The sequence below is a fragment of the Amborella trichopoda genome, chromosome 10 (genome assembly GCF_054954075.1).
Source record: "Amborella trichopoda isolate Santa Cruz 75 chromosome 10, AtrichopodaSantaCruz75HAP2 v2.0, whole genome shotgun sequence".
NCBI lineage: Eukaryota > Viridiplantae > Streptophyta > Magnoliopsida > Amborellales > Amborellaceae > Amborella > Amborella trichopoda.
In genome coordinates this window covers 27565529-27623866 of record NC_142345.1, presented here as the reverse complement: position 1 = coordinate 27623866, position 58338 = coordinate 27565529, and the positions used below count along the sequence as shown (strand labels likewise).

Below are 58338 nucleotides of genomic sequence, written 5' to 3'. Positions count from 1 at the left end.
TTAAGAAATACTTTGGCCACTCAAAGAATTTTATGTTAATTCTTTCTTCTTGTTCAAATTTTATAAATTTTCCATAAAAATTTGATCCTGAGCTTTTTTTTAAACTCATTATGGTACCATTTCCTTATCTCTTTACTTAATACATTAAGGTCAAACACCATATCTGAGAAGTTAGGACTAGTAGGATTTATTGATTCTTCCTGATATCTTGAGGATCCAGGAGTTTTTACCATGAAATAAGGTCTCTGGACATATCCATGGGTGGTCCTAATTCCTTCTAGAATAATTCTTTCATAATTTTTTGCATGCTCACTTTGAGGGATAGAAGAGCATGACACCCTAGAGGGAATCTTGGTTGACCATCAGCTATATTTATTCTAGCACTTCTTAGTGGGGTAAACTGGATCTCAATTTCTCCATTATCATTTCAATTATTTGCTCAACCTCTTTATTTTCAAGAGGTCTTGGTTGAACCTCATTTTGTAGGTTTCACCTATCAGGCAACCTGATTTCATTCCAAGCAATAATTATGGGAGTTATTCAATTGGATTTTCCTGCATTAGTTTGGAAAATTATTGTTTGTCTCTTTTCATCAATCCTTTTAACATTTAGACAAAGCATAGTTATAGCCATACAATATATTTTATAGACTATGGCTAGATTTTGGGATCCTATATCCATATCAAATCCTTGAGTCTATAGGTTTAAAATTAGAATCTTGAGGATATTTTTATCTGTTAACAAGACTGAAAAATTTGAAAAACGATTAAAGTAATTAGGTCCTTCACTTAGACTAGATTCTACAATCCCTAGTAAGGAATCAATGAATTTCTTATGTTTACAATCTCTTAAACATAAAAGTACTGAGTTGTTTAACCTTGTTCTGATTAAAGGTTTTATCGCAACCTGGATCAAAATGATATGCAAAGGGACAAATTGAATACTGTTAGCCCACGGGTTGATAGCTACAGTGTCAGTCAACAGCCCAGATTGAATATAAACAATCAATTTAGGGCACACCTCAAAAAAATCCCTAAAAAATGATGTTTTGAAGCCTAAAAATCCTCAAATCGATCATCTCGACCTCAAGATGTATGGACATGAGAAAAAATAGATTTTTAGTCTTAGAAATAGTGCATCTTGTAAGGCATTTTAGTACCGTCAATTTTTAATATTTTCAAGTGTTTATAGATCTACTTGATCTCACTAAATAAATTTTTAGACCATCACAAAGATTTCTAGTATTAACACGGTATCTTTCGACACCATTTGAAGTTGCACCTTACTTTAATTGTTTAGAGCATTGGCCTTATACAAACCACACCCTTATATATATATATATATATATATATATATATATATATATATATATATATACACTAAATTTCAAAAACAAAATGTAATCGTGGCTATTGGATCGGCTCAAGTTCAATCTGGATCATTGGGCATTTACTCTAACTGTCAGCTAGCAGGGCCAACTTCATACTCTCCCAAGTTTATGGGCACACAATACACTTGGAGCAACAATTTTGCCTCTCAACTACAAATGCCCAAATTAGACCACTTTACTACAAATGCCCAAATTAGACCACTTTACTACAAATGCCCAAATTAGACCGCTTTTTAACTTCTGTATTGTGGAAGGCAAACTTTCCTAAGGTTCTAGTCAAAGCTCCACCCCATTCAACCACATACCACCTTCCCTTTTTGCTTGATATGGAATGTGATACCTATGGACTATCTCCCTTCTGATTTTAGCTTATGTGGTTGGGGTAACAAACTTTAAATGAACTTGTAATAGATACATAGAATAATACTCTTTTCGAGAGATGGTCGGGGGACATCATTATCTATACACCAAAACTTCTCAAACAGAGGCTTAAACATTGGGGCCATTGCAAATTTGGAACTATGGCTCACAAAATCGCTACCACCACGGCTAATATTGAATAGAATGTAATGTCTTAGAATAATACTCAAATCCAATCCCAAGAGGATCTCAAAGGCCAACTTGATAATTTACTGATGTTGGAAGAGATATTCTGGTTTCAACACTCTCGATCAAAATGGGTCAAGGAAGGGGATAATAACACTAAATATTTTTACGCAAATTCGAGATGAAGGAAAATAATTTAAGTGGATTCTAGATAGGAGTAGAACATGAGGACAGTAGAGCCATAGAAGAAGTTATTATCAATCATTTCAAAGGACTTTTACATCAGAACCTAGCTCTCTTTCAAGCTACAAGACATTCCATTCAAGACTGTATTGGAATACTCTGTCAAATCCCTAGAGGAACTCTTTGCACTAGATGATTTAAAGGATGCGACTTTTGGCCTATCGAGAGACAAAGCTCAAAGACTGGATGGCTTCTCTTTGGTTTTCTTTTCAAAGAGTTTTGGGACATGGAAAAATATGACCTAAGGCCATGAGTTAATTAGTTTCATCATAATGGACTAATTAATAAAACCATAAACTCCACATTCATTGCCCTTCCCCCTCAAAAAGACAATTTGGAGTCTTTGCAAGGTGTTAGACATATCAACATTCTATCTATAGTGTACAAGATTTTGGCTAAGATGTTGGCAAATAGGTTGAGAAAAGTCCTTCATCAAGTAGTGGAGGCCCACAAACGGCCTTCATAAAAGACAGACAAATAATGAATGGAATGTTACTAGCACAATAATTCATCCATACCATAACACACATGGGGATCAAAGGGGTTCTCTTAAAACTAGACTTCGAGAAGGCATATGATCGAGTTGAGTGGAACTACCTAGATAAGATCATGCACCTCATGAGTTTCGACGACAGATGTTGAATATGGATAAGGGGTTGTTTACCTTTGACTGATTTCTCAATTCACAGTAATGGTAAAGCTTGCAGCAACTTCAAGGCTTCCCGGGATCCCTGACAAGGCGACCTATCGCCTTTCCATTTTACTCTAGTGGCAAAATCCTTTGGTAAGATGTTGGAGGGGTGGTAAACTGCAAAATGATCAAAGACCTGCAAGTGTAGCCAGGAGGACTATTAATTTCGCATTTAAAATAAGCGGATGACACACTTATGCTACTAGAGGCTACAAATGTCTACATTCATAATACTTAGGTTTTTTTAAAATGCTATGAATTGATTTCTGGGGCCAAAACTAATATGAACGAGACCAGGCTTTTGGGGATAAACTACTCAGATACTAAGGTAAATGATTGGGCTACATGGATGGAATGTGCCATAGATACTTTCCCTTCAGGTTGTCTTGTTCACATTGGGATCCACTCATTCAAAGTTTTTAATCCAAATTGGATGGGTGGAAATCCCAGTATCCTTCTTTTGGGGGGTCTTATTACTCTCGTTGAAGCCACATTAGCAAATTTACCAATTTATTACCTTTCGCTTTTCAGGGCATCAACATGGGTAATTAAAAAACTTAAATCATTAATGAGGAATTTTTTGTGGAGTGGTAACCAACATAAAACCAAGATCCATCTACTTAAATGGACTGGTATTTGTTTGCCAAAGAAAGAAGGTGGTCTAAGTATCAAGAGGCTAAAAATAGTAAACGGAGACCATTTGATAAAGTGGTGGAGGAGGCTAAACAACATGGTCAACTCTGAAAAACAGTTATACTGAGGAAATATGGTCGAAATCCTGATGGATTCATTGCTTGACAAATCCCATAAAAGGCGACGGTCTCCTTGGTATGGAGAGGTATCTTATTAGTCAGACTCCTTTCCTTAGCCTATACCTAGGGAAAATAATCAGTTTTTCACACAGTAAGTGGCTTGGTCGATGCCCCCTCAAGACCATGTATTCAGAGCTTTACAGGAGGTCCAAACAAAAGGATGCTAAGGTGTAGGCGATGGTTTCGAATGGAGGATCTGAAGTTATATGGGATATTACACTTGATGTGAGAAAGGTTTACGATAGAGTGGAGCAACAATTTCTTTGCCTAATGTCTTCTCTCTATAATTTTTACTATTACCCGAGGAGGACAGATAAACTAGTTTAGACTCTATACCAAATGGAATTTTTACAACCAGCTCATTCTATGATAATACCTATCAGGATCGCTATATTGAAGACAACAACAAGGTTTATAAACTATGGAATTGCAAGGTCTCACACAGAGTGAGAGCCTTTATGTGGCTACTTGGAAAACGAACACCCCTCACCATCTACTGTGTAAAAGAGACATGATCTTAACTTCTGTTTTTTTATTTTGTAACAAATAATGAGGAGATGTTTGATCATATTTTTGTTCATTGTCTCTTCGTCTCGGCTTTGTGGGGATGGTATGTGGTCTATCTGTGAGATTTGGTGCTATCCAAAATCACCCACATAAAGAAATCACATATTATGTAGGATTGAGATTGATATTGATAAGTTTCATAAAGGAAATAGAAATCCAAAAAAATTAAGACTCTTAGATATATCTCTTGGTATTGAGATATATGTAATATGTATATGAAGTTTTCTATTTAGTGTGAATTCCTAACCTTATATATGTGAGATGAAAGAGCAGAGAATTGGTGTGCCGTATTTAAGCCACCATATGGGAAAGGTGGCTTCCCAAAGAGAGAGAGGGGAGCAGGGCCTCCTATGCATAAGATGCAAGGTTTCCTCTTAGAGAGATGATAGTTTCTTCATATAGAGAGAAACATTGTAATGGTCCCTCATGTAGACTCTTCAAGATTGAGGGGCTTGTTTCTTGTAGAGAAGTGGTTCCCATGGATATTTTGGATTACATTGTTTGATTTGGAGTTACTAGCTATAGTTGTATTATTTAATTTGAAGTTAGAGCAACTTGATGTCAAGACTGCATTCCGTAATAGAGAGTTAGAAGAACAAATTTATATGAGTCAACCAAAAGGGTTTGTCATTAAAGGAAGGAATACCATGTCTGCAAGCTGAAGAAGTCATTGTATGGCCTAAAGTAGTCTCTTAAATAGCGGTACAAGAGCTTTGATACATTCATGATTGGACGTGAATATGTCAGAAGTAAGTATGACAATTGTGTCTATTTTAAAAGATTTACTGATAGTTTGTTCATCTATTTATTGCTCTATGTGGATGACATGCTTATTGTTGCGAAGAATTATTCAGAAATCAGTAAATTGAAGACTTAGCTTGTTAGATAATTTGAAATAAAAGATTTAGGTTCAACAAAGAAAATTTTGAGTATGGAGATTGGCACTGGTAAATTGTGGCTATCTCAAAAGGACATTGAGAAGGTCCTCGTTAGATTCGGGATGGAAAATTCAAATCTCGTGGGTACTCCTCTTGCTGTGCATTTCAGATTGTCAGCAACATTATCTCCAAGTTCAGATGCTGAAAGGGAATACATGTCTGATATTCCCTATGCGAGTGCAGTTGGAAGCCTCAATTATGCAATGGTTTGCACTCATCTATATATTTCTCATGTTGTTAGTGTTGTCAGCAAGTATATGGTTAATCCAGGAAATGAGCATTGGTATGCGGTAAAATGGATTTTGTGTTACCTAAGGGGTACATTAGGTATAGGTCTGGTGTTTGTTAGAGATAACGGGTTTGGTGATAAGGTTATTTGTTATATTGATGCTGACTTCGTAGGTGATTTGGATTGTAGGAGATCTACTACAAGTTATGTATTTCCACTTGTAGGAGTTCCAATCAGCTCGAGGTCGTTGCTACAAACCATGATTGCCTTGTCTACGATTGAAGTAGAATACATTGTTGCTACTGAGGCAGTTAAAGAAGTCATTTGGCTTGAAAGGCTTGTAAGCGATTTGGGCTTATGATAGGATGGAACTATTATTTATTGTGATAGTCAGAGCGCAATACATTTTGCGAAGAACTAAGTATATTATGCAAGGACAAAGCATATTGATGTCAGGTATCATTTTATTTGTGATATAATAGCTGAAGGTGATATCTAGTTATTGAATATTGACACTAAGAAGAATGTTGCAGATATGTTGACAAAGCCGGTTCCATTACAAAAGTTCAAGCTATACTTAGATTTAACTAATGTGTTGTCAAGATCAGCGCCTAGTGTGAAGAAGACGGTCGATGGAAATCTCTTTTGAATTTCAAGCCAAGGTGGAGATTTGTTGATAATTATTGTCATGAATCTCAAATATTAAGGATTAGTTTCTGTTAATTTAGGTTTTTTATTTTTAAATAATTCTTATTATGTCGGATCTTATTTTATAGGTAAGTCCTACTTAGATTAGGATGAGTCCTTGGGCCACATGGGTGAGAGAGCTTTGGCGAAACTTAGCAAACGTCAGTTGATCAATGACAAAGAAGTGCAAGTTGGACTTTTGTGAGCATTGTATTTATTGTAAATAGTGTAGGGTTCAGTTTCACACGTCAGAACATACCACAAAAGGTATTCTTGATTATATGCATTTAGATGTATGGAGCTCTGCATCGAGTGTCTCCAAAGGTGGACCTCTATACTTTGTTTCCTTTATAGATGATTTCTCAAAGAATGTGTGGATTTACACATTGAATAAAAAGGCAGGCGTATTTAACACATTCAAGCATTGGAAAGATATGGGAAGAAGGTCAAGCACTTGAAGACTGGTAACAGTGGAGAGTACACTTTAGCGGAGTTTGTGAATTTTTACAAGAGCGAAAGAATTATTCGTCACTTCATCACTCCGAAGACGCTGCAACAGAATGGAGTTGATGAGTGCATGAACATAACACTTCTAGAGAAAGCCCGTAGCATGTTGAGTAATGCTAGTTTGTCAAAGGACTTTTATGCAGAAGCAATCAATACGACGAGTTACCTCCTCAACTGGTCACGATAATCTCCACCTTGATATCAAAATAATGTACTCACCGTGCCAACATCCATTTGATAATCATCTTTTGCCAAATAAATTTCTTAATCATTCTTGTTGAAAAATAGTACTTGCCATCAAATTTCTCTACCTTGAACTTTGCATTTGACATCTTTTCTGCCATACTGACAACCACACATCAGGCTCTGATACCACTTGTTGTATGCAAAAACTCTAAACCCGATGGGTTGATATTTGAAAAATAAAGTACGAAAAATAAAGCACGAAACACACACTATAAGAACACAAAGATTTGTGTGGTTCACCCCAAGAGGGCTACAACCATGGGCACGGTAAACTGAAATCCAATATATCAATAAAAGTTATATCATAGATTTTGAGACATAGAGTTATTTCTCTAACCATCTATAAAACTCAGTCAAGCAAACCCTTTTAAATCACTCTCCCGACCGACAGCATATGTCGTTCCTCCTTCTCTTTACTTACTGGCAACCATTGCCGACGATAGAAATACGAGAGCAACAAGAAACTGAATTTCTCTCTAACTAAAAGGAGAAACAACTCAAAATCTATAATGTAACTGTTCTTGGTATAGTGGATTTTATTTTGTCGTGCCCGTGGATGTAATCCTCTTAAAATGAACCACGTAAATCTTTGTGTTATTGTAGTGTGTGTTTCATGCTTTATTCTTGTACTTTATTTGCTAAAAATGAACCCATCGGGTTTAGAGCTTCCGCGTACAACACTATTGGGGTGGATATGGGTCCAACACAACTTCATAGATCAAATGCTATATCAAATTTAGACCCCTAATTTCACAGCTATTGGACTGATCATTTGGAGGATTCTACTAGCGGTTATCCTTTGGTACGTTAGGAAAAATGAAACCTCAAAACCTTTGAGGGCAAACGGAAAGACACTGCTCAGATCTCTCAAGCTATTAAAATTATTGTCATAGTTTAGGCACATGCTTGACCTCATTATTGGTCTATCCCCAATCTTTACCTAGTTTAAAGACCTTTTTTTCAACCGTACGGCAGCTTATTTGATCAAGTCTTTGAAAATTGCCACCACTAGGTTGGGTCAAATTAAACTTTGATGACAGTGTTAGAAGTCAGGAGCAAGTGTGGGCTATCCCGTTTTGTGGGATTGATGAAGTAGAGTCGCTTGATTATTGAAAGTGACTCTGCGAATGTAATTGCATGGTCCATTGACCCTTATGTCATGGTATTGAATCTCAATCATGGATGAGATTATATAAACCTTGCATGGGATAAAAGTGGTATACAAGCACATACATAGGGAGCATAATGGAGAAGCTGACCGTTTCGCCAAAGAGGCAACAATGCTCTAGAACTTTGTACCCTTGCTCCCTTATGTCCCCTTTCATCTCACCTATATCTTTTCTTTTTTTCTTGGTTTCTATTTGTGTTGTACCTTTTTCATTCTCTCAATGAGATCTATTTAATGTTTTTTTAAAAAAAAGACTTACTCCCTTCTTGCCGAGGAGGTTGATAGTTTGGGATCCACTCTAAAATCAATAATTAAGTCCTTTTAAACAAAGGAAAATTAAAATAGATTTTTAGTTCCTAAACGGTTAGATCTAATTATTTAAAAGTCCAACGGTCTTCATTCAATTTTTGGGATATTATTTTTTTTAAGCTGACATGTAGTGCTCATCATTTTTTTTGGGTCAGTCCTTGGTTAAGAAGGTTACATAACTATAATGTGGGGCCCTAAAAATAACTCTAGCTAAGATATTTTTAGGCAGTTAGCCAAGGTTTACCGAAGAGAGTAAAGGTACATTATCCTCTTGGTGGAGCATATAATCTTTGGCACTATTCTCAAGAAAACAAGGATGATCAAAAGTTCCAAAGAATTATATCTCTCTTTGCTAACTGGACTAATATGAACTTACCCACACAAATGAAAATAATAGCTACTTAGGACCTACATTCACAACTTTTTTTTTTCCAAATCTCAGTGGGATCTATACTCACACACACCTATATATAAACTACCACATGATATTGTCCAAGTAAATGTGGCTTCCGTCCCACTTAATGTGAAGTGAGCTTGTTATCTCCTACTTTAATGAGAAAGGAACCTCTTAACCAATTCATGTCTTCCCTTTACATGTTTGTCAAGATGTGAGCCATACAATACTTGTGATGACCAGGAATTTCATTACTTGCCAAGTATTGTAGCCGATAATCCATTTTATTTGTCAAAAAGTCAATATTATCATCAGGTCCTTATCTCAACTATTTGCGGTTTGTTATATTTGGCAAAAAATAAAACTAATCATATGTACACATAAATGGGGTCAGCTTCTTTATTAGGAATTTTTTCATAATACCAACTTGGCCACCAAAAGTTCACACAAATATCTTGCGTGTACAAAATAACATAGCCCGGTACATGATAATGAAGGACAATTGTGGAGTAATGCTACTTTGTCCATCATTCTCCAAAAAAGTTATGCCTTTGTCTAGGGGCTTGAATATGCTCTATGTAATATATTGTTTATTCATATCTCAATAAACCATGTGAACATACGATTGGATTAAGACGGTTTGCCAATTCCAAGCAATTTGAACCCATTAGTCATTGTTGGTATCCTATATAAATAATAAATAAATAAGTAAAAGATTCCTCATCTCGACACATTGAGAAAATCACCATGATTAGCAAAAATGATGGCACTCTTTTTGAAAGAGACATGGGAAGGAGGTGTCTTTTTTTTATGAAAATTTATTTTATGAATTCAGAAGTAATCTATGGTTCTCCACCACTAATTGTGACTCTCTTTGTTTTTGTTTTTTTTTTCCTCTTGTACAAATGAAAGGAAATTGATACAATGATACTATTTACTTTTTATACAAGGAGACCACAATCATCATTAATCACTAGATTTGAAATTGGGTAATTGGAAATGTATGATTGATTGAGCACAATATCCAAAATAAAATTCTTTGGTATTGTGAAACACGGTCATCTATTGGATTTTAAACGCAACGGCTAAAAATGATTATGATATTATTGTACCAAAAATAAATGGTCTCAAGATTTCTGATTTTGTATCACATGTATCCCATAATCAAAAGAATTCTCTATACATTATATATCTATGTAGTTGAAAAATGTCAATGAAAAGACATGTATTCACATACAACTTTTCTAACATGGTATCAAAGCAAATGAGTTTTCTGTTACCTAACTATTTTCTCTCTTTAGAATTCTTCAGTGAGCCTTATCAAGAGAGATTCATAGCTATTGTCCTTGCCATTGCCATCTTGCTTACATGGATGATATCACATCAAAGATTTTTTCTCTCTTATTATACGTTGCTGGTATTAACTTAAACTTTGCTTATTTGTATGCATTTTTCGTGGGTCCCAAGTTTGTAAACCTATGCATAAGTGCGATGGCTTCATGTTGATGGAATCAATTGTTTTTTTAGAGCTTTACCGACTTTCCCATCACAAAGTTTTTCAAGGGGGCATTTTCCTCCTACTTCTTGAAGAATAATAGCATAACAATGTGTTGTGTGTTTCCTATGTTTTTTCGATTGGAAATTTGTAGAAGCAGTATCGATTTAAAGATATTCCACTATTTCATTAATATAATAGGGGTTTGTTTGGGTAAATAGATTCTTAATATCTCGGATTTTGCCAAAATCCACCCTGTGGATTTCTTAATGACTAGGTTACTTAAAATTGGGAAAATTAAAATCATGGAAATAAGGCCTACTTTTCCATGATTTCATTTCCACACCACAACCTGTTTTTTTTCATTTTCAACGCCCATGGATTTCACTCATTCGCTCCCTGAACCCGAAACATATGGAGTATTTGGTAGGTATGAAAATTTTAGAGAGAGAAAGTACTTAAATTTTTTAAAGAGAGAAACTATCTCAAAATATTTAGAGAGAAAAACTATATCAAATTTTAACTTTTAGATAGAGAAATTATTTAAAATTTTAGAGAGAGAAAGTGTGTTTTTTAATAAAGACGAGAGAGAAAGTATGTTAAAATTTTAGAGAGAGAAACTATCTCAAATTTTAACTTTTAGAGAGAGAGTATATTAAAATTTAAGAGAGAAAAAGTATGTTAAACTTTAAGAGAGAGAAATATGTTAAAATTTTAAAGAGAGAAAGTACTACAAAATTTTAGAGAGATAAACTATCTCAAAATTTTAGAGAGAGAAACTATCTCAAATTTTAAGTTTTAAAGAGAAACTATCATATTTTAGAGAGAGAAAGTACATGCAAATTTTTAGAGAGAGAAACTATCTCAATTTTTAGAGAGAGAAACTATTTCAAAACTTTTAGAGAGAGAAAAATATTTTAATTTTTAGAGAGAGAAACTATATCAAATCTAAGGTTTTAGAGAGAGTATTCTTAAAATTGTAGAGAGAGAATTATTTTTAAAATTATAGAGAGAGCAAGTATTCTTAAATTTTTAGAGAGAAATTATTATAAATTCTAAATGGAGAAACTGCCAAAAAAATTTAGAGAGAGAAATATCTCATTTTTTGGATAGAGAAACTATCTCGAATTTTGAGTTTTAGAGAGAAACTATCTCGAATTTGGAATTTTAGATAGAGAAAATATATTAATTTTAAAGATAAAGATTATATGAAATTTTAGAGAGAGAAACTACTTAAAACATTTTAGAGATAGAAACTATCTCAAAAAGTTTGGAGAGAGAAACTATCGTAAAATTTATGTTTTAGAGAGAGAAAGTATTTTAAAATTTTGGAGGGATAAACTGCATCAAATTTTAGATAGAGAAAATACATGAAATTTTTAGAGAGAGAAACAATCTCCAAAAAAATTAGAAAGAAACTATATCAAAATTTAAGTTTTAAAGAGAGAAAGTGTATCAAAATTTACAGTGTGTCAAATTTTAAAGAGAGAAACGATATCAAACTTGAAGTTTTAGATAGAGAAAGCATCTTAAAATTTAAGAGAGTAACTATATCAAATTTTAGAGAAAGAAAGTGCATAAAAATTTAGAAAAAGAAACTATTGCAAAAAAATTAGAGAGAAATTATCTCAAATTTTAGCTTTTAGAAAGAGAAAATATCTTAAAATTTGAGAGATCAACTATATCCTATTTTAGATAGTGAAACTATTTAAAAATGTTTAGATAGAGAAACGTTCTCAAAATTATTGAAAAGGGGAACTATCTCAAGTTTTAAGTTTTAGAGATAGAGTATCTTAAAATTTTGGAAAGATAAACTATATTAAATTTTAGAGAGAGTAAAGCACCTAAAATTTAGAAAGAGAAATTATCTCAAAATTTTTAGAAGTCTACTTTCAAATTTTAAATTTTGGATAGAAAGCATATTAAATTTTAGAGAGAGAAACCATATCAAATTTTAGAGATAGAAACTATCTCAAAATTTTTATAGATACACTCTCCCAAATGTTGAGTTTCAGAGAACGAAAGCATATAAAAATTTTTGAGAGAGAAATTGTATCAAGTTTTGTTACCAAATAATGGACATGGAAGTGATTCCAAGGAATCCATGAATTTTGTATAGTTTATCCAAACAAGATATTTGAGGAATCCATGACAAAAATCCTTGATATTGAAAATCCATATATTTCCTTAGGATTTCAAATATCTACAATTCCTAATTTCCTCCTATCCAAACAGGCCCTAAGAATAATTTTAATAACAAGCAAGTATGATGGTCTCTTTGGACCACATCTTTCTTTTGAGCTTTTATTTACCTCTTACAACTCTCACTTCTTTTCTCTAGATGCTGGATTTTCTTTTCTATTTGTCTCATCTCACGGTCATCTACTTTTAGAGGTATTTTTTTTACCGCCATACTAGATGGCTCTAGGTGATCCACCAACTTCTAAGAGCCTTCTTGATGGTTGCATTCCATCATCTTTCATTTTTTTCTTATTTGCACCGACTTCTCTACAACCAAAGTTAGAGAGAAGCAAATTATTTTTAGCATTCCTCCTTAATTTGTCACTTTTATAATATCTCTGAATTGGTTAAATTTGTCTATTGTAATTGTTTTCGTGAAGATGTCTGCTAGCTAGTCATTTGTGTTGATGAATTTTGGGTCTATTTTTCCTTTTTCTGTCAGCTTCATGATAAAATGATATCATATTTCTATGTGTTACGATCGTTTATGAAATACTGGCTTTTTTTCATTGCAATGACTGACTTATTGTCATAGAAAATTATTGTGGGGAAATTTTACTTTTTTGCAAGTCTGATAAAATTCTTCTGAGCCAAATAGCTTCACATGTGTCGCTTGTTGCTGAAATATATTCGGTTTCTGTTGATGATAAAACCAGAATATTTTGCTTTCTTGATGACCACAGTATCACTTTTTTTTTCTAGGCAGAATATATAGCCGGAGGTGCTTTTCTTATCATCAATCGAACATGTCCAATCGCTATCAAAAAATCCAACAAGATTAGTATCAGTTTAATAAATATATTTGATATCGTGTTTCTTTGCTCCTTGGATATATCTTAAAATCCTTTTTGCTGCTGCGAAATGTAGTTTACTTAGTTAATTTATGAACCTGGAACAAATGCTGATTGCATGCACAATATCTGGCCATGTGTTAGTTAGATAAATTAAAGTTCCAACCAAGCTTCGATAAATCGATGCATCAATTTTTCTGCACCATCATATTTTGATTATTTTTCATTCACTGCCATTGGAGTACTCACTGGCTTGCAATTTGACATTCTGAATTTCCTCAAGAGATCTTCAACATATTTTTCTTGAGAGATAAAAATTTGCCCATCCGACTATTTTAGTTGGATTCCAAGAAAATATTTCATGATTCGTAAATCAGTTATTCCTTATTCTTTCATCATAGCTTTCTTAAACTCCTCTACTATATATATAAAATTATCTACATAAAGGCATACAATTAAGAAAGAATTTTCATTTCCCTTTTTCACATAAAGTGAAGGTTCACTTGGGCTCCTTCAAATTCATTTTTCCAAAAATATTCGTCTATTTCGCTATTCCAAGCTCTTGGAGTTTGTTTAACGCCATATAATGTCTTTTTCAGTTTAGAGTTTTTTCTTCGTTTCGTTTTTCAACAAAATCCAATGGTTGTTCAATATATACTTCTTCTTCAAGTTCTCCACTTAAAAAAGGCAAATTTTATATCCAACTGGAAAAATAGAATTTTTAATTGGGCAGTTATGGCTAAAACAGTTCGAATAGTTTCCATTCTGGCAACCGGGGCAAATCTTTCATGAAAATCTATTCCAAGTTGTTGTGAATAACCTTTTGCCATTAGTGGAGCTTTGTGTTTTTTAATGGACCCATCTACATTATATTTGGTTTTATAAATCCTTTAAAACCAATTACTTCATTTTCTTTTAGGTGATCTACTAATTCCCATATATTATTTTTCTATATAATAGAAATGTCTTCATTCATGGCATTTAACCAACTTTTTTCTTTAGCTACTTCTATTAAATTTTAAAATTTTAAAATTTTAGGGTTCACTAGAAAAGCAAGCAGAGTCACATAATTCATAAATATCTGAAGGAGGCCTTACTTTTCTGGGAAGCGTCTCTAAATCTGAAGAACTGGAACTTGGACTTTCTTGATTTGGACTTGAAGGGCTTGGTTTTGAACTTTTATTTGAATCATCATTCTCTAAAATTTGTGTTTTTTTGCCAGAATTTTCATTCCAGTTCCATTTACTTTTCTCATCAAAGATAACATCTTTGGAAATTACCAATTTATTTGTTTTTGGATTGTAAAAACAATAAGCTTTTGAAACGTCATTGCATCCAACACAAAGATATATTTTTCACCTTTTTCATCAAATTTTTTTCTATTTTGATAAGTACTTTTCCCATAAGCAATACATCCAAAAACTCTCAAATAATTTACTTTTGGTTTTCTGTTATACCATACTTCAAAGGTGTTTTATTTTGGAGGGATTTTGTAGGAGATATGTTCAAACTATTGACTATAGTATAAACAGCTTTAGCCAAAAATTTGTTATGAAGGTTCTTACCTTTCAACATACTATGAGACATTTCAATTATTGTGTTGTTTCTTCTTTATGTTACTCCGTTTTGTCATGAGTATATGTTGTTGTCAACTATCTTCTTATTCCATTATTTTTACAAAAATTCCAAAATTCTTTTGATGTAAATTCTCCTCCTCGATCTGTTGTCAGGGTTTTAATTGTAAGCCACTTTGCTTTTCTGCATTAGTTTTAAATTGAGTAAAAACTGAAAATTCTTCTGATTTTTTAACCAAGAAATATACCCACATTATTCCATTGTAGTCATCACAATTAAAAGAAAATATATTTTTTAATTAAAAGTTTATGTTTGAGTCAGTCCACATATGTCCTCATGGACCATTTCTAATGGAGCTCTTGCTCTCCAAGATGACTCTAAAAATGGCAATCTATGTAGTTTTCCTTAGACGCATCCTTCACATATTTTTCTTTCTTCGGTTCTTGATGGCAGTCCAATTACCATACCTGTCTGATTCATCAATTCCAATCTTTGAAATTTAAATGCCTAAATCTCAAATGCTACAAGTAAGATTATCAATATTTTCATAACTCAACGCATCATTTTTACGTGACGGCATCACCATAGGAAAAACCTTATTTGAGGTCATTTTCACCTTAGCTATAGTCTGTTAATTTTTCTTATAAAAAATCACACATTCATCTATATTGAAATTGATTGAATACCCTTTTTTCATCAATTAACCTGAGCTAAAAAGATTTGAGTCAAACCAGGAACATAAAGAACATCATGAATGAATTTAGGATTTCCTCATTTAGTTTTACTGCAATAACCCATCTTCCTTCAACATTTGGAGCTTTCCATCACCGAGCTTGACTTTAGCAGTGACTTTTTCATCTATCTCAACATATTCTGATTTCCTGACATATGATTGCTAAAACCATTATCCAGATACCATATGTCATGTGAATTTTGTTGAACATTGATACATGAATAAAACATATGGCTTGTATTATTATTATTTTCAAAAAATGCACTTCATTTTTCTATTTGAACCAACAATCTCTTTGAGAACGATTGGGGTCTCTACATTTTTGACATTTATATCGGCAATCCCTGGATTCATGCCTTGATTTTTTGAAAATAATGCAGTAAGATTCAAATTTACATTTTTAATTTTGATTTCTATGGCAATTGAAATTATTTCTTCCTCTTCCTTGGTCTCTGAAATTTTTTTGTCTTCCACGACCTCTTTGATAATTTTGAAATGCCCCCTTTTTTTATTTTCTTTAATATTTTTCTTTTATGAAACTGTCATTTTTTACTGAAAAACTTGTTCTATATTTTGGTTTAAATTTTTTTTCATTCTTTGCCATGTACTTCAAGAGACCCACTTAATTCTTGCAACGAAAATTTAGATAAATCTTTTTACTCTTCAATGATAGCTACAACATAGTCAAACTTTACAGGCAAGCTTCCCAAAATTTTCTGAACAATTTTTTTATCAAGAATATCATCTCCATAACATCTAATCTAATTTATTATTCCAGCAACTCTAGTAAAAAAGTTCTGAACAACTTCACTATCTTTCATCATCAAATTATCAAATTCTCTTCATAAAATTTGGAGTTTGATAGAAGTCACTTTTCAGATCCTTGCAATTCATTTTTCAAAATATCCCAAGCTTCTTCGAATTTTGAAGCAAGTTTTATTTTAAAAAAGATAGATTTACTTACATTTTACTGGATGAAGAGATGAGCTTTTGCATCTCTTTTTTCATTTTTCTTGAATTCATTCTTCTTTGCATGCGACCATGAATCAAGTGTTGTTTTATCTTCTGGTACTGAATAACCTTCTTCATTTGGAGATAAAGAGAGTCTTTATTTGGAGAATCTATGATCATTTCCATCTAAGAAGGGTATTAGAGTTTGAGTATAATTCATATCCAAGGTTGATGCCATAGGTAAAGGGGTTGTTTAGGAAGCACAAATCTGGTTATGATACCAAATGTTGGAAATTTGTGGTAGACTTGATATAATAGTTTGATTGGAAATTAGCAAAGAATAATAATAGGGGTGAAGATGAAGCAGTATTTACTCAATGATATTTCACTATTTCATCGATACAATAGGAATTATTTTGATAATAAGCAAATATGATGGTCTTTTGGGATCACATCCTTCTTTTTAGGCCTTTTTTACAACTCACACTTTCTTATCTCTCAATGTTGGGTTTTCTTTCCTATTTGTCTCGTCTCATGGTCATCTCCATTTATAGGTTTTTTTTTTACTGCCATACTGATGGCTCTAGGTGATCCACGAACTTCTAAGAGCCTTCTTGATGGTTGCATTCCGCCGTCTTTCATTTTTTCTTTATCACCAAGGAACTATATGGACCTCCAATTTGTATTGACTTTTCTATCACCAACCTTAGAGAGAGACATTATTTTTAACATTTCCTACACCCGTTCTAAACCATTAAAAAATACTCTGACCCATACTCAACAAGTCTTCCTCGGCTGCGTGCTTCTCTTTATTCCCATTATCCATGACATAGCTAAAATACCCATGGATTCAATTGATGAAAACTCTTAACTACCTTTCTTTCTCCATGCTTTGTATGATCTAGGAAATGTCCATGGATATTAAACTTTGGTAAGTGATAAGTATTCTATTTAGTATAGGGCAATGAGAATAGCTCTCATGACAATCACATATTCGGATTCGTAAATGGATCTCTTCCCAAACCTGTTGAATTTGATGCGACATTCTCTTAATGGGAACATTGCAATCAAATGATATATTATTCGATTCTTAATTTTATCCACACTAACATTAGAGACAGTATGATGTATGTACTGTCAGTGAAATGTAGAGTGATCTTAACGATCACTTTTCTTAGAAAAATGTGTTTCGCATTTATCAAATATCTTGTAATATTGCAGCCCTGCAGCATGGTTCCATTGCATCTTATTTTACAAAGCTCAAAGCTTTTTGGGAAGAATAGCAGTCTTATAATACCATTCCCTTTTGTTCTTGTGGTTCGGCCAAGGCCATGGTTGAGATTCAATAGCGTGAGAAAGTAATACAGTTTTAATGGGCTTACACAAATCACATGGTGCTCTAAAAAGATAAGTTTTTCTTGCGGATCCCCTTCCCATGGTCCAGCATGCATGCATACTCCTTCAGGAAGAGAAAATAGGAGATTTTCATGTTCGACCTCAATCCATTGAGGCCTCTGCTTTACTCTTTTCCAAGGCTTCGCGAGGAGATCAACTTTCGAATGAACGTGCCACCAAAGGTTGCCCAAAGGTGAAATGCAAAGTAAAAACAACCACAATGTCTCACATGTTGACCATATCGTTGGCTTCCCACCAAAGAAGCCAAACCATCAAGGTGGTCATTCTTCATCTAAGCTTGTTGCAACCAATGTCCAGCAGTCCCATAATAGTGTATTGGGCCCTTTTTCATTTTATGATGCTTTAATCCTGATTTGCGATTTCTCCAACACACCCTAGCTCTCTATCGAGCAGTACCAGAATCTCATCAATTTAGTCACAGTAGATCCTTCCTCTTCTACAGCTACTTTGCAAGGTAGCAAAGATTGTCGTTGTTCTTTTCCTTCCAAATAGGTTATTGACGCAGGGTAACCCATCATATGTCATCCTCCTTTGCCTCAACTTTACAACCTGTTGCCTTACCTAATAGAACGAATGCATCCATTTCACGCATAGGTTCTATAACTCTGAATTATGATATTCCTTTACCAAATTTTCTTGTTATTCCTTCATTTAAAAAAAATCTTGTATCAATTAGCTAGTTGACAAAGTCATTAAATTGTTTTGGTTGAAGGCCTATTTTTGCCTCTTTCAAGACCTGGCAAACCAAAAGACAATTGAAGTGGGTAGGGTGGAGCAGGGCCTTTACTATCTTGAAGTTACTCCATCAAAGCTCGTGACACATTCATCAAATCTTGCTTCTCTTGATTTATGGCAATGTAGGCTTGACCACCATTTTGCACTCCTATTTAAATTTTCCAAAATTGTTCCTTTTTTTTCATTTTTGAATAAAAATGGTTGTATTATTTTCCCTCAGGCAAAGAAAGCCCGACTATCATTTACTTCTAGTGTCATCACTACAAAATATGCCTTTAGCATGATCTCCTATAACATATGGGGTGGATGCCAAACTGCTTCACTATCTAGCGCTCACTATTTTCTCACTATAATTGATGATTTCACTCATTGCATTGCAAATGGGTGTTTCTCATGAAGTTTAAATATGAAATAAAGACACACCTCCAAAATTTATTTGTCATGGGTTGAAACTCAATATGACCGTCAGCTTTAGATAATTAGAACAGACAATGGTACTGAATTTATTTCCAATGACATACAATAATTTTTTTACTAATAGTGGTGTTGTACACCAACAAAGATGTGTATCAGCAACCCAACAAAATGGGGTGATGGAACGGAAGAACATATATCTTCTCGAGGTTGCATGTGCAGTAACGTTCCAAGCAAATCTACCCCTTCAATTTTCTGGCGATTGCATCCTTACTGCAGCCTATTTAATTAATAAAATGACTACATCATTTCTATCGAATTGTAGACATCCCGATCTCGATTGGAAAGATTATGGAAAGGTCGAATGTCCCAGGCAGACTACCCGGGTATTTTAAACCATTTACCCCACCAGTACCCGTTCTCCATAAACCTAGCCTCCACCAAACCCTCATTGCTCAAGTAGGACCAAGGGCGTCAAGAGGTTGAACAAGGCAAGGCAAACCCAAAGCGGCCTGACTATGAAGCATTCAAGAGGAAAGACTCTGATGTTATCTCAACGGGCACCAAAGCCCTATAAAAATCCGAAAACAAGGTACACTTGGGACACCAAAGGCTTGACGCCATTTCCATTGGTGCCAGCCAAGCCCCGGGCCCCCATTTTCAAGTAGAAACAAGAGCAAGATGCCTGCACCGCAGATCCAATGCCGCCAGTGCCATTTCCAGTAATGTCAGGCCCCGAGACCTTCACCAAGCGGGACATAGCCTGACCGATGTGATTGAAGTGGCGAACTGACATGTTAGTCCGTACGTGCTATCGTGGTATGCCCGTAGTAACATGTCAGCTGTCATTACGAAGTGAGGTTGTCGATTTCCTATTGGATGATGATCAAATGAAGGTACAACCAAGACAGTTCGACCGTTGGTACTCGGCGACAAACGGAATGTCACTGATGCTAGTCGGAATCGCTTCAAACTGCGATTGATCAAATCAGAGCTACCAAAATACGACACATGTCTTGAACAGTCTTTGAAGGCAGTCAGAATGTCGTCGGCGCCATTGCCAATGGCATCGGAATCTGACAGGTCATACAAAACGCTCATTAATGAGCAATTAATATCTCTATTGACCGTCATCATTACAGCGTTAATGACATGACGTCATTCCAAATAGTGTCAGTCTAGTCCAAATAGTGCCAAAGCTCTGAAGACTCAAAAAAGAACTGGATACAAACTGTCATGGGTTCATTTTCGCCTATAAAAACCCCTTTTACCATAAGAAAAAGGTTCGAGATCTTGATATTTTTTGTGCCTAAACTATACTAAAAAATCTCATGATTTTAAGCCTAAGCTCGAGCTTGTGAGAGAACCCAAGGAGATCCCTTTTGAGCAAACCCCCATGCTACCAAACCCTTCAATCCAAAGCTACAATACAAACTCCTTCAAGCCACACTTCAAATCAAAGGCGGTCCGGATAATCAAACCTTCTGGACCCGCTTCTTCCTATTTCTATTTGCCCCAATAAGAACCGAAAAAGTTCGGGTTGATTGTGCAACTTTACTATCTGAATCAACGCTGACTCTAGGCACCGAGCTTGGGGGCTCGACCTTGGTTAACAATAGTTCATGCAGGGAAAGAACATCTCAATATTCGCATATTGATGCAAATAAATGAAAGTTCTTAATGGAGTACCGCTATTTCTTATTGAATTCCTAAAAAACAACATTTATAATGAATTTTAATATTTTTTTGGATTTTTTAATGCTAAATCTGACCGATTCGGCCGAATTCCGATTCGAATCGCCGCTTCACCAATTCGGATGAGTTTTTGAAGTCCATTTTTTAAACCACGGCTCTAAAAAAATATTTTTGTTTCAAGATAGCATTGAAATCTTCAAGTTTTTTCTTTTAAAAATAATCAACTAGTGACTCTCATGGTTTTCATAATTTTAGATTCAAAAAAACATACAAAAAAAAAAAAAAAAAGAAGCCCAAAGTGCATACTGACTCGCGACGAACCTCACACCGTTCTTCTGGGATCGTAAAACACAGGCTCTTTGCACTTCATGCCAATCTCCCGCTTCGCAGCCTCAAGTGGCGAAGAAATCATCTTAAAAACAGAGTGAGTGAGTGTGAGAGGGAGAGAGAGAGAGAGAGAGAGAGAGAGAGAAATTTGATGCAGTGAATGGATAAGATGATGTTGATGACGAGGAGAAGTGCTTATTTTTTGAGAAAGATTGTGAATACTGATAGCAGGAGGACATTTAGCAGCACATGTAACAATAGAAATAATTGGATGAGGGCTCCTGCTTCTATGGTGGAGAATGAGAAGTTTAGGGTTTTCATGGTTTGTGGAGAGGTCTCTGGTGACATAATCGGTGGCCGCCTCATTTCCTCTCTTAAGCGCCTCTCCCCATGTCCTCTGCGCTTCGCTGGAGTCGGCGGGTAAGCCCTCTATTTATCTATCTATTGATGATACTGGTTTTTTTTACATTGTTTATGGCAGTGGATTTTTTTTTCTCTTTGAACAAAAATGGACGTTACAGTGAAAATCATTCCCCTCTATTTCTGGGAGTGGTTTTCTGAGTTTTGCTTCTGGTCTATGATCTTTTCTCATCTCTTTTATTTAAATTGAAGTAGATTTTGCATCGTCTTTCTCTCTCCATGGTTTAGCGAGTTTTGTCTTTGGGCTGTGATTTTTTTTTTTTATGGGATTAAGTTAAATGTTACCGCCACTGGCCCTTTCTTTCTCTCTCTGTGTATCTCTTACCTCTGTTTTGGGTGACTGATTTTGTGAGATTTGTTTGTTAATAGTTTGTTAATATAGCTATTACAGGTAAAAAATCTTAGATAACTCATTGAATTGCATACATTGATCCATAAAAGCAAAAAAAAAAATTAAAGTATTTCGGCGGTAGTTGACTATCTTTCCTATTGACATGCGGGGGTTGTTGACCATCTTTACCTATTGACATGGATGCAGTACACTTGGAACTAATACAAAAAAAAAATTCATGAACTGACTCGAGAAATAGTCAAAGTAAGGTTGTCTACCTACAAATATTTGGAACAGAGTAAAAGTGATTGATTGTGCTACAAACATGAAGCATGAGCGTTGGAACATCGTTTCTCCAAGCCCTTCTACTAGGCAATTTTGCTTCTCTAGAAACCAATATACTGAAAATTGACTCAGCCAAGGTACCCTTGGCTGAACCGCGTAACTCAGCCGACTTGGCTGAGTCATGCATAGGGCTGAAAAACCCCCAAAAATTTGAAAAAATAACAAGAAATTCAAAAAACAAGGAAAATATATTAACAGCAAAATAAAACAAAAAAACAACCTTAAGGAGCATAAAGAAGCTTAAAATTATTGGGAAAAATGGATTTAGAAAAAATAGATTTTAGTTGGAGCCATTTAAAAAATCCCAAAAAAGGTAAAATATAAAAATAGGGATTTATGAATTTTTAAATTTTTATATGCCCAACGTGTACATAGTTACATACAACTCGGTGGTTCTTGGCTGTGGAATTAAGTGACTCCCGGTGCACTGCTAGAAATCAATGGTCAAAAGCTCTTCTTAGGCTCGGAACTAGGCACCTGCTCGAGCCGAATATCATGTAAGAGCTCAAAAAGGACCAAAAAATTGTATAAATGAAATACAAAATGTTGCTAAATGACTATTATAAAGTAAATAAAAGTTGTACACAACATTAAAACTCTACAGAAGTATATATAAAATGGATATGCAAAAAATTGATTTATAGCTTGAAACAATTCAGAAAATTCATGCTAAATTTTGATGGGTCTTCCCTTGGTAACCTTGGACCGTCTGGAGTAGGAAGTCTCTTTCGTTCCTCTGATGGTTATATGTTACAAACTTACTCTTGCCCCATAGGCATCCCAGATTCAACTCTAGCTGAAGCCTGTGCACTACTAGAAGGCCTCCGTAGATTTCACACCACCTGGGGGCTCACCGTGGTGGTGGAAGGGGATTCCAAAAACGTCATCACATGGGCATAAGGACTTTCCTCTTGCCCGTGGCATCTAGACGACATCTTTGATGAGATAGTCCACTTGTCTCATGGTATCTCGATCTTTTGGCGTCACGTATTTCTGGAAGAAAACTTTGATGCTGATCATCTTGCTCGAGAAGGAGCAAATTCTAACACCCTGATGGGGCCCTAGATTTTTGCAGATCCTCCTCCCACCTCCATAGAGTTTTAATTTCATTTTGTTCCTTTTTTGAACCCTTCGGGGCTGAATACAGTGTCCTCTAAGAGGACCCAAACTTGTGTACTCTTTTTACCCAGTAATACAAGTATAGTTAACATTTCTCAAAACAAACAATTCAGAAAATTCAAAGAAAGGGAAAAGTAGAAAATCGAGCATATAATGAGAAAATTTCACAAATCATTAAAAACACATTAGAATTATATAGAAACATATTTAAACATCATTTATTATTGATTTAGTAACAACATATATAAAGTTTATGAGTTTTCCACCTAAGCTGAGTCTGTACATTAAACTTAGCCGCTGCAAGGTACCATGGCCGAGTTACTCTGTAGAGTGTGAGTCGACTCGGCTGAGTTTTCGAACAATACTAAAACGAGAAGCATGTTGGTTCGACCAGTGAAAATATTTAACCAATTCAAATGGGAATATCTATGTTAGTGGACAAAAAGAAAAAGAATTTAATATCTAAGCTGATAAACTAGGCTATATTCTGCATAATAAATACCTGACATTAACATTGGCAAGTGAATTCTTGTTTGGTTTTGGAAGTTTGCAGATGCTGGGGAAGAAAAAAACACATTTTTTGATTCTTTCTTTGTGGCAACAAATCGAAGTTAGCATTAAGTTACAGAAGCTTTCTATTCACCAGTATCTGTCTATGCGCATTCTCTAATATAGAGATGCAACTGCCATTCAATTTTATCGTTTGGGAATTACAGGTCATGAACTGTGTTCCATGTCTCCTAGGCTGTTGAAAGGCGAGGATTTGCTATGGACCTTCTTCCATTGAAGTTTGAGGCAAGGATACCACAAGATGATTTTTGGCTTCTCATTCTTTGTATTTTGATTTTGATTCTTATGTCTTGGTCCGTATCTCCTAGGTAGTCAAAAGGATACCACAATTTGTGCCTCACTCGAATTTTGGCCTAAGACATGACAAATGATTGTTGGCCTCCCATTCTTCACATCCTGGGTTTACTTCTTACAGTTTAAAAGACTTGTTGACATACACCAACTTGTATTTCCTATCTTATGGGAAGCAATTCTTTCCAGATAGCTTTGTGGTAGTTAACTGTCAATTTGGGATCTTGGATTGGCTGATATTCTAAAGATCCCAAAGAATTGGAATGCGATTTCTTCATTCGTGATGGATGCATGAAACTATGCAGTTCTGCTAGTGTTGGTTTTGCAAAAGATTCTCAAGAATAATCTTCTTCACAAAGAAAATATTTAACAAAATGTTTCAAGACATGGAAGGAAGATCCGAAGAGGAGGCAAGAAGAATCTTCGTGGATTATAAATTATATTGGATATAATAGAATGTTTAAAAAGCCTTCATTCTGAAGAGTAACCTTGGTTCTGAAGCTGATAAGCATTTAGTCAAGAGGTAGGCAGCACACCCACAAAGCCCATTGACTTGTGAATGGATTGAAAATTGGTATTTTCAATTATCATCTTGCTCACAAAGTGGCAGCATTTGTGCATGAGTAGACACGTATGTGTTTTATTAAATTGAACCCAAAGTTATTGTTCAGCCATAAGCCCATGACTGTGCCGTCACCCCAAATGCCACCTCATCAGCACCAATCTGTGGTTTGGGGTGGAATGCAAAGGAGGCATGAGGGATTTGCCTGCCCATATGTGGTATGCTTTTTGTGTTGGCTTAAAATCTGAAATTAAATTCCGAAATTTGTAGTTATAAGAAAGGATCATTTAATTTATGCAAATTCTTTAGCCTTTGTGAACTCAATGTGGCTTTAAACCATACTTTGAAAACTTGGCAATTGCACTCACCTTGAATCCCAACTGAATCCAACGACTCAGTGTGACTTAACTGAATCTCTCTAAGTGGACTAGGACCAGGACAATGCTCAGTCCCAATCCAAGTCTGTCTTTCTAAATTGTGCTTTAAAGAATATGCTCGAAATCATTTTCAACTAAGAAATAGTTTATAATCTTCTAAGTTCTAACTGAAGCAAATTATGTTAAGTGGTGTTTAGAGGTAATGTTATTTCTTCTAATGGGCAAGGTCTTTGAAGCATCACAGATAGGCTGAAGCTTGACTATAAACATGTTCCATGTTTGGCAAGATTGATGACCACTATGTGTTTGGATTCTTCGTACTAGTGAAATGTAGCCTTAAATTCTGATCCTGTTAGAGCTTGTAAGATGCTGAAAGAGATCAAGTGAAGAAAACCTAGAGAAAATGTGTAGTTTTGGAGGTAGGCAAAGAGATGCACTAGGTGAAATGCATGTAGCTGATTATTACAATATTGTTTTTTTGTTGAGATGTAATTGCATATGATTAAGTGAGATGCGAAAGTCATTAGTTTGCCAAGTTTTGAAAGGTTAAAATTTTGAGTATGATGGGAATAGCCAATCCCTAATGGTTTTAATGTTTCACGATAATACTTTTAGTGGAATGAATGAATAAAAACTCCTTAAATACTTACGGAAAAAGTTTATATAAGGTTGCATCCGTATGCTATGAAAGTAAGGTGCATCCAAAAAATCCTCCAAATGAGAGTGCTTCTACATTGGGGTCTCCAGTAAATTGATCATCTTGTGGATATTGAAAAAAAAAATTCAAGTCCCAGAAATATGCTTCTTGTGACAAATTATTTGGACTGTCTGTAAGTTTTTTAAGTGTTTGTAGATTCGCTTGATCTGTACCATTTTTGAAATTTTAAATTTCATAACTATGGATGAAAATAGATTTTTCATGTTGTCATAAATTTTCTGACACTGGAACTACATCTCCAACCAAATTTTGGAGGCACGCCTTACTTCTATAGCAAGGTGTCGAGACTCGCCTCAGCCATTTTACTCGCCCAATGGTCCAAGAGAGTTACTTGGGCGAGTCCGAGTGACTCGCCTATGTCCAGCTCGATTTCAAAAAAAAAAATGAAAAAAAGAAAAAATGCGGTATATGATAAATGACTTACCCATTTTTTGCACAAAGTGTGGATGGGCGTATTGGTCAGTTGTTGCACGACTTTCCCAAGAGGTTTGGGTATTTAACCCCCATGTGCCATTTACCTTTCAACTCCTTAAGAAGAAAGGGCCATATGTTCTCCTAAATAACAAGCCTAGAAGGCTAGGCATTTAAAATCCTTAAGAAGAAAGGGCCATATGTTCTCCCAAATAACAAGCTTAGAAGGCTAGGCATTTAAAATGCACATATTAAAAATGAAAGGCTTGCCTAAAAATTTTCGGAAAATAAGATAAAATTTATAATTTATTAAAGATTTTGATAATTTTTTTTTAGTGAAATCAATGAATCAAAGAAATAAATAGTGGAAAATAATGTGTATATACTATCTCTAAAATAAATGTTGTGCTCATATGGTGTGCCTGAAATTTTTTAGGCATAATATTTCCACCAATTGATTTTAAGGCATAAATATATTACTAAATTTAAATAATAAAATGATAAAAAAAACAAAATATGAATATATAGTACTAAGGATTGTAAATATGGTTAGAATTACTTAAATGGATTTAGTAAATTTCATTAGTTTTTAAATTAATGCAAAATTCCTAATTTCATCCCAAGGAAATGATTTCTTCATATCCAATGTCAATGAAGCTCATATAGTACACAATGCGTTTGTTAGCTACCTAGCTTTTAATTCACTTCTTGTCTTTCCTTGCCATATTAGTACCAAATTCTTCTTGTGCATCCATATACATGAGAAGCTAAAAAATATAAACATTCGACATAGTTAAAATAGTATTGCGAAATAAACAAAAATATTGTTTAAGTACTTTTAATATTGATTGAGGCTTACCTTTCTCACTGTATTAATTTGTGTTTGTTCATTAGGCTCGAGTCTCTCAATATAGTACTTCACACCTTGTATGATCTCTAGGTGTTGGCTCTGACCCGGTTTATAACAATATACGGGGTTAAAAAAGAAGCCTGAATGTAGTGAAAAACATAAACATAAATATCTCAATAGAAACAAGAAATTAGCAATAAATTACAAAGTGCAATTTTAAATTTAGAGGTACCTGTAGTACATATGTGGCGATGCAACTTATTGGCCACCTGTCATTGGCAATCTCCCAGACCTTCAATTTGCAATTCTCCTTGATGGCCTATTTTGCTCGGTCTAATGCCTCATAGAGTGATTCCATGGCTAGCCTCTCATTAAAATCAACCCACCTCAGTGCCACATTAGTGGTGCAGTGGCCCAAACAACCTTGTTGCATTTAATCTAGAATTGACTATTTCCAATAATGTACCGAACATCCCTTCTAGCCTCACTCAATCCTTGATATGAGGAGAGCCACTCCTCTAATGCCACCTTCTCAATCCCAATTGCTGCTTAATAATTAACTTTATAGTCAAATGTGCCATTGCAAACCTCATGATGGCATGTCTGATGATCTCTCCCACCCTAGTGCACCCTCATTAAGGCAAGGATGTATGCATGACTATATATAAACTGGTAACCTTTTGTGCCCTCTTAATACAACCACTCACCTCCTGTAGCATTAGATCTATATATAAACTAGCGCATTTGATCTATATATAAACTGTAGCATTAGATCTATAGAGTGAGCAGCTAAGGGGTCCAAACTATAGTTACTCAAATGGCCCATTTTGGAATCTTGATTCGGCGTTTTCCCAGGCGAAAGTTGATTCTAAAAGAAAGGAATCACGTTTCCATTTTTTGCGGAATGCGATTCCATCTAGTCTAGGAATCTCGATTTAATATAAGGACTATGTTAAATTTAAAATATAAGTACTATGTTAAATTTTTTATTTTCTTATTTACTAATTTCCATCCTTCATTCGATGTTATTTTTTAAGAACTCTTACCTAGAATAAATAATACTAAAAAAATGTTACTTCAAATTTAATAATGTTTAGTAAATGGTGTGGGTACTAAACTACTAATGTAATAATGTTTAATATATGATCGACACCGTCATTGCTTCAAGTTGAATAAGTGGATAAAAATGCTTTTCTTTAAGTAAAATAAGAAGCTAATAAGGTTATGAGCGAAGTGCTCTATTGGGTGTTTTAGGTTAAATTAATTATTAAATATCAGAGAAATAGACTAAAAATTGAATGACTCAATTTTCAAAAGTGAAAAGACTCAAAACTACATTTAACAAATAAGAATTACTATGTCATGTATTTATTTTATTATTGAAGGAAAGGAGATAAAGGGAGCTTGCCTTTGTTCTCACTCCTTGTATGCTGTAGACTAGCTCCAAACCTTGTAGGCATAATAGGGTTTGAGTCCATTGTATGAGATTGTCCACAAAGATATCATAAAGGTTGACATTAGTACTTGGAATATTGGACTGAGTATATACAGAACAAAATTCGATCTTGTAGTAATGGGTAAATTTATATATTTTTTGAATACTTCTCTCATATACCGGAGGGAATTGGTTCGCAATTCTAGTAAGAGGAGAATCTCGATTCCAATATGGGGAGATCACGATTCCTCATTTTTAGGAATCTCGATTCCATATTTTTAGGAATCACGATTCCAGCAACCATCGAAACAAGTGGGGTCATGTGTGATTCCATATAGGTATGAAACGCGATTCCAATATGAAGGGACATTGATTCTTACAAATAGGAAACACAATTCCTAATTTTGTAAATCGCGATTACGAAATAGTGTGAATCATTTTTTTCAAATCCAAATCGTACAGACAACAATTCCTAGATTCCAAAACTTCTAATACATGCAATTTTGTGATTCCGATTCCAGAAACGTTTTGGAATCACAGATGTTCCAACAACTATAGTCCAAACTAAATGCTTTCTATTTTCTGTTAAGAGCCTCCCCACCTTTACATAGCTTTTGTGATTATATATAATCACCTGCATCACTTTGTCTTCCTTAATATCTGCCACTACCTTATCGAGCTTCTTGAATGGTAATCTACCTGTCCTCTTCTTGTGGGAAAGATCTATACTAGAGTATAAATGTTCTTCTAGGGCAATAGATCAGAAAATTCACTATGTACCTCACTCCTCCATTCTGTAATAATTGTGACCCCAATATCACCCCATGACTGTTTAAAATCTTGGATGCATGATTTTATTAGGGCAACATTATCATCAAGGAGCTTCCCTTCAAGCTCATATGCGATTGGGGGCTCGACCCCTAGACTGGCTTCAGCCCGTAGCAGTCACCATGGGTTGATAACATGGGGATTTAGCTGCAGTAAGTTGGGTGACAGTGTGATAAAGAAACCTTGCAATTGACCTCTTTATGTTTTCCTTGAGTCTATCTCCCCATTAGATATAGATTTTCATGTAATGATATTGGGGCCCATGGGGTTCATGTCTAGAGGGCTGACATAGGGTGGGGGTCAGGGATTGGGGTCGATATTGAGTTGAGGGTCAAGATCGAGGTCGGGATGGGGTTGGTAATTTGTAGACAGCGGCCTGTAGTAATATCCCGGTATGAGAAAGATTGTTTCAGTTCAATAGAAGTTGTTTTAACTAGCCTAGTGCCACTCCCTCCCAAGGCACACACTACACGCTCAAGAGGTACTATAGGCTCGAAAGCGTGACTGCTAGACATTCCTTCCCATCTAACATATAACTCGTCGAATTGCATCTGCCGCTCATGATGGTATGCTAGACTAGCCTACTTGGCTAGCTCTGTCTGAGCCTCAAACTCCGCCTTCTCATCATCTACTCTGGGTGAATAATGTCCCCTCCATATCTCCTCAAGAATAGTTTTCTTTGTAGCTTTTCCCCTTTTGTTACCTCCATCGACTTTTGGATCTCCTCCTTAACTGAAATTTACAGTCCGATGACAGGTAGGGAGAACTGCAAAAGGTCTGGGAAATTGCCGATGGCAGGTGGCCACATACACATGGCAGGTAACACTACTTTTAAATTTGTATTTTATAATTTATTGTTAATTTATTGTTTCTATTTTGATTTTTATGTTTATGTTTTCACTATATTCAAACTTCTTTAATTCAGAATATCATTATAAACTGGGTTAGATCCAAAGGCCAGAGATCATACAAGGTGTGAGGTATTGAAAGACTGTAGCTTGATGAATGCGCACAAATTAATGCTTTGTGAGAAGTAAGCTTCAATCAATACGTTTTAGTACTTCAAGAATAATATTGTTTATATCGCAATACTATTAGTAACTATGTTTAATGTTTATTTTTTTTAGCTTCCCATATATATATATGGATGTACAAGGAGAATTTGGTACTAACATGGCTACAAAGACAAGAAGTAAATTAGAGACAGGTTAGTTAACAAACTTCATGAATTATTGTTTATTGGTATAACTAATATATGTAATTACATTTGTGGCTATTTTGCAACTGCTTAATATTTGAACTTATTTTGCATCAGCTGCATGGAGGGGAGTTTTATGGACTCCAAACCCACACGTAAAAAATATCGTAGTCACGTTTCTACACCAAACCTGCTCTTGCTTTGGATGCGAGAAAAGTTGTTGTACATTATGGTGGATTTATTCTCTAAGGAGGAATAAGTTGAAGAAAGGGAGGCTGCGTCACTTAGTATAGTGCACTATAATCTCAACTTGATGTAGATGTAGAGGCAGTGGGAGAACCCCCTTAACTTGGACTAAATATTCCAAGAGGACCTTACAGAGCAATAGTTGGTGGAACAGGAGCAGCCAACAGTGAATAGGACAGTTTTGGAAGAATGGGTTCAAGATCTAGGTGATGATATGGAAGCCGTAGGGACCATCTACAAAGATGTGCAGGAAGATGAGCCTATGTATAAGGACGTGCTAGAGGGAGAGGTGGAGGGGCCCTTGAGGGTGGGGGGGGGGTAGGCTGGTGTATAGTTGTTGGAAACGTTTGTGATTTTGAATCAGTGTTTCAAAAAGCACTATGCGGGTCCTAGGCGGATGGGGGTCCGGCCGCCCAGCGCCTAGTCGGGCGCTCAGAACCTGGGCGGCTCAGTTGAATCCAAATAAGGATTCTGCAGTTATTTGAGTATCAGATTATCCATTATATTCAAATTATACTACATATTAGCATTTAGCACACATTCCATAAGCATAACCATAATCCATAAGTCGGTTCACACTCCATGATCCATAGCCAATTAAAACTTAAAATATTCCAACCAACCGAATTATAAAACTATGAAAGTAATACTTGAAGACTCAAAAGATTATTCAATAGTTCAAATGTTCAATACACAATACTTCAATCAAAGTTCAAACTTCAAAGTAACAAAGTTTAATAATTAATTAATTATTCAACAATCAACATTCATTCATCATAAAAAAGTATTGGGTCAGCTGCATTGGCATCATATTCATCTCAGTCGACGGAGTCGTCACCCTCCTCGACATATTGCGACTCGTCTTCCTCCGGTACTTTTGAATCTGCCTCTTCTTCCACCTCTTCTTCCACCCTTGTTCTCTGTGCAGTAGCTCTAGTGGCCTTAGGAGGGTCAGTGGATGTCCCTGAAGCATCCATGACCATGTCCCATGTCGATCCTTCATGCCCTTCGACCTCATCATCATCAACTAACCACTCCATAGCATTGTCCATATTTTTTGATCTGAAGGAGTCTCTATTATTTCTCTTAGCAAATCTGTCTTTCAAGAAACAATTGTACTTGACATAGACAAGGTCATTGAGCTTATTTGATTCAAGCCTGTTCTTTTTCTTTGTATGAACCTAACAAAATAAAATGAAAGTGAACTACTTAAAATCTAATATCTACGGTTCATGTATTATTTATAAAATTATACGAATGACCTTTATGGTCTTACCCCTTCAAAAGTACTCCAATTACGCTAACAATCGGATGAAGAAGTGGTTAGGTTTAAGATCCGAATGACCAACGTTTGTAAATTTGGAGAACTACGCCATGTTGGCTCCATCAATGGGTTGCAATGAAATAAAAAAAATTAAAAATAAATAATAGAAATACTTGATTACTTGAATAGTTGAACTTGATGAAGATGAATTTAAGAATATTATTAATATAATAATATTTAATACTTAGATTAATTTTGGTCATTTGCCTCAACGCCATTGTACTCCCAAAAGACTTTAATGAGCATTTATAATTTATCAGCTCATCAACACATATAATATCCTGCATTTCAAGTTCAGGGACTAGCACCTCTACACACATTAAATCCATCCATAATTGTGTCATTTGTTTGTATATCCTTGTCAAAATAAAACAAAGTTGGGTTAAAAAATAACCAGCTGCATGCAATGGCCGATGTAGTTGCTTATCCCTCTTCTCATCAATAATATCCCGAATAGGCTTGTAGCGGGTTTCTTCATCATTGAAATTTTGGGCTATTTCTCTTTTGCATTTCTCCATAGCGTCATATATATAGCCCATAGAAGTCTTGTCACTATCAACCATGGGAAGGACTTTGATAAGAGGAAAAAATGCCTTAAGAGCGTCCTTCACCCCTCGCCAAAAAGCTTTAGAAAGTATAATATCTTTCACATTCTTCCCAACCTGAGCCTTATAGCACTTGCATGCTCTCCACTCATCTGAGGTAAACATTTGCCTCAATTGCACTCTCCTGGAATGTATGCTATCTAGGCATAAGTACCAGGTCGCAAATCTCGTGACCCCAGGCCTCACAAGCTCTTTTTTCTTTGTAAAAGTACGCATCATGCTGTATGGTGGCTGTAAATGAAATTCGTAACATACTTGGCCTTCTGCACTGCACCTGATATCTCGGTTAAACCGCCAAGAGCCTCAAACATGAGGTCTATACAATGTGCTGCACATGGTGTCCAAAAGATTCTAGGATAAGCTATGTGCAACAAATTAGATGCAGCAACATTAGGAGCAGCATTGTCTGTGACAACCTATGCAACAATATGCTCTCCAGCCTCCTTGATTTCCTTCTCTATCACTTAAAATATGTAATGGGCATCATGGATGTGATCAGAGGCATCAATAGACCTCAAAAAAACAGTCCGTACTGGACAATTCACAAGCAAATTCACTTCCTATCACTCCAAGCATCAGTCATAAGAGAAACCCCATACTGAACGCATGCATCTTTCGTAAGTTCTACAGCTTCTTTCGTGGCACTCATTGCTTTTTTTAAAAAAGGCTCTGAAAGCTCCTATGGGGTTGGGGGTTTCATCGTAGGGCCAAATTGGCCAATTGCCTCTACTGCATGTAGCATAAAAGCTGCTCAAGCGAGCGACATTGAAAGGAATACCCGCGTCATAAAACCATGTAGCGAAATAATAAGCAGCTCTATCTCTCTCCTCCTTCTTGATTCTATTTTCAATGGTGGTTTGCTTTTTTGTTCTCTCCTGCAATTTCAGGGTTAGACAGATGTAAGAAACTATCCGTAGGCCCTTCAACCCGAGACTTCTTAGTCCCAGAACCAGAAGCAATTACAACTCCCTTCCCCATTCCCCTAATAATGGATTGCTCAATCTCTTGACATCCCTCTCAAATCCTGTCCTCATCACTATCATCATCATCAAAATTGACTCGAACCTCAGACCTAATCTCTGCTATAGAGGCAAATCTCTCATCTTCTTTCATTTTCACCAAGCTCATAAAATTCTTTATTTCCTCTTTAATAGCATCATGAGTCTTTTTATATTGGGCAACATCCCCCCTGATACCGGCAAGATGTTTCTGGAACCGATTTATGCCCCCTTTTGTATCTTTTTTACAAAAATTGCGTCTTATGCAATTTTTATCATTAGGATATGGGTTATAGCCATATTTCCGTCCAGGATCACCACTCATATTAGATCCCGAAGAAGACATCTAAAAAATAATGCAAGTTACTAAAGCAATAAAAAAAATCACTTACTTTGAGTTTGATTGCTCAATCTTCAAACTTCCACCTCAAAGATATTTCTAAATACTCAAAATCTTCTAAAAAACCCCTAATAACTTTGCAAAACATCAAAAAGTAAATATAATACCAATGGGTGATATTTTGATCAATTTTGGTTAACTTTGAGTAACCCTTCGATCTTAAAAAATCCACCACATTCTAGTTTTTTGGTGGTTTTCTCTTTCTAAATTTGGCTCAAACAAGGTTTAGGTTTCAAATGAATCTAAAACCCTAATGTTTGGGCCTTAAAAAAAGTAAAATACCCTCACGAAATTTTTTTCCGCCCTTGGTCGGCCGCTTGGGCGGGTTTCGTACCATCTAGGGATTGACCGCCCAGATTGGCTGCTTAGGCCTGGGCGATGCGCCCAAGCCTTTCAGACTGCCTAGGTCCGCTTTTTGAATCACTGTTCCGTATCGTTTCTGGAATCGAAATCGTGTGTATCAGAAGTTTCGGAATCTAGGAATCATTGTCCGTACGATTCGGATTTGAGAAAAATGATTTTCACTATTTTGGAATCGCGATTCAAAAAATTAGGAATCATATTTCCTATTTGCAAGAATCGATGTCCCTTGATGTTGGAATTGTGTTTCATACCTATATGGAATCACACATGACCCCACTTGTTTCGGTGGTTGCTGGAATCGTGATTCTTAAAAATATGGAATCGTGATTCCTAAAAATAAGGAATCGTGATTCCTAAAAATAAGGAATCGTGATTCTTAAAATTTTACAATTGTTGTCCTCATCAATTTGGAATCAACAATCTCACCATTTCGGAATCGTGATTTTCCTTATATTGGAATCGAGATTCTACCCTTACTAGAATTGCAAACCTATTCCCTCTAGTATATGAGCGAAGTATTAATAAAATATATAAACTTTCCCATTACTTCAAGATCGAATTTTTGTCTGTATATACTCAATCCAAGACTCCAATAACTAATGTCAACCTTTATGATATCTTTGTGGACAATCCCATACAATGGACTCGGTTTATCGATAACCCTATTATGCCTACAAGGTCTGGAGCTAGTCTACAACATACAATGAGTGAGAACAAGGGCAAGCTTCCTTTATCTCCTCTCTTTGACTTGTAAAATGAGTACATGACATAGTAATTCTTCTTTGTTAAATGTAGTTTTGAGTCTTTTGACTTTTGAAAATTGAGTTATTTAATTTTTAGTCAATTTCTCTAATATTTAATGATTAATTTAACCTAGAACACCACACAGGGCATTTCACTCATATCCTTATTATCTTCTTATTTTTTTGAGAATAGGTTAATATAAAGAAATGCATTTTTATCTCCTTATTATCTTCTTATTCTACTTAAAGAAAAGCATTTTTATCCTCTTATTCAACTTGAAGACATGACGGTGTCGATGATATATTGAACATTATTACATTAGTAGTTTAGTACCCACACCATTTACCAAACATTATTAAATTTGAAGTAACATATTGTTTTAGTATTATTTATTCTTGATAAGAGTTCTTAAAAAGTAACATGGAATGAAGGATGAAAATTAGTAAATAAAAAAATAAAAAATTTAACATATTACTCATATTTTGAATTTTGATTTTATTGCCGTGTGCAATAACTTCAAATTCTCTCACGCTCTAATACATGTCGTGCTTACTCATGTTTGAGCACACATCGTAGGGTTTCTGCTCTTCCTATGCTCACATTACTTTCATGTTGTATATTATTTAGTTGAACACTTGAAGTTCCTATTATCACATTACTTTCATGTTATATTATTTAGTTGAAGACTTGAAGTTCTTATTCTCGCATTACTTTCATGTTATATTATTTAGTTCAAGAATTGAAGTTCCTATTCTCACATTACTTTCATGTCATATTATTTAGTTGAGCACTTGAAGTTCCTATTATTTAGTTCAAGAATCGCATTGTTGTGTAGCAAGGAATCACGCTGTCTACAATATAGAAACTTGATTCCAAACAACATGGATTCACAATTCCAAAAAATTTGGAATCAATGTTTCTCACAAGCAGAATCGCATCCTTATGTAGCTCAGAATCATAAAGTCATCGATATGGAATCTTGATTCCGGCAATCCAGGAATCGAGATTCCTAAATTAGGTGGAATCGCGTTCCGTAAAAAATGGAAACGTGATTCTTTTCTTTTAGAATTGACTTTCGCATAGGAAAATGTCGAATCGAGATTCCGAAACGGAATCGCTACTCTCATAGGCGATTCGGGCAACTATAGGCTGGTGAGAGCACCATTGAGTAGGAGGACCAAGGTGGTCAACTACCATACGAGAGAGAGAGAGAGAGAGATCTATGGGCATCATAGCCCATCAGATGAGTGTCACAGTCAGCCATTAAGCCAGCACCGTAGCAAATGACGTGCCATTTACCTGGCTGAGGTGCCGAAAAACAAGGTGGCACAGGTAAGGGAGGGTCAAGCGATGGTGTGGCGGAGCGTGAGGGCTGGATGAGTCTTAAGGCCTAATTTAACGGATGTTTCTTTTTGCTAGGGGGCACATCAGGATCGGGATTGCTACCTCACTCAGATTTCTTGCTGGGCCATAATGGTTGGGAGCAGGTGCGGGAGCTGTGGATTGGCTCTTGGCTGAAGCTCCCTACCCTTGGAGCACTTTGGAGATTTGCTCAGGGGGCGATCTCCTGTATATGCATGACTGCACTACACATATATGGGAGCGCAGGGGAAGCACCCCATATATATTTGTATATTATGTATGTGTATGTGTATGTGTGTGTGATTTTTTTTTTTCTATATATATATATATATATATATATATATATATATATATATATATATGTATGTATGCATGTATATAGTATTTTCAATTGTTACTATATATATTATTGTAATTGTCTAAATGATAAATCTAAGTGTATGTATATGCGTATATTTACAAATATATCTTGTCAATCTTTCAGAAGTTTAAAAATAAAATAATGAACAATCAAATCTGTTAGCGTTATCAATACGCTGAACACATGGTAATAAGAAATTTATTGCTGGAAATAGAAAATTACAAAAATCCAAAAAACAAGAGTACACTTAAGAGTCCATGCTCTTAGAAAGAGTAAACTTAGAGTCTGTGGAGAACACTTATAAGCTATGGACATAAGTGTGCACTTAGAGTCTATAGACAAACAAATGATAGACATAACAAATTAACGAAATCCTAAGATTGATTTTCTATAATAAATAGAAGAAGTTATATGAAATTAAAGAGCTGTTTGGTGTTAAAAAAATATTACATATAAAAATCTCAATAGTTAAAAATCAAGGAAAAGATTTCAAGAAGATTTGAAGTGACACAAAAGTCAAGGAAAATATTTTATTTTAGGTAAGATTTGAAGTGAGATACAGTAAATGCATGAGATGGCATTAAATTGATTATTTAAGAAATGGAAGACATAAAGGGCATGAAGAAATCCAAGAAAAGATTTTCTACTATAAACAAAAGTCTTTAAATGAAAATTAAGAGAATAAATAAATTAATGAAAAATGTAATTGTTTTCATCCACTGATGGGAGGAAGTATGATTTGGACTTTGGCTCCGGCTCTAGCTCCGACATTGCCGGATTGAGATTCCAAGAGGGGATCGCCACCCTTGGACTATGATCCCTCCAACAATGGGCCAAACCCCTAAGCCTGATAGCAAGGCCCATGAATACCTTGAAGCCCACTGACACCATTTTTTTTTAACTGGTTCTTGAGGTTTGTTTTAGCTAAGTGATATATGTAAGGTGAAAATGTATTTCACATACATTTTGTACTGTATAAACTTCATTAGCATTGGATATGAAGAAATTATTTTTGTGGTGAAATTAGGTAATTGCTTTAGTTAAAATTTTTTAATCCCCGAGCATGGCACTTTAAGTAATTCTAGTAATATTTCCATTCCTTAGTTAGTATTATGTATTTATAATTTTATTCTTTTGAGTAATTTTATTATTTAGATTTTGTGATAGATATGTCTGTGTACGCGTGTGCATGTGTGCCTTAAAATCTATTGGTGGAAATATTATGCTTAAAAAGTTTGAGGCACACTATGAAGGCCACATTTATTTTAGAGACAATTTATAAGCATGTTATTGTCCACTATTGATCTTTTTGTTCTATTAATTTCACTAAATAATAATTTTCAAAATGATTACAAAATTACATGTTTTCTCTTATTTTTTTTTAGATTTTCTGGTTGTTTTGCGCAATGCTTTCAATTTTAATATGTCCACAATTTTAATATGTCCACAATTTTAGTAACTTCATTTTAAATGGCTAGCCTTCTAGGCTTGTTATTTAGGAGAACATATGGCTCTTTCTTCTTAAGGGGATGCAAAAGGTAAAAACACACATGGGTTGGGGGGATCGATCCTTAGACCTCTTGGGAAAGGGTCGCAACAACTAACCAACACGCCCTTTCACGCTTTGTGTAAGAAGTGAGAGTTATTTCTTATATATTGTGTCTTTACTTGGACCCCAGTAACTCGCCTTGGTCAATGGGCAAGTAAAATGGCCGAGGTGAGTCCTGGCACCTTGAGTGAAGTTTATTATTGATTTCTGTACTAAGCCTGCTATACTGGGATCTAGTCTATCCGTGGTCATGATCCAAGTTCTTACAGTTAAGCACATGATGAGAAAGGCTGGTATGGATGCCGGTCTACAAAATATCTATGTCCTACTTACACTTATGTTTCAGTAAAGTTTGCCGAGGAATCCAGTATAAAGAGATTCTGAAATGACCATCCACCATGTGATGGAAATGGTGAGATTATTTAGGATGTCCATATGGCATTCATCCCCTATAATGTTCTCTTGGTCATATGCGAATGGCATGCTAGAGAAGGAAACTTTTAGGAATTCTAATCCAGTCTTTGAAACGGGGTTAATGCTAACATTGGGTTGCCTTTATAGGGACTATCCGTATAGGATTTAGGGATGGGTCTTGAAGTGATATTTTGCCTTTATGGGGACTATCTGGATTTAGGAATGGGTCTTAAAGTGATATTTTGCTTAAGGTCCTTTGTCTCATTTCTTATGCAGTACTAGCCTTTTACTTTTTAGACTTTGGATTGTATTATTAGCACAAAGGTTTGCTGCACAAAGAAAGAGAACCTAGTGATCATTTGTAGCATAGAGGTCTTTATTCCCAAATATGTTTATATGTATTCCTTTTGGAGTGGATGAAGCCAGCAACTGGCTCTGTTTCCGTTGGATTCATTATTGGGAAACCTTGGGAATTCGAACTCTTTTTAATCATTCTTCTATTCCAAAATTTGCTACTCTGTGCAACTAGAAGTCTTTCCAAAAGATTTATTTATGTTTTTGAATAAGAGAAAAGAAACTAGAAATCTTCCAAATCTCTCCTCCTTGCATTTTGATATCATTGTATATAGTCATGCATCTACATTAGATAGTCATATGCACTTGCCTCTTATCTGTTGTGGCTGATAGCTATGTTGCTTATCAGGTCCATGATGAATAGTGAAGGCTTGAGATCCCTTTTCCCCATGGAAAATCTTGCTGTAATGGGCATATGGGAACTGCTACCCCATTTGAATAACTTCAGGGTCTGTATAGTGATTGGCTGTTATGGTGTTTCACATTAGCTAGTTAATACTATACACCAAGTTTTCCAACTAAGAAAACTTATATGCTAACTTTTCTTCCTTGGAGCTTGATCATGACAGAAGAGGTTGCAGGAAACAACAGAAGCAGCATTTCTGTTTCAGCCCCATGTTGTAGTGACAGTTGACTCCAAAGGATTCTCATTCCGTTTCCTGAAGTTATTAAGGGGTAACATTCATCATAAATTTTTTTGACCTCCTACGATAAATGTGTTTCGGTGATTAGATTGTCATAAAAACAACAGATGATTTTTGCAGATACAATCAGCAAGGACTAAATTGCCCTTTAAGGTTCCACTATGTTGCACCTTCATTTTGGGCATGGAAAGGAGGTGAAGAAAGAATGAATGGGCTAGCTAAACTTGTGGATCATGTGTTATGTATTCTTCCATTTGAGGTGGATATTTGTAGAGCACATGGGTTGGCTGCAACATTTGTGGGGCATCCTGTTGTGGAAGACGCTTTAAGTGCTCAATTGGTATGACATTTTTCACATGCCTATTTCAGTTATTAATTTATAGAAAGGTGCATCGGTAAAGTGGAACTATTTATGTGGCATAAAATCCCACATCCCTATTTCATTTGACACTGATAGCTGCCACCCTCTCCCAAGTCCTGGGTACAAAATTATTGAATAAACAGCACATCTTTGTGTGCATGCCACTAATGTTTATGAAAATCCCTTCTAATTTTCCATACAAGAGGAGACTCCTTCTCTAGCATGGTAGCACCATATAGCATTACAAGCGAGACCTTCAATAATACAGGGCTTGTAAGTTCACTAGATCCTCACTCCTTTGAAGGCCACACAAGCTTCAGAGCAAACTCCTGTAGCTAACAGGAATTCCCACTTCCTCTGTTAGTCTCCTTATCCCTAACGACAATGTAGTAGTGCGCCCCTGGGATGGCATTTTGAGTACTAGTGTTATTCGTTAGAGGCTATAATATTATTCCCTATATATTATGTATGGCTCCACTAGAAGTTAAAACCAAAATTCTACAAGCCTAGAGTTCCTGTAGTAATATTATCGACCTTTAGCTTCAAGTTTCCTTGAGGGGGATTTGCTTGACATAAGGCAGTGGATTGAAAGTAATTTGTGAATGGTTCAAATCATAGTAGTTGGAATCGAGAGCAGGATGGGACGCAATTAAGGGATCGGAAGACGGGGATTGCAAAAGGCTAGAAGATCCCTATGATAGGGAGTGCCATCCATACATTGGATATGCTAGGGTAACCTTTTGGGTATCTTGATTCCGACCTTTTGGGGATCTTGCTCTCAACTGGTCGGGATTGTGCCGAAATATGACTACAATGTTTAATTTTACAATTTCCACTAAGAACTAGAATTAAATAAGTAATGCAGATTTTAAAAAAAAGAATTAAATAATGTAATCTTAATAAATAAAACTATTTTATTAAAAATACACTATTGATTTTTTGTAAAAATTGAACAACGTAATCTTGAAAAGGTTGGGATCACTCCCAACATTTTGGAATCTCGATCCCTATCATTGGGGATTGAGATCCAAAAATTTAAAAGTTGATCTCCCTTGAAGATCCATCTCTTGGTGAGCTGAAGAGAGGTTCCGTAGTGGAATCACAATTGGCATTAGGGCGATCCTGGTAATATTGGTTCAAATCCTTAAATCCTGACGATTAGCTCTTCCTGCAGCAGCAATTTGATATCTTTTGAGGCCCAAGATCTGCGATCTACATTGATTATCTTTACCAACAAATGAGTTTGAGAAACCCCTCTGAAAATTCTGTACTAATTTTATATCTTTTTGGGCCCGAGATATGGGATCTAAATTGACCTTGACCAACAAATGGCGTTGAGAAGTCTCCCTTAAGATTCTGTTCTCTAAGAATTGGCTGGCTGGTTGCCTAAGAACTGGAAAACGAAATGTTACCTCTCTCTTTTTAACAGTTCCATACAAAACTATGTATCAAATAATGAAAAACACAAGGGACAGCCTAATTAACATTATAGAACTGATGCACACCTATAAAATTAAGTAGGCACCTTGGAACTTACATGGTTATGTTCCTTTGAAAATTCCGAAAAAATATTACAATACTAAATGGAATAAAATTCTTTTTAGATACAATATTTGGATATCCAATGTCGCACACATCGCTGACTCCCTGACCACAGAAGGGGCTGTGTGATCTGAGATCCTTTTCATGTGTCCACAAACGTCAGTGTCATTCTCTGAGCTTCCTTGAGAATAAGATTTTCACACTTTTTTGTATGAATGCACATGCACAGCAGAAAATTTAACTTATATTTATAGCATTGATACAAATAGTCGTTTTATCTATAAAAAGATTTCTGGAAGGCTGAATATAGATGTTGATAAATTATGTTATCAGGACCCTGGTCATTGAACCAGTGAAGGCGGTCTGGTCAAATTGGTCGGACCCCTTTTCAATCTTAATTTCATTGTGATAGATTGATAACAAATGTGTAGTGTTTGAAGTTAAAATACAAAATGGATTCAATGAATTCAACTTGGTAGCTCTCTTTTATTCCTCAAGTCCGTGCCATCATCATCATAATTGTGACTTTCTTTCTTTCCCATGCTCTCCCTCATCGCCTCTTAAGCAGCTTCCGACCAATTTAGACCCCTCTGCTCCAACATTCAGTTATTCCATGCCATGCATCATAGGAAATCCCTCACCATCCTTTTCTGGGTGCATATCATTTTGTTTTTTACCTAATTTTATGCTATTAAGTTTTTTTTCTTTTATTTTATAGGATCCTATGGTTTTAGTTTAACATATGGCCACACACATGCACACACACACACACACCGAGGGATGGAAGACCCTCTAGGTCAGTCGAGTTTCAATATGTGGTTTAGTTTGAACTCAAAATTCCATTAGTGTCTTTCGTTGCTTTAAAGAGGGATGTAGTGAGGGAGGGCCCTATTGGTTATCTAAGGTTCAATATGTTATTTAGTTTGTAACTAGTAGGCTACATCAGTGGTTGCTTTATTTATCTTATTGCATTTCATTGGAGATTAATTTTTCATCACCTTTTTGTTTGGAAGTTGACTTCTAGGGGACGAGCTCGCAAGTAGATGAATTGGTGGTTCTTGGAAAAGCAGATAACTTCCGCAATGAGCATGGAATATCTTCAGGTAATATAGTGAGCACAACTCCTATCAAAGTTTCCAACTGCAGATTGTTGATGCTTTCCTTGATAATAAGATGTTTATCATCTATGTCATTAGCATTTATTATCTATATCATTAGGATGAATAATGAGAAAAAATGATCGATGCTATAATCCTCATCAGAAAGAATAATAAATGACTACATTCAACTTTGGCATTTAGCTAACTTGAAGCTTATTGGGCTATCCTACTCCATCCCAATCCATGGTCTTTTGTAATGTTATGCATACGGTAATGGTGGGATCCCACTCACGTCATCCCTCTTTCTTGATGTCATGAAACCATAGAACTATGTTGAATGTTACCATAGTAACATTCAACATATTATTATGTCAAAGTTACCAATAGTAATATGTCAAATGACTTCACTTATAAAGGTCCCAACGTCTTGCACTCCTATAGTTGGTGGTATAGCAAGGTCTGTATTGGACTCACTCAACTGCAAATCGGGTTCTTGGTGGAGCTAGTTCAGGCTGCATTGATTACTAGGAAGCCTCGCAGAAGCCCTTCAGACCATGTAACTGAGCAGTTACAAAGTTGGTGCCCACAAGAAGAGCCACTTACTTTCTATGGGGGTTCTGGTGATGCTTTTTGAGTTAACATGTTGAAACTGCCAGTGTGTGTCTTTCATGCAGATTTCTTGAGGCAATTCTTGTGCTTGGTAGTGGTCAAGATGAATTCCACTTTCACCAAGTATCCCAATATAAAGATGAGGGATTGGGATTTGGAAAATGAAGGAGTCCAGTATCGCCTTGCGTGGTAAGTTGCATCAACATTTTGGAGAGGTGATTGATGCTCTATGCAATGTTGGAGAATTCTTTAGCCGGTGCCTAGGCAGTAGGCGCTGAAAGTTTTGGGCCTAGGTGCCTTCCTAGTGGGTGCTCAAAGGCATGGGCGCCAAAATGGCCCCTTTTTTTTCAGGGTTAGGTTATATACCAAATCCCCCAGGTATGAGTTATAAACTTATATTATGGTTATAAAAGAAAAGAGGGAAAAAAAACATACATATACATTGAATGACCCAATGTTTCACGAAGTGATAAAAAAATATTAAAGTTTCAAGTTTGAACGAAAAGCATCCAATGTTTCAACATTCAAGTTTCAACAACCTCAAGATTAGGAGGGGGGGAAGAAATAATCTATAGGCCCCTTGTTTTGGGCCTCTTATACCCAAAACCCCTCCTTGCATAGTACTAGGGCCCTTAGGAGCAGCAGGTACATCGTCATCTGCCTCTACTCCAAAAATATCAACTGTCTTGAGGAGATCAACTTCTTTCTTTGAGGCTTGTTCTTTTTCTTTTTTTTGTTTTCCTTACTCTCTCTAAATGGTCTAACATTTCTTGCTTTACAAATTGGGATACTTGTTTGCATGTGGCCACATCCCTTCTAATACTGGCTAAGTGTTTCTTCAATTGATTAATACCAGCATTTTAACAATTATTGCAAAATTTGCATTGTACTTTATTTTTGTCCTTAGGGTCAGGACAAAAACCATACTTCCAACCTGGATCAGAGCTTTTATTTGTAGATCCTGAAGATGACATCTTCTCCTAAAGACTAGAGACCAGTGTTTTAAAATGCGGCCACATCGTCGCATATGCGGCCGCATCATGCAGGATGCGCTCGCATCCGCATCGCAAACTGGCGCATATGCACTATTGACAGATGCGGTCGCATATGCGCCGCATGGCCGCATCCCGCATTGCACCGCATCAGACTGCATCTCGTCGCATCTGTTTCCGTGGATAAATTTTTCGATTTTGCCCCTCGGGGTGGGGCAAAATGGTCTTTTTGTAGTTCCAAAGTTTAGGGAAACTGTTTGGGGGGTTATTATATCCCCTAAACGAGGATTTTCAGCCACTTTTGTGGCTTTTTTTGCATCAAATCTAAGGAAAAATAAAATTTGGCGAAAATTTTTTTTTCATCCAAATCTTCGATTTGGAGGTTGTTTGATACTTGGATGTTCATTTGATGCCTTTGATTGTTGATTTGGAGATGTTAAGGTGAATTCGTGATAAGAAATTGCGGATTTCAGAGACCGTGAAGAAATTGAGCACTACTTCACAGAGTCGGTAACTTTTTATTCTTTCTTGTACAATAATACTGTTATACGTATTTTTGGGGCAATGTCTTCTTCCCAATTTTCTAGTAACAAGGATCCGGTTTGGAAATATGCTAAACTAAAAAATCCGAAAGATAGAAATTGTGTGATATGCTTGCTCTGTGGAAATACTTATATGGGTGGTATTTTTCGACAAAAAGAGCATTTAGCCGGAATTTTCGGGAAAATAAGAGCATGCCCACAAGCTACAGATGATATAAAAAAAAAGATTAAAGAATATTTGGATAGATTGAAAAAAGATAAAGAGAAAAAAAAAGAAAAGGAATTACTTGATGATATGCAATTATTTGATGATGTTGATGATGATGATGATATGTCTGAAGTTGCTATGAGGCAAAGGGGTACTCATACTCCAACCTCAAGAAAGAGGGTTATAAATATTGGTGGTAGTGTTGAGAGAAGAACACCTCTCTCTAAGGGGCCAATGGATTCTTTTTTCACCCCTAGCCCCGAAATTGTGGTTCAGAAGAGAGAAAAAAAACAAAACAAACCACAATTGACAATAAATATAAAAAAGAACAAAGGAAGTCGGTATGTAAGTGGATTGTAAAGTGGATTTACATGGCCGGCATTCCTTTTAATACTATAACTCTAGATAGTTTTGCATGTATGGTCCAGGCAATTGAGCAATATGGCCCAAGACTTATTCCTCCTTCGCTACATGAGGTTAGGGAGCCCTTGTTGAAGGATGCTGTATTTGATATGAATAAAATTTTGATTTCTCAGAGAGAAGGGTGGGAGAAATATGGGGCCACTATTATTTGTGATGGTTAGTTCGATGGGAAATCAAGGGCATTCATTAATTTTTTGGTTAACTGCCCAACAGGTACGTTTTTTGTTAAGTCTATTGATGCATCAGACAAGTCACATGATGGTACATACTTATCTGGTTTGATGGATGAGATTGTCGATTTTGTTGGGGAGCAAAATGTGGTACAAATTATCACTGACAATGGTGCCAACTATGTTGCAGCTGGGCATTTCTTGACTTTGAAAAGGAAGCATATATTTTGGACTCCTTGTGCAGCTCACTGTGTTAATCTTATGCTTAAGGAAAAGGGTACAACATCTTTATTTAGTGGGGTGATTTCAAGAGCTATGTTTGTTGTTGGATTTATTTACAATCACACTATAGTCCTAAGCATGATGAGGTCTTTTACAAAGAAGAGAGAATTAGTGAGACCGGGTATCACTATATTTGCCACGTCATTTCTCATTCTTCGAAGCCTAGCCAAGCAAAAAAGTGCCTTGAGGACCATGTTTGCTTCAGAGCAATGGAGTCAAAGCAAATGGTCAAAGCATAAGGATGGGAGAAAGGCTGAAAAAATTATTCTGAATACATCTTTTTGGAGTCAAATAATTATTGCATTGGAGGTGGCTTACTCTTTTGTGAGAGTGCTTCGACTGGTTGATGGTGATGCGAAGCCCGCCATGGGCTACATACATGAGGCAATGACTAGGGCAAGAACTGAAATAAAAGATGTTTTAAAGGATGATGAAAATATACGCAAGGCTATACTTGAAATTATTGATAAGAGATGGGATACCCAGCTTCACAGGCACCTCCATTCAACCGGTTATTTTCTAAACCCATCTCTTCACTGCAAGCACCCATCCATTGTGTCAGATCGTGTAATAAATAGTGGGTTATTAGATGTGCTGGAAAGGTTGGTGCCAGACAAAGATATCCAGGATGAGATCTAGAGCCATGAATTGATTAAGTTCAAGTTAGCCTTGGGAAACTTTGGGAGAGATATTGCCACTCGAAATAGGGACACTACAGATCCAGGTATAGGCCAAAAGCCCAAAAATAATTTTACGTGTCTCTTGCTTTATGTACAGTTCCATTGTTTATTTTATACCCTTAATTTTTAACTATATTCTAAATTATAAAATATTATACAGCTGCATGGTGGGCATTATATGAAAGCGAAACATCAAATCTACAACGTCTCGCTATTCGAGTATTGAATCTCACATGTAGCTCATCTGGTTGTGAGCGCAATTGGAGTGCATTTGAGCATGTAAGTCCTTTACTCCTTATTCCTTAATCCTTATTTCTCTAATTTCAATTTTCTAATGTAAAATCTAATTTATCTGATTTCAAATTTCTACCATAGCTCCATACAAAAAAAAGAAATAGGTTGGAGCAGAAAAAGTTGAATGATTTGGTTTATGTGCGGTATAACGAGCGACTTAGGGTGAGGTATGAAAATCGCACGAAGCTCAACCCTATTCAATTATATGAAGCTGATGGTGAATCCATAAGTGAGTGGACCATGGATCCAAGACAAGAGCGTGTGTTTGAGGGTGAGGATCTTACTTGGCTTGATGTCAAGCTAGCAACATGGGCTAATGAAGAAGATCGACCTAACACTAGAGCACAAAGGAGTAGAGGAGCTGCTGGGTCTAGTCGCACTCGCACGTTAGTTTCAAAGGTCGAGGAGGAAGCTGACTCAGAGGAGACCGATGAAGAAGAATACATGGAGGCCGTCGAGGATGATATTGATGATGCACATGACGACTCTCAAGATGACTTGTCTGATTGATATTTGAAAAAATGAAGTTCAAATTTCAAAATTGACTCTCAAAATGGATGATTGTATTAAGTTATTATTTATTAACTATTAACTCTTCTTGAGCTTGACTTTTGATTTGTATTTTGTAATATCATTATTTTGTGCTTATGATTGTGCTTATGGTTGTGCTTAATTATAGTTGTGCTTATGGTACAAATTTGTGCTGATGGTTGTTAATTGTTGAATGCTTTATGAAGCTGGTTTCAAGTTTCTAGTTTCTATCAGGGGATAGTAGATAACTGGATACCGAATCTCTGACAGCTAATAGTTTTGAAGTTAATCATTAAACTAAAATACCTACTATCACATATATCACCTTCATATTTTTTTGTATGCATTAACTTTTTTTTTTAGATTTTTTAAAATTGTTTTACATTTATTGACCGCATCATCGCGATGCACCTGCATCCGGGCCGCATTGCCGCATCGACCCCCCACCGCATCAGGGCCGCATCACGCATCTTAAAACACTGCTAGAGACCACCAAGTCAGAAGTCACAAACCAAACCTGAAATTTCACAAAAGAGAGAACATGTAAAAAACTAATCAAAACTCAGAAGTAGAAGAAAAAAATAAAAATATGTTTGAAATTTAATTTTCAAACTAAATCAATCCTTTCCTATCAATCCATATTCTAAAGTTGCATTCTTGCAAAAAATCCACAAAATATAGAAAGTTAGAAACAACATACATGATAAACCAAACTACACCAATCTATCTACATTCTAAAGTTGTAAAAACTCATAAACCAATAAGTAAAATTATAAATAAAAATAATAAGAATGACATAGTTAGAGATAGGATTTGGTTTATTTAATTTGGTATAGGTTCAAGTCTATTGAACTTTGGATTTCGAATCATCATCATCATCCAAGCTATATTCTAATTATTGTTAGTCAGTCACATGAAACTTATTCATCTATTCTTCTTAAGTTTAGGATTCATGATAAGATGTGGCAAAGTTTTAAACTGGCTGTCTACTTAACACAACCTACCTCCTTTACCTAGGTTTGGACAGGGGTTAAGGGAAAGTTTAAGGTCCTCACCCTTATTAGACCATGAACTTTGGATTTCAAATCCTAATCCTTATTCCAAAGTTGAACTAAGAAGCTTAAAAATTTAAAACACACCCAAACTATACATATCCATATACTAAAGTTGAAAAAAAATTGCAAGTTTAATGAATTTTGGGTCGCAAATCGTAATACAAATTTGTAAAAAAAAATAATTAAAATGCATCAAAACCATACTAGTCCACATTTGAAAGATGAAATAAAACATAAAGGGAAAAGTTTATATACGGTTACAACCTTATTCCTATAATTAAGGTTGCAACCATATCTACTGTCCAATAAAATAGATGGTGGATATTAAGAAGGAAATAGGAGAAGTCCAACCGAGAAACCGGAAGCTCCGGTTCCTTTTTTTTTTTTTGTTTCCCTCCATTTCTCTCTCTAGTACTTCTAGAATGCCTCTCTTTCTGCAAATCAATGGCGATCTATTCCTAGCTCTAAGAACCCCATCTGCAAATCAAGGGCAGGTAGCCAAGAGAATATAATAGATCAGATCTTTCAGCTGAAGATCACCTCCATATCTCTAGCTTCATGTGAAAACAGAGAAACCGCAGGTAAAAGCGAATAATATTGTTAATATTGAGAATTGTCCTGCAAAATACTCTCTCTCAATATTGGTTTTCTTTCTCTATCTCAGTCCTTCAATTGAAATTGGTAAGTTGGGTTTGGAGTTTTATCGGTTAGTTTTACAACAAGTGCCCTCTCTCTCAAGCTTTTGGTTGTGAAACCGTTCCAACAACGAGATCCTCCCCCCTCTAGTATAGTCTTAAGCAGGTCTCTCTCTGTCGTTCCACAGACCTCTCTCACTTTCTCTCTCTAGTTTTTGGGTGTATTTTATTGAGGCATGGAGTTGTGGCCATATTTTATAGATATGAATTCATGGAGAACATGGCGCCAAATCAGTCCGAATATTTGATTTTCATAATCAAAGAATTTTGATTCAGTTCGTGTTTAATGTTGGGGGATGATGAAGGCTCCTGTTTTAGGAAAAAATAGTTGCACAACCACATTATCCTTTCCTTTCACTCTCTAACCCCTTATCCTCACTCTCTCTAGTCTATATCCATTATCCTCTCTCTTCAAATTCTCTTGCAGATGACAGGCCAAGCTTTGTAGAGGGGCTAATTGCTTTTTTTTTTCTTGAAGCTTTGTTGAAGTTTTCGATTTTTTCTTGAAGCTTTCTTGAAGTTTTCGACTCTATCCCCACATCGTTACATTGCTGTGGAGATTGAAAATGGGAGACTGAAAGGAGGAAAAGATGAGAGAGAGAAAGAAGTACGACTGGGTCTTTTTTGTCTTAAAAATCCTAGTAACCGTGGACGTGAAGCCTTGGTTTTTTTTCTTGGGTGGAGTGTGAAATCCTCACCATCCAAGAAATAGACGGTGGTGATGACTGCAACCCAACTTCAACAGTTTGGGTTGCAGCTGTATAGAAACCACACCCAAACATAAATACCACAAAAGAAAAGAAAAAAGAAAAAAAGATAATGTGTAAATATCTCATAAAACCCTAATACAAAACTTGAAAATCTCTAGCCTTTAAAGCTGAGTCCTTCAAGCTTTGAAACAGGGAGCTTTGGTTGCCAAAAACTTCTTCTCACAACCACTTCAAGCCCCAAATAGATTCAGCGTCAAGCGCCAAAGATATTCAGCGCAAATACCTTTTGATTTCCCAAGAAGTTGAAAATTTTCTATTTTTGCTCGATCTTCGATTTTTCACCAAAAATCTGGATTTGGGAATTTTTTTTTGCTCTAAATTTTGTTCTAGTGGGGTTTTGGGGGTTAAATGATCCCCCAATGTCTTAAATAAAAAAACGAGGGGCAAAATGATGGATATTGCCCCTACCTGTGGGGTATTTCTGCCCCACTCGTAATTATCGCGGGGCGCTTAATCGCCTGCCTTGTGACATATGCCCCATACGCGCCTGACTAGCCCTGGGCGATGCACCTAGGGCATCTGGCCACCTAGGCGGCCGGGTGGGTGAATTTTCCAACATTGGGTCTATGGAAAGATGTGATAGGTCACAAATATGAACATCATGATGATAGTTGCAGCCTTTTTGGGGTTTGGTCATGGAACGAGTAGTAACAAATGGTAGGCATTATTTATGACAGTTCAAGTGGGAATTGCAGTTTGGGAATGGTATTTGACTAGTTGAACAAGCTTTTGGGACCAAGTCTTGTGTGGGGATTCTCCATTGCAGATCATTTCCTTGTTTGACTACTTTGAGAAACCATGTCTAGAGCTTGTATTTTCGACAAGACATTACATGGTAGGGGGTTGGGGAGTTAAGTTGACTAGAGATTATGCTGCACTTCCTCTTGGTGGGGCTGATCTAGACCCTTGATTGTGGAAATTTTTCTTGATAGATTTTCTGTGATTCGATGACAATTGCTGTTCCTTAGCCTCCCAACTCGTGTGGTTTGCTCTTGCATAGCCCATGGTTCAGGTGGCTAGTATGTGCGGATGAGATATATTGGACCAATTGTAGCACTAGGGTGAAATCCTTAACAGTAGCATTATGAACCAGGAGAAAGTACAGGCTGTCTTCTATCTCGTAATTCACTTGGAGCTGTAAGATTAGTGGTGGTGTGGGGTCACAGTATGTTGGACTCCTTTGGGTGTACTGGATGATGCATGAGTTGATAGGTACATTGCTGATTGCTTGTTTCTCTGTTTAGTTACGCCAGGGAGGTTGCATCACTTGAGGCTATGTGACCTAGCAATTAAGTAGGGTACCTGGAAAGGGGTCCTGCAGAGAATTTTCGAAGGAACCATGACAATTTGATCAGCTTGTAAAGAGCGAAGCAGGAAGAGCATCATTGCATTTGTTAGGAAGTACTTTTAGGAAACCAGGACACTATACTTAAACTATGGAGTGAAGGACAATTGTTTTGTGCTGTGTTACCTGGGCCAAAGATATATTGGTGGACTTTCTTGATGGTTTAGGTGAAACAAAAAGCTGGGATCACTCGGGCTTAAGTTATATCTGCATACGTCATTGGGCCTACAAGTTGAGGGTAAACCCCTTTTCGTGATTAGATGGGTGCATTGTCGGACAGTGATCCCATGGTGAGTGGCAGTTTTATTTAGGAGATTTGAATGTTCATGGTTTTATTTTCTCACCCCACCATCTCGTTGCTGATTACCTGTTCAGCTTATTGGCCACTGGCAAGGATGTCGGTCTCACATAAACTTTGTATTGATGACCTTGCCCTTTTGTAGCTATTTGCAATCTGTCATCTGTGTTTCCTTTATTGACTGATGCATTTTAATTTGGAAATGGAAATTTATAGTCTCAATAAGAGAATCTTTGTAAGCAATTTACTCGTGATCCTCGGTACTGAATACTCTGGCCTTAGCTTCATTAATATTGAGGGATCATAATGATTACATCGTTTAAATATGTTTGGGACGTTTTTTTTACGCAATAATTGATTTGATGCTACGAACAGGAAATAGGTTGATACGCATGGTATATCACTGAATGAGAAGTTTGGCCAAGCTGGGGCAACCAAAGATTTTTGAAATTTTCTGAGTTTTTATTTATTTATTTATTTATTATTATTATTATTATTATTATTATTATTATTATTATTATTATTATTATTATTATTATTTAAAAAAACTAAAAAAAAATTGGCCATCCTGCTAGTGTGTCATTGCAAAGAAACACGTATCTATATCAGATTCTTGTGAAGTAAATAAGTACAGAGGCTATGTTGAAGATGTGTTTTTTTATTTTACTTATAAAAAATAAGTGTCTTTTGAGTAAGTTTTTGCAGTTTCAATGATGCAGTGATGATGAGCATAAAATGGTGTTATTTAGAGTTGAGGCGAATCCTACTCCATAATTCTTCCCTCATCTCATGATTTCTTCTCTTCTGTTTGACAGAGACCACCATTATCAGTTTATTTCCTGGCAGCAGATTGCAAGAGGTTACACGCATGCTGCCTATTTTTGCTGATACTCTGAAGTTACTTAGATGCTCTTTTCCTGATATGGTGGCGTCCTGTAGCACCTAATCAACATGTTCAGGAACACATCAAGAAGAATGTTCAGCAATGGGTGGTGCCTGCCATATTGATATCCGGGGAATCTTCTTTCAAAAATATGATGCTTCCAGCGTACGTTATTCTTGATCTGATTTATGCTATTGATCCACATTGTCTGATTTTTCTTATGAGAAAAATGCATCATGGTTCTGGCTTTTCTTCTTCTTAAGATGTAAGTGGAAGTATCTGAAAAAATTTCAACTTTTGTGGCGCTTTGATTACAACTGTGAGAGTTGCTAAAATGCATGTCAGGTTTGATTGCAAATATATGAAAGTTGTCACAAAATGCATGTCATAATTCATTTTCGTTGTATTATACTATCAAATTTTCATTTTATGTATCCGCGTACATGGTGTTTGACAAGTATTTTTTTGTGGGACTAGGTTCAATTTATTTTAGACATTACTATGGAACTTTTTGCAGGCAAGCAAAGCTGCAATTGCTACTTCAGGGACAGCCGTTATGGAATTGCAACTTGCACGGCTGCCTTGCGTTGTTGGGTATCGTGCCCATATCTTGACAGAATGGTTTATTCGTTTGAGGGCAAAGTCAAAGTACATGTCCCTACCCAATATTCTGTTGGATTCAGCTGTTATTCCAGAAGCTCTATTATCCAATTGCACAGCTGATAGACTGTCCATGTTGCTCAAGTAAGATGATGCTCAATTAAGTTGATAATAGGTGGCCAAGCTAGATCTTTTTGACTGCTAAGCTTTCTGAATTTTAGTGAACTTTTGACATTTGCTTCTCCAATTGGTTGATTGCAATCCCTGTCCTGGTTGGTCCTCATCAGCATTGCATGGATGGATTTCAGTCCATTATTGTGTAATGTACTGAAATAATGCGCTAACTGCTTGTGGATTTCCTTGTCAATGAAATCAGAGGCATGCACTTTCATGCAGTCTATCATTCTTGCATGATACATGTATGAATGTGCTTAGGACTGATGAGTACCTTGCAAAAAGAAAGAAAAATGTCACCGATTAATAATGAATTAAAATTGTGGAGGAACTCATCTAAATAAACTTGTCTTACCCCCAATTGCAGCAAAATCATTTGGGACGAAAGCCTTCGTGAGGAACAGATTGCATCTGCTAGGAACGTGCTTAATATTCTATGCCCAAAGCAGAAAAGTTCGTATAATTTGCATGGGGAAAGGCTTGGATCTTCATGCACACCAAGTATGATTGCTGCATCTACCATTATGTATGAATTTACTTGTAATATTTGAAAAGTGTCTAATCTCTGTAGCATCTTTTTGGTTAGGTGATGTCTTCCTTTTCTCTGGTTAAATTAAATTTTTCTGTGGTAGCTTCATTATCTTGAGATGAATATTTGAACATTAAACACAATTATTTAATCAGTGTTGAGCACGTCTCATTACATTTCAAAATTGATTGCATCTATATGCTATATAAGGCCTTCTAGGTTAAAGAGATCCACCCCGAAAGTGTACTTCGAGTTTGATGGGTTGGGGACTTGTGTTACATTTTAAGGTATGAAGAGCTTGCAATCAGCCAAGCAAGCTTGGAACTGAAGGCATACGAGACGGTTTCCAACTTGTGAGGAAATTTTTACCTTGAAATTGGAGTAATCATAAGCATTGTTAGAAAAACCGGGCGATCTAACCACTAACCGCCCGGTTAGATCGGAATCGGCCAGTGACCGGTTCTGGTTTTGGGAGGTTTTGGCGATCTATTTAAAAAAAAAATTCAAAAAAATGTATATAAATTCCCAAAAGTAAGGAATTTGGTTTGTAATACACTTTCTATTATTCTTTACATTATGGTAAAGATTAAAAATTAGTTTTGTCATTAATACTCACTTTAATTCAAAAATCGATTTGTTAAAATCTATGTTTCATTAATTTTCAACTTCATTTGAATGTGTTTAGTTTTAATCATTTTTTATATGTTTTTTATATTTTAGTAGATTTTTTTTGTATTTTTTTATTTTTCAACTTTTTTTTGACCACCCGAGATTTGCTCGGTTAGAATGGTTGAATTGGTCGGTTTACCGGTTAGGCTGGTTAAACCACTTCTAGGCCCATGTCTGGTTAACTGTTCTGGTTCGATTTTGCAAATGATGGCCAATGCTTCATTCTCTTTTTTTTGTTTTACTTAAATTCTTCTTACACGGTACCAAAGAAGGCAAATGCTTAGGTAGTGTTCTTGGTTTGGCTGGGTTGTAACATGTTATGCCTTCGGAAGTTAAGGGGATTATCTAAAACTTAGTATTATCTATGCTAAATAGATGATTTGGCAAATAGCAAGAGGATTGATAGTATGGGAGGTTTGGAAGGAAAAAAATAGAAGTGTTTGATGGGATAAGTATGCGTGTTGAGAGAATTTTGGAGAAAATATTATACTCAGATTTGGCTCTCGTGCTCAATTACATTGGGAAAGATATTATGGAAATCTTTTTCAATTGGGCTCTTTTAGCTCGTTAGGGACCCAGGGTTAGCGAAGAGTGGTGAGGGATTGGAATGGAACTGTCGCTTTTCTTATGCAAGTGAAAAGAGCATAATCGTGGCTCTCTTTAATGGTTTAAAATGTTTCTTTAATGGTTTAAAACTTTGTGGTAAGGAATGGTTTAAAACTTTTTGTGGTAAGGTATTTAGGATCTTATTGTGTTGTGGTTTAAAACTTTTTGTGACAAGGAATTTAGGATCTTTTTGTATTGTAGAAGGTGATTCACTGAATGTCATCAAATGCCATAATAGGTCAAATGGATAGGGAAAACAATTGCGGTCAAATGGTGTAATAGGGAATAAAAATTGCCTAATGTAAATGCCATAATAGGTCAAATGCATAGGGAAAAAAATTGCGGTCAAATGGTGTAATAGGGAACAAAAATTGCCTTGGGAGTTTCAGTCTATTTTGATACAAATTTGGAATATTTGTGAAGTCAAATGTATTGGCGGATTTCCATGCCAAAGGAAACACTGCTTTAACTAAGACTCTTGTCTCGGAACATTCGTGAAGTCAATGTATTAACGGATTTCCATGCCAAAGGAAGCACTGCTTTAACTAAGACTCTTGTCTCAGATTTTGTAATTTCCTTTTAATATCTTATTAATAAAGTTCGGAATTTCTATAAAAAAAAAAGACAGTTTCTACTGCTTTCTACTTCGTGCCGGCCCACATTTGCATTCAAGTTTAAATTTGGTTGGATGCGAACAGACAACCAAGATCTAATTTTCGTGAAGTGTTCCATTGCAAACTACTTTTTCTTTTGTGATCTTGTTCACATATATCATAGTGCGGGCCCTTGGATCTGCGCGGTCCATCTCAATGGATGGTGTGCACTGGAATTTCATTTCAGGTAACCTGGGCCTGGATCCTCTCTCTCTCTCTCTCACTTTTCTAATTTTTTGAAGGGCAAAAATAGCAGAAACCAGTGTTATGAAACCATTCTCCACTCTTTTATCATTCTCTCACAAGGTGATGAAGATAAAGATAAGAAGTTCTCTTGTATTTTTTTGCCCTTTTTCTTCTTGTCATAAATGGGCTAATGCTGTTTGGGGCTGCTTTAGCAGCGAGGACATTCGGAAGAAATCATGGTCGTGGTGGTGCGAAGGGTTTTCTTAAAGGAAGCCAAAGTATGCTGCGCAGATTGAAGTATTTGGAAGGTTACCAACATTGAGTAGCGAACCTTGCTCCTCCATTGACAAACATAATCAACAGAGAACATGACAACCCGAGATAAAACTCGGAGCTTTAAATTTTATTCCTAAAACTCATTAACTTTTGTTGGTATTGAAATTTTACGGCACACAGAGCAATAATTCTCAAGATCACAGGGCACCATTGCAAAATTCGCAGCTGGCAGTGTTCAAGCTTTATAAAGAGCATTAATGAATTAACCCCTTCTCCCTTAAAATTGTCAGGAACATTAAGCTGAACAAAAATGGTGAGAAACTTGCTCGTAATACAGGCTTTCAGCTCATAAGAACTGAGCTTGCAAATTTACATCCAAGGTAGAATCCAACTCTGAACAACTCCCGGTGGTTTTGCTCTGCAACTCGTAATGGAAACGAAATCATGCCATTTTCACCATCTGATCCTTAGAATAAGCCCGACAAAATCCTTTCTATCGCCAGTGCTACCATTTCCCACCATCTCTCTCTACCTAAGTTGATGAATCAAAACTCCATTCGCAGAGTCAACCAAGCAGCAGAGCCTGCGTCTCTACCCCACAATGAGTCTTTATCCACACTGCACAAACCATATTCTCTATATTCTTGGGGTGGGGGGAGAGATGAAAAAGAACCCTAATGTGTTATGAGAGAGAAAAGAAATTTGGAATCCTTTTCTGGTTACTCCTGAGGCACCATGTATACATCCCCTTCAATATGCAGATGACATCATTATATTTTGTGGGGCAGAATGCGATCAAATACTAACGTTTCTTCGATGCTGTGAAATTGTCGTTAGGGCTTAGTTAATTTTTAAAGGACTTCAATTGTTGGTGTAGGATATGATGAGTTTTTTGTTAGAAGTTTGGCTACTACGATGAATTGTAGAGTGGAGTTTTTCCCAATGAAATACTTGGGTATGTCGATTTCAGATTCAAGATTATCAAAGAAAGGATCTCAAGCAGAGTCCATGTGAAATTAGATCTTTGGAAGGCAAAATATCTATCTTTGGGCCAAAGTATCTATCTTTGGGAGGGCGTATTATCCCTTATTAAATGTTCTCTTTCCAATCTCTGTATTTACCAAATGTCCTTCCTCGTTGTGCCTAGAAATATCATAAAACCGATTTGAGCAAAGGAATTTTTTTTGGAGTTCCAATGAAAAAGGAAGTATCATTTGGTGAATTGGCAAAACATATGTACTCCTAAAAAGGAAAGTGGAGTGGGTATCCGAAAATAGAAGTTAGTTAACCAAGCATTAATTGCCATCTGTTGGTGGCGGGCAATGTATAATGAGCAACAACTATGAAAAAAGGTGTTAGTTGTCAAGCATGGTGTGGACCCTTCAAATAATTTGATTGCTAGGGGCCGTACTAGTTTACATCAATCTCATGTTTGGAAATCCATTTTATATATGCACTCGTTTATAAAAGGCATGCAAGGTGGTCAGTTTGGAAAGGTGACAATATCCTTTTCTAGCATCATAAATGGGCACTTGATATTACTTTTAAATATGAACATCCAGGTTCGTTTCAAAGAATAGCTCAGCCATGGCAAAGGTGAGGGAGGTGTCTGAATGGAATGAGAACTCAATTTTTTAGAATGTCAATTGCCTTTACAATAGAATTCCTTACATTGTTGCTGAACAAATCTTGGAATTGTTGAAGGTTATGGAGGGAATTCATGAATCTAGTACTATGGAGGATGAACCGGTATGGGAATTCAAATATGATGATATCTTCTCGGTCAAGTCAACTTACTCCATTCTTTTCATGATCGGTTTAGAGCCAGGCTGATTTGAAGGTAATTTGGAAGTGGAGAGTACCACATAAGATGCAGGCCTTTATATGGGTAATGACACAAGGAAAAGCTCCAACCTCTCATTATTAAGAAGAGAGGGAAAATCTTA

General features: G+C 36.0%; 1 pseudogene across 1 annotated transcript; it reads left to right on the top strand.

Moving 5' to 3' along the window:
• Positions 1 to 21213: 21213 nt before the first annotated feature.
• On the top strand, positions 21214 to 54186 carry LOC18424911 (putative lipid-A-disaccharide synthase, mitochondrial; annotated as a pseudogene). The gene is made up of 8 exons (XR_016043157.1): positions 21214 to 21520; positions 39625 to 39724; positions 39845 to 39950; positions 40027 to 40259; positions 42847 to 42925; positions 52632 to 52864; positions 53217 to 53443; positions 53841 to 54186. The product of XR_016043157.1 is annotated as a putative lipid-A-disaccharide synthase, mitochondrial (transcript).
• Positions 54187 to 58338: the final 4152 nt, after the last annotated feature.